The sequence below is a fragment of the Salvelinus namaycush genome, unplaced genomic scaffold, assembly GCF_016432855.1.
Source record: "Salvelinus namaycush isolate Seneca unplaced genomic scaffold, SaNama_1.0 Scaffold119, whole genome shotgun sequence".
Taxonomy (NCBI): domain Eukaryota; kingdom Metazoa; phylum Chordata; class Actinopteri; order Salmoniformes; family Salmonidae; genus Salvelinus; species Salvelinus namaycush.
Window position 1 is genome coordinate 323,058 of NW_024057886.1, and position 71,389 is coordinate 394,446.

At 44.5% G+C, this 71,389-nt stretch overlaps 3 protein-coding genes and 1 non-coding gene across 6 annotated transcripts in view; 3 read left to right on the plus strand and 1 right to left on the minus strand.

The window, feature by feature from the left end:
* The window catches only part of fip1l1b (FIP1 like 1b (S. cerevisiae)), a 40,460-nt gene extending 29,252 nt beyond the window's left edge, over positions 1–11,208 (plus strand). For all 3 annotated transcript variants that reach the window (XM_038982496.1, XM_038982499.1, XM_038982497.1), the window contains 9 exons: positions 1,284–1,440; positions 1,715–1,741; positions 2,122–2,173; positions 2,788–2,846; positions 5,789–5,812; positions 6,311–6,397; positions 7,698–7,830; positions 10,477–10,758; positions 10,959–11,208. In XM_038982496.1, the coding sequence (XP_038838424.1) occupies positions 1,284–1,440; positions 1,715–1,741; positions 2,122–2,173; positions 2,788–2,846; positions 5,789–5,812; positions 6,311–6,397; positions 7,698–7,830; positions 10,477–10,758; positions 10,959–11,100 (963 nt within the window). In that variant the 3' untranslated portion in view covers positions 11,101–11,208. The remainder of the gene's footprint in view (positions 1–1,283; positions 1,441–1,714; positions 1,742–2,121; positions 2,174–2,787; positions 2,847–5,788; positions 5,813–6,310; positions 6,398–7,697; positions 7,831–10,476; positions 10,759–10,958) is intronic.
* A 13,808-nt stretch (positions 11,209–25,016) lies between these two features.
* Positions 25,017–36,905, plus strand: LOC120036036 (NACHT, LRR and PYD domains-containing protein 3-like; the record flags this gene model as incomplete). Its single annotated transcript, XM_038982504.1, is given in 11 exon segments — positions 25,017–25,042; positions 25,308–25,474; positions 25,576–27,364; positions 27,448–27,621; positions 29,609–29,782; positions 31,999–32,172; positions 32,252–32,425; positions 32,784–32,957; positions 34,010–34,056; positions 34,193–34,742; positions 36,866–36,905. Coding segments are annotated over 11 exon segments (3,489 nt in total), but the record flags the coding sequence as incomplete, so codon positions are not given.
* Positions 36,906–36,926: 21 nt separating this feature from the next.
* LOC120036037 (NACHT, LRR and PYD domains-containing protein 1 homolog) lies at positions 36,927–46,023 on the plus strand. The gene is made up of 9 exons (XM_038982505.1): positions 36,927–37,053; positions 37,678–37,715; positions 38,360–38,424; positions 38,557–38,771; positions 38,969–39,228; positions 40,052–40,186; positions 40,314–40,446; positions 40,548–40,577; positions 45,620–46,023. Coding segments are annotated over exons 1-9 (1,206 nt in total). The 5' UTR covers positions 36,927–37,052; the 3' UTR covers positions 45,949–46,023.
* Positions 46,024–57,595: 11,572 nt separating this feature from the next.
* Positions 57,596–57,759, minus strand: LOC120036038. Its single transcript, XR_005474398.1, has one exon. It is a non-coding gene; the product is annotated as a U1 spliceosomal RNA (small nuclear RNA).
* Between the last annotated feature and the right edge of the window lie 13,630 nt (positions 57,760–71,389).

Sequence of the window (71,389 nt, forward strand, 5' to 3'; positions counted from 1 at the left end):
TGGAGGGAAATAACATCCAGGTACACACACACACACACCTGGAGAGAAATAACATCCAGGTACACACACACCTGGAGAGAAACAACATCCAGGTACACACACACACACACCTGGAGAGAAACAACATCCAGGTACACACACACACACACACGCACACGCACACGCACACGCACACACACACACCTGGAGAGAAACAACATCCTGGTACACACACACACACACACACACACACACACACACACACACACACACCTGGAGAGAAACAACATCCTGGTACACACACACACACACACACACACACACACACACAGACACACACACCTGGAGAGAAACAACATCCTGGTACACACACACACACACACACACACACACACACACACACACACACACACACACACACACACACACACACACCTGGAGAGAAACAACATCCAGGTACACACACACACACACTTGGAGAGAAACAACATCCAGGTACACACACACACACACTTGGAGAGAGACAACATCCAGGTACACACACACACACACCTGGAGAGAAACAACATCCTGGTACACACACACACACACACACACACACACACACACACACACACACACACACACACACACACCTGGAGAGAAACAACATCCAGGTACACACACACACACCTGGAGGGAAATAACATCCAGGTACACACACACACACACACACACACACACACACACACACACACACACACACACACACACACACACACACACACCTGGAGAGAAATAACATCCAGGTACACACACACACACTTGGAGAGAAACAACATCCAGGTACACACACACACACACACACACAACTCAATATTAGGAAGTTGGTCTTAATGTTTGTAAACTCAGTGTATATTATGAGAGCTAAACAGAAAAAAATATATATTATTAAATAAAATAATGAGCCATACATTGACACATCGAGTCCAAAACGTCAATTAAAAAATAAATAAATATCTAGGTAGTTTTAAATCTTCCAGGAACGCATCTTTAATTTCTTGAGGAAAACAGTCCTGCTGTTATGAAAACCTTATGTTGACACCCGGAGTCACATTCGTTTATTTTGAAAGCTATAGCACACCGTCTTTCTATAAAGTAGGTTTTTAAAGGACCTTTTAGTCTGGTATCGTAGTAATACTGGTGTCGGGACAACACTACACTAACACATGAAAGGACATAGCCTTCATAGAAGTCAATGTAACCATTCCATTGGCTGTTGAATCACATACCCGGTGGTGATTGGCTGTTTCTTTGTTGTCTAGGTGATTTCGGAACACTCGTCGTCGGACGCTGAGCCAAACCCCAACAAGATGCCCCCCTTCTTCCCCCCCGGCCCCCTCCCCCCAAACATCCCTCCTCCTCCATTCCTCCCCCCTCCTCCCAACGTCAGCCAGGCTCCACCTCTCATCCCCCCACCAAGTAAGTCTACACCTCTCTCACTTTGTCATTCTTTCTCTCCCCCCATCTCTCTCTGTTTCTCTCTCTGTCTCTCCGTCTCTCTCTCTGTCTCTCCGTCTCTCTCCATCTCTCTCCCTGTCTCTCTCTCTCCTGCTTTCTATCTCTTTCCCTCTAACTTTCTCTCCCACATTCTCTCTCAGGCTCTAACTTTCTCTCCCTTTTATATATTTGTATATTCACCCTGTTTAACTTTCCCACAGAGAGGAATTTGCTAACAATTGTTTTTATTTGGTAGGAATACCTATGAATGTCCCTCCTCCTGGTAAGAACAATACTCCCAACTACACTCACTATTACTACACAAAATACACAATGACATTCATGATGTGGGAAAGACTGAAGAGTTCCACATATTAGAATACTATACGGGTTTTATCTGTCTTAATGTACCCAGTTAGAATGTGTCAGTGTGGTGATGTCATAGTCATAATGTGGTTTAGACTCAACAGAATGTGTCAGTGTGGTGATGTCATAATGCGGTATAGACTCAACAGTTAGAATGTGTCAGTGTGGTGATGTCATAATGTGGAATAGACTCAACAGTTAGAATGTGTCAGTGTGGTGATGTCATAGTCATAATGTGGTATAGACTCAACAGTTAGAATGTGTCAGTGTCTTAATAGTAACACTGTGTGTGTGCAGGTTTCCCTCCTCCCAGCGGCCCCCCTCCCTCTCTCATCCCCACCTTGGACAGGTAAGACACCTCCACCTTGTAGACATGGATAGATTGAGCCCTAGCCTCTCTCCTCCTATGTACGTGTAGACATGGATAGATTGAACCCTAGCCTCTCTCCTCCTATGTACTTGTAGACATGGATAGATTGAGCCCTAGCCTCTCTCCTCCTATGTACTTGTAGACATGGATAGATTGAACCCTAGCCTCTCTCCTCCTATGTACGTGTAGAGATCTAAGGCAGCGTTTACACAGGCAGCCCAATTCTGATCTGTTAAACCAATTATTTACAAAAGAGCTGATCTGTTTAAATAGCGTTAGCATATTGACTGGAAGTCTATGGGTATCTGTTAGCATGCTAGTAGATACCCATCGACTTCCAGTCAACACGCTAACACTATTTAAACATTGGCTCATGAATACTACTTTAAACTTCCTTCATACTGGACACATAAACATGGTGTCCACGAGTCCACCTGACTCTGGGGAAGTAGATAAAGAGCATCATCGCCAAAATCCTGAAATATCCATTTAATGTGATTGATTGGATCAATATGTAAATAGTATCTAAAGTATTGGATAAAATGATAATGACGACTTTGATATATTGAACGTTTTTTGTTTATTTTTTATAGCAGTGGGCATCCAGGTGGATATGATGTCCGTCCCGTTCCACCATACCCCTTCCCCACAGGTAGGGGGCGACAACACACACTATCACTTTCAATCAATATTATATTATAGAAGTCTGTCCAAAATGGATCCCTATTCCCTATGTAGTACGCTACCGTTGACTAAGGTGCCATTTCCGATGTAGCCTCACTCTCAATCACTTTCAATTAATAATAAGTTATTATTATATTACATGGTATTAAATCAATCCACGGGCCTCATTTAGCAACATATATAGGATGAGTCCCGATGGGCCCCAATCTGGCCTATATAATGCACTTCTTTTAAGCAGGGCCAATAGGGCTGTGGTCAACAGTAGTGCCCTATATAGGGAATAGGGTTCCAGTTGGGAAGCACCCATTTATGAACTTGATCCAAAGTTTGATTGATATTAGGGCCGGTACGATACCAGTATCGCGATACTCTTTAGTATCGTGGCAAGGAAACAAAACACGAAGCAGATTGGCTCAATATGTAATACCTTCTTTAGGAAAACAGCCCTGATGTTGGAAACAAACATCATTATGATGGAAAACAGCCCTGATGTTGGAAACAAACATCATTATGATGGAAAACAGCCCTGATGTTGGAAACAAACATCATTATGATGGAAAACAGCTCTGATGTTGGAAACAAACATCATGTTGGAAAACAGCCCTGATGTTGGAAACAAACATCATTATGATGGAAAACAGCCCTGATGTTGGAAAACAGCCCTGATGTTGGAAACAAACATCATTATGATGGAAAACAGCCCTGATGTTGGAAACATCATTATGATGGAAAACAGCCCTGATGTTGGAAACAAACATCATTATGTTGGAAAACAGCCATGATGTTGGAAACAAACATCATTATGATGGAAAACAGCCCTGATGTTGGAAACAAACATCATTATGATGGAAAACAGCCCTGATGTTGGAAACAAACATCATTATGATGGAAAACAGCCCTGATGTTGGAAACAAACATCATTATGTTGGAAAACAGCCCTGATGTTGGAAACAAACATCATTATGATGGAAAACAGCCCTGATGTTGGAAACATCATTATGATGGAAAACAGCCCTGATGTTGGAAACAAACATCATTATGATGGAAAACAGCCCTGATGTTGGAAACAAACATCATTATGATGGAAAACAGCCCTGATGTTGGAAACAAACATCATTATGTTGGAAAACAGCCCTGATGTTGGAAACAAACATCATTATGTTGGAAAACAGCCCTGATGTTGGAAACAAACACCATTATGTTGGAAAACAGCCCTGATGTTGGAAACAAACATCATTATGATGGAAACAGCCCTGATGTTGGAAACAAACATCATTATGTTGGAAAACAGCCCTGATGTTGGAAACAAACATCATTATGATGGAAAACAGCCCTGATGTTGGAACAAACATCATTATGTTGGAAAACAGCCCTGATGTTGGAAACAAACATCATTATGTTGGAAAACAGCCCTGATGTTGGAAACAAACATCATTATGTTGGAAACAAACATCATTATGTTGGAAAACAGCCCTGATGTTGGAAACAAACATCATTATGATGGAAAACAGCCCTGATGTTGGAAACAAACATCATTATGATGGAAAACAGCCCTGATGTTGGAACAAACATCATTATGTTGGAAAACAGCCCTGATGTTGGAAACAAACATCATTATGATGGAAAACAGCCCTGATGTTGGAAACAAACATCATTATGTTGGAAAACAGCCCTGATGTTGGAAACAAACATCATTATGTTGGAAAACAGCCCTGATGTTGGAAACAAACATCATTATGTTGGAAAACAGCCCTGATGTTGGAAACAAACATCATTATGTTGGAAAACAGCCCTGATGTTGGAAACAAACACCATTATGTTGGAAAACAGCCCTGATGTTGGAAACAAACATCATTATGATGGAAACAGCCCTGATGTTGGAAACAAACATCATTATGTTGGAAAACAGCCCTGATGTTGGAAACAAACATCATTATGATGGAAAACAGCCCTGATGTTGGAACAAACATCATTATGTTGGAAAACAGCCCTGATGTTGGAAACAAACATCATTATGTTGGAAAACAGCCCTGATGTTGGAAACAAACATCATTATGTTGGAAACAAACATCATTATGTTGGAAAACAGCCCTGATGTTGGAAACAAACATCATTATGATGGAAAACAGCCCTGATGTTGGAAACAAACATCATTATGATGGAAAACAGCCTTGATGTTGGAACAAACATCATTATGTTGGAAAACAGCCCTGATGTTGGAAACAAACATCATTATGATGGAAAACAGCCCTGATGTTGGAAACAAACATCATTATGTTGGAAAACAGCCCTGATGTTGGAAACAAACATCATTATGTTGGAAAACAGCCCTGATGTTGGAAACAAACATCATTATGTTGGAAAACAGCCCTGATGTTGGAAACAAACATCATTATGATGGAAAACAGCCCTGATGTTGGAAACAAACATCATTATGATGGAAAACAGCCCTGATGTTGGAAACAAACATCATTATGATGGAAAACAGCCCTGATGTTGGAAACAAACATCATTATGCTGGAAAACAGCCCTGATGTTGGAAACAAACATCATTATGATGGAAACAAACATCATTATGATGGAAAACAGCCCTGATGTTGGAAACAAACATCATTATGATGGAAAACAGCCCTGATGTTGGAAACAAACATCATTATGATGGAAACAAACGTCATTATGATGTCATCCAGAGTCACATGTATTTATTTTCCAAGTTGTAGCACGCCATATTTTACACCCAACAGGTTTTTAAAGCACCAAACAGTTTAGTCTGTTACGATACTGCTATCGTCTCGGCCGTAATTGATATGGGATGTATTTTAACTCCACGTGTACGGTTCTTTAGGTGGGCACACACTGATATGTACAAACACAATATTGTAATAATCCATCATGTTTATTGTCCCTCAGGTGGTTTCCCTCCTCCTATGACAGGTATGTCCTCATCACTACAGTACATCACTACAGTATATCACTACAGTACATCACTACAGTACATCACTACAGTATATCACTACAGTATGTCCTCATCACTACAGTATATCCTCCTCACTACAGTATATCCTCCTCCTCACTGCAGTATATCCTCATCACTACAGTATATCCTCCTCCTCCTCACTACAGTATATCCTCCTCCTCCTCACTGCAGTATATCCTCCTCCTCCTCACTACAGTATATCCTCCTCCTCCTCACTGCAGTATATCCTCCTCATCACTACAGTATATCCTCCTCCTCCTCACTACAGTATATCCTCCTCATCACTACAGTATATCCTCCTCCTCCTCACTACAGTATATCCTCCTCCTCCTCACGACAGTATATCCTCCTCCTCACGACAGTATATCCTCCTCCTCACGACAGTATATCCTCCTCCTCACGACAGTATATCCTCCTCCTCCTTCTCCTCACTACTATAATGTATCTGTCTCCAGGTGGCTACCCTCCTCCTATGCCAGGTGTGGTGTCTCCATGGCCTCCTATGATGGACCAGTCTAAACAGTGGGACTACTACCCTCCAGGTAAACCAGTCTAAACAGTAGTACTACTACCCTCCAGGTAAACCAGTCTAAACAGTAGGACTACTACCCTCCAGGTAAACCAGTCTAAACAGTAGGACTACTACCCTCCAGGTAAACCAGTCTAAACAGTAGGACTACTACCCTCCAGGTAAACCAGTCTAAACAGTGGGACTACTACCCTCCAGGTAAACCAATCTAAACAGTAGGACTACTACCCTCCAGGTAAACCAGTCTAAACAGTAGTACTACTACCCTCCAGGTAAACCAGTCTAAACAGGAGGACTACTACCCTCCAGGTAAACCAGTCTAAACAGTAGGACTACTACCGTCCAGGTAAACCAGTCTAAACAGTGGGACTACTACCCTCCAGGTAAACCAGTCTAAACAGTGGGACTACTACCCTCCAGGTAAACCAGTCTAAACAGTGGGACTACTACCCTCCAGGTAAACCAGTCTAAACAGTAGGACTACTACCCTCCAGGTAAACCAGTCTAAACAGTAGTACTACTACCCTCCAGGTAAACCAGTCTAAACAGTAGGACTACTACCCTCCAGGTAAACCAGTCTAAACAGTAGGACTACTACCCTCCAGGTAAACCAGTCTAAACAGTGGGACTACTACCCTCCAGGTAAACCAGTCTAAACAGTGGGACTACTACCCTCCAGGTAAACCAGTCTAAACAGTAGGACTACTACCCTCCAGGTAAACCAGTCTAAACAGTAGTACTACTACCCTCCAGGTAAACCAGTCTAAACAGTGGGACTACTACCCTCCAGGTAAACCAGTCTAAACAGTGGGACTGCTACCCTCCAGATAAACCTAAACAGGAGGGTGGTATAGACCATGTATTTATTTAATGTGATCAGCAGTAGATCTGTGTAATAGCAGAATTTAAAGGTCATATCTGATTGAGCTGACCTATGCAGCGGTTACCGTGACTACGGTCTCCGTGAACACAGGAACATTGCCTTTAAAAGGGTCATAGCTGACAAAGCAGGATCAGATTGAATCCCAGCCTTACTCTCTGTTAGTCAGCAGGATCAGATTGAATCCCAGCCTTACTCTCTGTTAGTCAGCAGGATCAGATTGAATCCCAGCCTTACTCTCTGTTAGTCAGCAGGATCAGATTGAATCCCAGCCTTACTCTCTGTTAGTCAGCGCCTCTACAAACTGTTTTTGGGTGTCAGCTAATGTTTTTTACTAGTGATCAATAACCAACCAGTCAATCAATCAACCTGTCAATCAATAACCAATCAATCAGTGTGACCTGATGTTCTTTACTGTACTACTACCCACCAGGACCGGGACCGGGACCGGGACCAGGACCCAGACGGGAGGACAAGAGGGAGAAGGAGAGAGAGAGACCCAGGGAGAGACCACATGAGAGGGAGAGAGAGAGAGAGCACAGCCCCTCCACAATGGCTTACAACAGGTTAGTCGAGGACGACACGGCGACAGCGGGTTAGCCGAGGACGACGCGGCGACAGCGGGTTAGCCGAGGACGACGCGGCGACAGCGGGTTAGCCGAGGACGACGCGGCGACAGCGGGTTAGCCGAGGACGACGCGGCGACAGCGGGTTAGCCGAGGACGACGCGGCGACAGCGGGTTAGCCGAGGACGACGCGGCGACAGCGGGTTAGCCGAGGAGGACGCGGCGACAGTGTTCTCCTAACAGTATTTCTTCCCCCACTGTCCCCGTACCGGGCTCGGACCAGTGGTCCTCTGCTCGCTAACACAAGTGACCGCATTCCTTGGCAACGCACAAACCAGTTGAGCTATAGAAACATATTGAATACGATAGCTAGCTGTGGAGTGCGCTTACAGCACATTCTTAACGGCAGCTAGCCTAGTGGTTATAGCGTTGGTTAGTAACCCAAAGGTTGCTAGATCTAATCCCCGAGCTGACAAGGTATAAATCTGTCGTTCTGCCCCTGAACAAGGCAGTTAACCCACTGTTCCCAGGCCGTCATTGTAAATAAGAATTTGTTCTTAACTGACTTGCCTAGTTAAATAAAGGTTAAATAAAAATGAACTCTGTTACTAGGGCCCTATAAAATCTGGAGACCGCGGACGGGATCGCAGAATCCAGACAAAAACGAAATGTATTGAACATTTAATTAATTTGCTCCAAGTTTATCATAAGACGTTAGCAGAGTGCCATCAGTGTTTCCTATTCCCACCAACTTTCTGAAGAGGCAACGAGAAATGTGTGGTTTGCACTCAGCTACCCCTTCATGTAGCCGTTAGCCACGATGCTAATTAAAAATCTTCTGGTAGGTGCAACGTTTTCCGTTTAAAAAAAAAATAAACTTCTCAATTAAATGTTAACTACAAAGTAGCCTATGCTTTAACCTGGCTGAATGACATCATGATTATTTTCATTGTCGTGATTTGTTTAGCAAAGTCGACCGTCACATGTGCGCTACAAAAAACGCCGCTAACAGCCTCTTGCTAGGTGGGTAATGGAATTAAAGGGACACTACAACCCTGCATAAAATATCAACAAACATGACCAGACCTCAAAGCTGCTTTTAAGCTTTGTGTTGTGGACTTAGAACAATCCAATTTAGTTGTTTTTCTATTGTGTGAAACTGAGGAAAACCAAAACAGAATTTTATAGGGCCTTATGTTACACGTTAACACAAAAACACACATTCAGACGAATGCATGGTCACACATACACACCTCTTCCAGTTTCACATGTTCTCTACCATGAGAGAGCAAGATCTGTTTAAACAACGACCAACAGATTGGCTCATCTCACTGTCCAATCAGAAAATATCTGTTTAACTTCTTATGGGCAATGCTGGACGGTAGCGTCCCACCTGGCCAACATCCGGTGAAATTGCAGTGTAAAATTCAAATGACAGAAATATAAATATTTAACATTCATGTAAATACAAGTATTATACATCAAAATAAAGCTTAACTTCTTGTTAATCCAGCCGCTGTGTCTGATTTCAAAAAGGCTTTACGTCGAAAGCACACCATGCGATTATCTGAGGACAGCGCCCCGCATACAAAAGCATGAAAACAGTTTTCAACCAGGCAGGTGCCTGCGATATAATAAATGCCTTACCTTTGATGATCTTATTCTGTTGGCACTCCAAAAGGTCCCAGTTACATCACAAATGGTCCTTTTGTTCGATAACGTCCTTCTTTATATCCATAAAAACTCAGTTTAGCTGGCGCGCTTCAGTCAATAATCCACTCGGTTTCCCTCCTTCAAAATGAAGCCCAAACGTTACCAATAAACTTATACAAACAAGTCAAACAACGTTTATAATCAAACCTCAGGTACCGTAATACGCAAATAAACAATACAATTTAAGACGGAGATGTTCATTACCGGAGATAAATAACAAAACGCACTTTCATCCACGCGCATGGAAACACTACAGCCAAAATGGGAGCCTCTTAGAAAAACTACAACTTCTTGCAAATTTTTCCAAAAACCAGCCTGAAACTCTTTCTAAAGACTGTTGGCATCTAGTGGAAGCCCTAGGAACTGCAATCTGGGAGGACTTCGCCTCATAATAAACATGAAAGCCATTGGAGACAGTTGTAGGCTGAGAATTATTTTTTGGGGATGGTTTGTCCTCGGGGTTTCGCCTGCCATATCAGTTCTGTTATACTCACAGACATTATTTTAACAGTTTTAGAAACGTTAGAGTGTTTTCTATCCAAATCTACCAATTATATGCACATCCTAGCTTCTGGGTCTGAGTAACAGGCAGTTTACTTTGGGTACGCTTTTCATCCGGACGTCAAAATATTGCCCCCTACCCAAGAGAGGTTAAACAATGACCGACAGATTGACACACCTCATCTCACTGTCCAATCAGAAAAGATCTGTTTAAACAACGACCAACAGATTGACACAACTCATCTCACTGTCCAATCAGAAAAGATCTGTTTAAACAACGACCAACAGATGGACACAACTCATCTCACTGTCCAATCAGAAAAGATCTGTTTAACAACGACCAGATTGAACAGTGAGTTGTTTCAATCAGAAAAGATGATTAGTCATGTCACTGTCCAGCGTCCAATGAGATATTCTGTCTGGTCTCCATAGTGACGAGGAGCGGTACCGCGGTTACCGGGAGTACCAGGCGGAGCGTGGCTACAGCGGCGGTGACCGTGGAGGAGGTGACCGTGGAGGGGGGGAGCGTGGAGGCGTAGACCGCGGAGGTGACCGTGGAGGTGGGGAGCGTGGCGGTGACCGTGGCAGTGGTGGTGAGCGTGGTGGTGGAGGCGGGGAGCGTCACAGAGAGAGGTCGAGCCGTGAGAAGGAGGAGAGACACAGAGAGAGAAGACACAGAGAGAAGGAGGAGGGGAGACACAAGTCATCACGCAGGTACGCCACACACACACACACACACACACACACACACACACACACACACACACACACACACACACACACACACACACACACACACACTATTTCACCTCTTTGCTGTATCAGAATCAGAACTGTCTTCCTTTTCTCCCCCTCTCTCTCTCTCCCTCCCTCTCCCTCCCCCTCTCTCTCCCCCTCTCTCTCACTCTGAGCAGTAGCAGCAGGAGGAGACATGATAGTGAAGAAGGAGACGGTCACAGGAGACACAAACACAAGAAGAGCAAGAGAAGCAAGGAGGGCAAGGAACCTAGTGATGACATGGGAGGAGACCAGGAGAACCAGGACACCATGGAGTGATGAAGACAACACCCTCCTCTCCCTCTACTCATCTGTCTCTCCCTCTGTTTCCCTCTATACGCCCCTCCATCTGTCTCTCTCTCCCTCTGTTTCCCTCTCTACGTTCCTCCATCTTTCTCTCTCTCCTCTCCCTCTCTCCCTCTGTTTCCCTCTATACGCCCCTCCATCTGTCTCTCTCTCCCTCTGTTTCCCTCTATACGCCCCTCCATCTGTCTCTCTCTCCCTCTGTTTCCCTCTCTACATCCCTCCATCTTTCTCTCTCTCCTCTCCCTCTCTCCCTCTGTTTCCCTCTATACGCCCCTCCATCTGTCTCTCTCTCCCTCTGTTTCCCTCTATACGCCCCTCCATCTGTCTCTCTCTCCCTCTGTTTCCCTCTATACGCCCCTCCATCTGTCTCTCTCTCCCTCTGTTTCCCTCTATACGCCCCTCCATCTGTCTCTCTCTCCCTCTGTTTCCCTCTCTACATCCCTCCATCTTTCTCTCTCTCCTCTCCCTCAGAGCACTGTTGTAGTTGATCATGCTCAGAGATCGTTGTTTACCCGTTCCCTTCGTAGTCATGACGATCATAAACAACCCTCATCTTCTGTCATTTATTTTTCGTCCCTCTATTTTCTTAACCAAACACCTCGCTGAAAGATGTCAATTTGTTGAATTAAAAAACAAGCTTTTGATAACTTCTGTGTGTTTGGGGGTTTCTGTGTGTTTGGTGGTTTCTGTGTGTTGGGGGGTTTCGGCACACCTATATTTGGGGAGTTTCTCCCATTCTTCTCTGCAGATCCTCTCAAGCTCTGTCAGGTTGTTAGACAGAGGGTCAAGATTGGGGTCAAGTCTGGGCTCTTGCTGGGCCACTCAAGGACATTCAGAGACTTGTCCCGAAGCCACTCATGCGTTGTCTTGGCTGTGTGCTTAGGGTCGTTGTCCTGTTGGAAGGTGAACCTTCGCCCCAGTCTGAGGTCGTGAGCGCTCTGGAGCAGGTTTTCATCAAGGATCTCTCTCTACTTTGCTCCGTTCATCTTTGCCTTGATCCTACACCGACGCATGTCTTGTATTCAAGATCCTAAATGGCCTGGCTCCCCCTCCACTCAATATTTTTGTTAAACAGAAAACCCAAACATATGGCAGCAGAGCCACAAGGTCTGCCATGAGAGGTGACTGTATAGTTCCCTTAAGGAAAAGCACCTTTAGTAAATCCGCTTCCCATGTCTGGAATACACTGCCATCAGACACCCATAACTGCATCACCGATCACACTTTCACAAAAAACACGAAGACACGGCTAAAGGTCAATCAGACTTGTGAACATAATCTCTAGCTGTGTATTGCCGCTTTCCATGTTGTCTGTTGTCTGTAGCTTGTGAGGTGTGGAAACACTTTGTTGCATTTATGGATTTTGTCTTGTTGCTTTTTGTTCTATGTTGCTCTGTCTGTATGCTATGTCTTGCTTGTCCTATGTTGCTCTGTCTGTATGCTACGTCTTGCTTGTCCTATGTTGCTCTGTCTGTATGCTACGTCTTGCTTGTCCTATGTTGCTCTGTCTGTATGCTACGTCTTGCTTGTCCTATGTTGCTCTGTCTGTATGCTACGTCTTGCTTGTTCTATGTTGCTCTGTCTGTATGCTACGTCTTGCTTGTTCTATGTTGCTCTGTCTGTATGCTATGTCTTGCTCGTCCTATGTTGCTCTGTCTGTATGCTACGTCTTGCTTGTCCTATGTTGCTCTGTCTGTATGCTACGTCTTGCTTGTTCTATGTTGCTCTGTCTGTATGCTATGTCTTGCTCGTCCTATGTTGCTCTGTCTGTATGCTACGTCTTGCTTGTCCTATGTTGCTCTGTCTGTATGCTATGTCTTGCTTGTTCTATGTTGCTCTGTCTGTATGCTACGTCTTGCTTGTTCTATGTTGCTCTGTCTGTATGCTACGTCTTGCTCGTCCTATGTTGCTCTGTCTATGCTACGTCTTGCTTGTTCTATGTTGCTCTGTCTGTATGCTACGTCTTGCTTGTTCTATGTTGCTCTGTCTGTATGCTACGTCTTGCTTGTCCTATGTTGCTCTGTCTGTATGCTATGTCTTGCTTGTTCTATGTTGCTCTGTCTGTATGCTACGTCTTGCTTGTCCTATGTTGCTCTGTCTGTATGCTATGTCTTGCTTGTTCTATGTTGCTCTGTCTGTATGCTACGTCTTGCTCGTCCTATGTTGCTCTGTCTGTATGCTATGTCTTGCTTGTTCTATGTTGCTCTGTCTGTATGCTACGTCTTGCTTGTCCTATGTTGCTCTGCGTGTGCTCACTGCTCAATGATTGTCTGTATTGTAATTGTTTTTAATAACCTGCCCAGTGACTGCGGTAAAAAATTAGCCGGCTGGCTAAAACCGGCACTTTTACTGAAACGTTGATTAATGTGTACTGTCCCTGATAAAATAAACTGACTAGTCTCCCTACCGCTGAAAAACATCCCCACAGTATGATGCTGCCACCACCATGCTTCACCGTAGGGATGCTGCCACCACCATGCTTCACCGTAGGGATGCTGCCACCACCATGCTTCACCGTAGGGATGGTGCCAGGTTTCCTCCAGATGTGACGCTTGGCATTCAGGCCAAAGAGTTCAATCTTGGTTTCATCAGACCAGAGAATATTGTTTCTCATGGTCAGAGTCCTTTAGGTGCCTTTTTGCAAACTCCAAGCGGGCTGTCATGTGCTTTTTACTGAGGAGTGGCTTCCGTCTGGCCACTACAATAAAGGCCTGATTGGTGGAGTCCTTCTGGAAGGTTCTCCCATCTCCACAGAGGAACTCTGGGGCTCTGTCAGAGAATTCTTCCATTTCAGAATGATGGAGGCCACTGTGTTCTTGTTCTTGGGGTATTGACCATGCTGGAGGTATGTTACTCTACTCTACAGTCTACTATCAGGGTAGTGACCATGCTGGAGGTGTTACTGTACTCTACAGTCTACTATCAGGGTAGTGACCATGCTGGAGGTGTGTTACTCTACAGTCTACTATCAGGGTAGTGACCATGTTGGAGGTATGTTACTGTACTCTACAGTCTACTATCAGGGTAGTGACCATGCTGGAGGTGTTACTGTACTCTACAGTCTACTATCAGGGTAGTGACCATGCTGGAGGTGTTACTGTACTCTACAGTCTACTATCAGGGTAGTGACCATGCTGGAGGTGTGTTACTGTACTCTACAGTCTACTATCAGGGTAGTGACCATGCTGGAGGTGTTACTGTACTCTACAGTCTACTATCAGGGTAGTGACCATGCTGGAGGTGTGTTACTCTACTCTACAGTCTACTATCAGGGTAGTGACCATGCTGGAGGTATGTTACTGTACTCTACAGTCTACTATCAGGGTAGTGACCATGCTGGAGGTATGTTACTGTACTCTACAGTCTACTATCAGGGTAGTGACCATGCTGGAGGTATGTTACTGTACTCTACAGTCTACTATCAGGGTAGTGACCATGCTGGAGGTGTTACTGTACTCTACAGTCTACTATCAGGGTAGTGACCATGCTGGAGGTGTTACTGTACTCTACAGTATACTATCAGGGTAGTGACCATGCTGGAGGTGTTACTGTACTCTACAGTCTACTATCAGGGTAGTGACCATGCTGGAGGTGTGTTACTCTACAGTCTACTATCAGGGTAGTGACCATGCTGGAGGTGTTACTGTACTCTACAGTCTACTATCAGGGTAGTGACCATGCTGGAGGTGTGTTACTGTACTCTACAGTCTACTATCAGGGTAGTGACCATGCTGGAGGTGTGTTACTGTACTCTACAGCCTACTATCAGGGTAGTGACCATGCTGGAGGTGTGTTACTGTACTCTACAGTCTACTATCAGGGTAGTGACCATGCTGGAGGTGTTACTGTACTCTACAGTCTACTATCAGGGTAGTGACCATGCTGGAGGTGTTACTGTACTCTACAGTCTACTATCAGGGTAGTGACCATGCTGGAGGTGTGTTACTGTACTCTACAGTCTACTATCAGGGTAGTGACCATGCTGGAGGTGTGTTACTGTACTCTACAGTCTACTATCAGGGTAGTGACCATGCTGGAGGTGTTACTGTACTCTACAGTCTACTATCAGGGTAGTGACCATGCTGGAGGTATGTTACTGTACTCTACAGTCTACTATCAGGGTAGTGACCATGCTGGAGGTGTGTTACTGTACTCTACAGTCTACTATCAGGGTAGTGACCATGCTGGAGGTGTTACTGTACTCTACAGTCTACTATCAGGGTAGTGACCATGCTGGAGGTGTGTTACTCTACAGTCTACTATCAGGGTAGTGACCATGCTGGAGGTGTTACTGTACTCTACAGTCTACTATCAGGGTAGTGACCATGCTGGAGGTATGTTACTGTACTCTACAGTCTACTATCAGGGTAGTGACCATGCTGGAGGTGTTACTGTACTCTACAGTCTACTATCAGGGTAGTGACCATGCTGGAGGTGTGTTACTGTACTCTACAGTCTACTATCAGGGTAGTGACCATGCTGGAGGTGTTACTGTACTCTACAGTCTACTATCAGGGTAGTGACCATGCTGGAGGTGTGTTACTGTACTCTACAGTCTACTATCAGGGTAGTGACCATGCTGGAGGTGTGTTACTGTACTCTACAGTCTACTATCAGGGTAGTGACCATGCTGGAGGTGTTACTGTACTCTACAGTCTACTATCAGGGTAGTGACCATGCTGGAGGTATGTTACTGTACTCTACAGTCTACTATCAGGGTAGTGACCATGCTGGAGGTGTGTTACTGTACTCTACAGTCTACTATCAGGGTAGTGACCATGCTGGAGGTGTTACTGTACTCTACAGTCTACTATCAGGGTAGTGACCATGCTGGAGGTGTGTTACTCTACAGTCTACTATCAGGGTAGTGACCATGCTGGAGGTGTTACTGTACTCTACAGTCTACTATCAGGGTAGTGACCATGCTGGAGGTGTGTTACTCTACAGTCTACTATCAGGGTAGTGACCATGCTGGAGGTGTGTTACTGTACTCTACAGTCTACTATCAGGGTAGTGACCATGCTGCAGGTGTGTTACTGTACTCTACTATCAGGGTAGTGACCATGCTGGAGGTGTTACTGTACTCTACAGTCTACTATCAGGGTAGTGACCATGCTGCAGGTGTGTTACTGTACTCTACTATCAGGGTAGTGACCATGCTGGAGGTGTTACTGTACTCTACAGTCTACTATCAGGGTAGTGACCATGCTGGAGGTGTTACTGTACTCTACAGTCTACTATCAGGGTAGTGACCATGCTGGAGGTGTTACTGTACTCTACAGTCTACTATCAGGGTAGTGACCATGCTGGAGGTGTGTTACTGTACTCTACAGTCTACTATCAGGGTAGTGACCATGCTGGAGGTGTGTTACTGTACTCTACAGTCTACTATCAGGGTAGTGACCATGCTGGAGGTGTTACTGTACTCTACAGTCTACTATCAGGGTAGTGACCATGCTGGAGGTGTTACTGTACTCTACAGTCTACTATCAGGGTAGTGACCATGCTGGAGGTGTTACTGTACTCTACAGTCTACTATCAGGGTAGTGATCATGCTGGAGGTGTTACTGTACTCTACAGTCTACTATCAGGGTAGTGACCATGCTGGAGGTGTGTTACTGTACTCTACAGCCTACTATCAGGGTAGTGACCATGCTGGAGGTATGTTACTGTACTCTACAGCCTACTATCAGGGTAGTGACCATGCTGGAGGTGTGTTACTGTACTCTACAGCCTACTATCAGGGTAGTGACCATGCTGGAGGTGTTACTGTACTCTACAGTCTACTATCAGGGTAGTGACCATGCTGGAGGTGTGTTACTGTACTCTACAGTCTACTATCAGGGTAGTGACCATGCTGGAGGTGTTACTGTACTCTACAGTCTACTATCAGGGTAGTGACCATGCTGGAGGTGTTACTGTACTCTACAGTCTACTATCAGGGTAGTGACCATGTTGGAGGTATGTTACTGTACTCTACAGTCTACTATCAGGGTAGTGACCATGCTGGAGGTGTGTTACTGTACTCTACAGTCTACTATCAGGGTAGTGACCATGCTGGAGGTGTGTTACTGTACTCTACAGTCTACTATCAGGGTAGTGACCATGCTGGAGGTGTGTTACTGTACTCTACAGTCTACTATCAGGGTAGTGACCATGCTGGAGGTGTTACTGTACTCTACAGTCTACTATCAGGGTAGTGACCATGCTGGAGGTGTGTTACTGTACTCTACAGTCTACTATCAGGGTAGTGACCATGCTGGAGTTGTTACTGTACTCTACAGTCTACTATCAGGGTAGTGACCATGCTGGAGGTGTTACTGTACTCTACAGTCTACTATCAGGGTAGTGACCATGCTGCAGGTGTTACTGTACTCTACAGTCTACTATCAGGGTAGTGACCATGCTGGAGGTGTTACTGTACTCTACAGCTTACTATCAGGGTAGTGACCATGCTGGAGGTGTTACTGTACTCTACGGTCTACTATCAGGGTAGTGACCATGCTGGAGGTGTGTTACTGTACTCTACAGTCTACTATCAGGGTAGTGACCATGCTGGAGGTGTGTTACTGTACTCTACAGTCTACTATCAGGGTAGTGACCATGCTGGAGGTGTGTTACTGTACTCTACAGTCTACTATCAGGGTAGTGACCATGCTGGAGGTGTGTTACTGTACTCTACAGTCTACTATCAGGGTAGTGACCATGCTGGAGGTGTGTTACTGTACTCTACGGTCTACTATCAGGGTAGTGACCATGCTGGAGGTGTGTTACTGTACTCTACGGTCTACTATCAGGGTAGTGACCATGCTGGAGGTATGTTACTGTACTCTACAGTCTACTATCAGGGTAGTGACTATGCTGGAGGTGTTACTGTACTCTACAGTCTACTATCAGGGTAGTGACCATGCTGGAGGTGTTACTGTACTCTACAGTCTACTATCAGGGTAGTGACCATGCTGGAGGTGTGTTACTGTACTCTACAGTCTACTATCAGGGTAGTGACCATGCTGGAGGTGTTACTGTACTCTACAGTCTACTATCAGGGTAGTGACCATGCTGGAGGTGTGTTACTGTACTCTACAGTCTACTCTCAGGGTAGTGACCATGCTGGAGGTGTGTTACTGTACTCTACAGTCTACTATCAGGGTAGTGACCATGCTGGAGGTGTGTTACTGTACTCTACAGTCTACTATCAGGGTAGTGACCATGCTGGAGGTGTTACTGTACTCTACAGTCTACTATCAGGGTAGTGACCATGCTGGAGGTGTGTTACTCTACAGTCTACTATCAGGGTAGTGACCATGCTGGAGGTGTGTTACTGTACTCTACAGTCTACTATCAGGGTAGTGACCATGCTGGAGGTGTGTTACTGTACTCTACAGTCTACTATCAGGGTAGTGACCATGCTGGAGGTGTTACTGTACTCTACAGTCTACTATCAGGGTAGTGACCATGCTGGAGGTGTTACTGTACTCTACAGTCTACTATCAGGGTAGTGACCATGCTGGAGGTGTGTTACTGTACTCTACAGTGTACTATCAGGGTAGTGACCATGCTGGAGGTGTGTTACTGTACTCTACAATCTACTATCAGGGTAGTGACCATGCTGGAGGTGTTACTGTACTCTACAGTCTACTATCAGGGTAGTGACCATGCTGGAGGTGTGTTACTGTACTCTACAGTCTACTATCAGGGTAGTGACCATGCTGGAGGTATGTTACTGTACTCTACAGTCTACTATCAGGGTAGTGACCATGCTGGAGGTATGTTACTGTACTCTACAGTCTACTATCAGGGTAGTGACCATGCTGGAGGTGTGTTACTGTACTCTACAGTCTACTATCAGGGTAGTGACCATGCTGGAGGTGTGTTACTATACTCTACAGTCTACTATCAGGGTAGTGACCATGCTGGAGGTATGTTACTGTACTCTACAGTCTACTATCAGGGTAGTGACCATGCAGGAGGTGTTACTGTACTCTACAGTCTACTATCAGGGTAGTGACCATGCTGGAGGTACGTTACTGTACTCTACAGTCTACTATCAGGGTAGTGACCATGCTGGAGGTGTTACTGTACTCTACAGTCTACTATCAGGGTAGTGACCACGCTGGAGGTGTGTTACTGTACTCTACAGTCTACTATCAGGGTAGTGACCATGCTGGAGGTGTTACTGTACTCTACAGTCTACTATCAGGGTAGTGACCACGCTGGAGGTGTTACTGTACTCTACAGTCTACTATCAGGGTAGTGACCATGCTGGAGGTGTGTTACTGTACTCTACAGTCTACTATCAGGGTAGTGACCATGCTGGAGGTGTTACTGTATTCTACAGTCTACTATCAGGGTAGTGACCATGCTGGAGGTGTTACTATACTCTACAGTCTACTATCAGGGTAGTGACTATGCTGGAGGTATTACTGTACTCTACGGTCTACTATCAGGGTAGTGACCATGCTGGAGGTGTTTTACTCTACAGTCTACTATCAGGGTAGTGACCATGCTGGAGGTGTTACTATACTCTACAGTCTACTATCAGGGTAGTGACCATGCTGGAGGTGTTACTGTACTCTACAGTCTACTATCAGGGTAGTGACCATGCTGGAGGTGTGTTACTGTACTCTACAGTCTACTATCAGGGTAGTGACCATGCTGGAGGTGTGTTACTGTACTCTACAGTCTACTATCAGGGTAGTGACCATGCTGGAGGTGTTACTATACTCTACAGTCTACTATCAGGGAGCCAGACTGCTCATGCTCCTCTATCCTGTGAGAACATCCTGAAACCTCTAGAGATGATCCGGTGAGCATCTACACTGTCTAGTTCACTATATTATCTATAGCGATCTGTTGGTCGGTTGTTCGGTCAGTCCGTCACTGTGTGTGTGTCTGTCTATATTAATTCCTAGTCTGCCTGTCTATATTAATTCCTAGTCTGTCTGTCTATATTAATTCCTAGTCTGTCTGTCTATATTAATTCCTAGTCTGCCTGTCTATATTAATTCCTAGTCTGCCTGTCTATATTAATTCCTAGTCTGCCTGTCTATATTCATTCCTAGTCTGCCTGTCTATATTCATTCCTAGTCTGCCTGTCTATTAATTCCTAGTCTGTCTATATTAATTCCTAGTCTGCCTGTCTATATTAATTCCTAGTCTGTCTGTCTATATTAATTCCTAGTCTGCCTGTCTATATTAATTCCTAGTCTGCCTGTCTATATTAATTCCTAGTCTGCCTGTCTATTAATTCCTAGTCTGCCTGTCTATATTAATTCCTAGGCTGTGTGTCTGTCTATATTAATTCCTAGTCTGCCTGTCTATATTAATTCCTAGTCTGTCTGTCTATATTAATTCCTAGGCTGTGTGTCTGTCTATATTAATTCCTAGTCTGCCTGTCTATATTAATTCCTAGTCTGCCTGTCTATATTAATTCCTAGTCTGTCTGTCTATATTAATTCCTAGTCTGTCTGTCTATATTAATTCCTAGTCTGCCTGTCTATATTAATTCCTAGTCTACCTGTCTATATTAATTCCTAGTCTGCCTGTCTATATTAATTCCTAGGCGGTCTGTCTATTAATTCCTAGGCTGTCTGTCTATATTAATTCCTAGGCTGTCTGTCTATTAATTCCTAGTCTGCCTGTCTATATTAATTCATAGTCTGTCTGTCTATTAATTCCTAGTCTGCCTGTCTATATTAATTCCCAGTCTGTCTATCTATATTAATTCCCAGTCTGTCTGTATAGAGCTCTGTCCAGAATTCTCTGCACAACTGGCCTGCCATGCAGACTATTACAGGGACCTGTTGGTCTTTATGCTGATACAGTCCCAGTGATGATGAAGATCACAGATGATCTCATTGAGAAGGTGGATGTTGGTAATGTTCAGTTGGGAATCTGGTAGACTGGATTACTGTAAAAGTACTATGAGACATTTTTAAAGGGGCCTATAGAATAACGATCTTTTAAAGTAATGACTCGGGACGTCGGTTATAAGATTATAGCGTATTTTAATAATACTTCACGTTACACTTGACCACTTTAGATTCTATAAAACAATAAAAAAAAGTTGCTAGCGAAAGCCAGGTTTATCACTCGTCACTTGCTCATAAGTGGAGCATTTTTGTTCTCACGTCCACTTCCTGTCGCAAAGCATTCTGGTAATTGCAGTCAAAGACGCAATATGCAGAAATAGCTCCATCATTACATGGCTGCTAAATTTCAGATGGTTCACTCATTGGTCTTTTGACCAATCAGATAAGATCTGATGTGAAAAGATCTGATGTGATTCGTCAAAAAGACCAATTAGTGGAAAAAATATCAGCCTGTGTAAACACAGTCTAGAAAACATTTTGAATCGCATTATTCTAGGTGAAATAGGCACCCAGACACCACAAGAGGCGTTGTGAAGGGAGGAAGGATGAAAGAAATGTCTGGAATGGTGTGAAAGGAACGGAAACCATATGTCTCATGTGTCTGATACCATTCCATTCATTCTGTCCTCCCCAATTGAAGTGCCACCAGCCACCTGTGCCGCACACACTCAAGTTGTACAGCTGATGTAGGCCTACAAAAGTCAACTAATTTGAATCACGTTATTTTAGATCAGCCTTTTTCAAACCTCTCCTCCGGGACTACCAAGAGGTCCGTGTTTTAGTTTTTGCCCCAGAACGAACACCTTAGATGAAACTAATTAACTCTATCATCAAACCACAGATTATTTCAATCGGGTGTGTTAGTACTAGGGCAATTGTATTTTTTAACGCTTTTATGAAAATGTTTGTATCTACATGCCCAGGAACTACAGTTGAAAACTAGCTAGCTGGCTAAATCTGGCACATTTACAGAAATGTTGATTGATGTGCAGAATCTCTGTCAAATAATATGTTCAATAAATGAAATGGAATGTGTTTATTTGAGTTGGGCTTTAATACGTGTAATTAGTTCAATGTAACGTCATATACTACACATTGTAATCAGTTTGTTTTGGGGTTTGCAGAGTCATTGTATATCGTTGGTTACCCATCCTATCATGTTACCATAACAACACAGATATGACCGTCTAGCGTCCTTCTGCCACACCTGGTTGTTGTGTCACACTGCTCTCTGCTGGTAACACTGCAAAACACCACTCAATCAAATAAAATTAATACAAACCCACTTTTTTTGCAGATAGGATATTAATTTATGGGCTGAATACTTGTTTTAAGTGTATGAAGACTTTATATGACATAAATATGAACATATAATATATAAACCTATACGTGTTGAACGCGTCGACTGTGTTGAAATGGGAAGTAGTCTACATTATATAAGGAAGTAACTTAGAGGAATTCCGGTCGAAGAAACATGTTTGAGGTTTGTAGCCTTTTACAATTTAATATAGAAAAGTGTTATTGAGAAGTTAGACTATTGTAGAGAGAGGTGATCTAGCAGTAAAACATCCGCAGAATTGTAAAGTTATTACAATACTGATTTCAACTTTCAAGAATAATAATTGCAGGCTTATATGTTGATTAATATTGATTAGCCTAATCAATATGATGTGATGTTAAAGGCTATGAGGTATAGAGCTGTTGTTATAGGCGATTGATAGCACATTATCGTGATTTGATATCCGCGTGATCCCCAACACAGTCGAAACTTTGCGTTGTTTCAATTCCTGAAAGAAGACGTGCATCGGAAATGTGTAAATCTGTCGCTAAAGAAACTAGTCCGTCTCGTCAAGTTGGCAAAGTAAAAGTGACATGCAAGAATTGGCACATAAACGATGTAAATGTTGACTAAATCATGGTTTCCAAAAGTCGGTCCGCCCCCCTACCGTTTTGCAACGGGTTGGTGAGGTTTGCACTAATGAGTACACCCCAGCTCTGGATCAATCAAACGTACTTGTTTTAATGTTAAATGACGAGACAGAGACATTGACGCGAGTAACCAGTCTTGTTCAGTATGTTGCAATACATCCGGGTATCTCAAGCACACCGGTAAAAACACTGGAGTTGCAGTAATGAACATTTACCAACAGGTGGCATCACTGTGCCATCTTACGCCTATAAAAGTACTTGCCAGACGAACCAATTTTTCCATCTTTGGACATTTTCCTGCAGAACAAAGCAATGCGTGTTACCTTTATAGGCAACTACTAAACCAGAATAAGAAACAATGGTGTGTAGGCTACTACTAAACCAGAACAAGAAACAATGGTGTGTAGGCTACTACTAAACCAGAACAAGAAACAATGGTGTGTAGGCTACTACTAAACCAGAACAAGAAACAATGGTGTGTAGGCTACTACTAAACCAGAACAAGAAACAATGGTGTGTAGGCAACTACTAAACCAGAACAAGAAACGATGGTGTGTAGGAAACTACTAAACCAGAACAAGAAACAATGGTGTGTAGGCTACTACTAAACCAGAACAAGAAACGATGGTGTGTAGGCTACTACTAAACAAGAAACGATGGTGTGTAGGCTACTACTAAACAAGAAACGATGGTGTGTAGGCTACTACTAAACAAGAAACGATGGTGTGTAGGCTACTACTAAACAAGAAACGATGGTGTGTGTAAGCTACTACTAAACAAGAAACGATGGTGTGCAGGCTACTACTAAACAAGAAACGATGGTGTGCAGGCTACTACTAAACCAGAACAAGAAACGATGGTGTGTAGGCTACTACTAAACCAGAACAAGAAACAATGGTGTGTAGGCTGTATTCTCCTAAAGGGTTAGGAAGAACTATCTGTCAGCAATGTTAACTTAAGCTCCCGAGTGGCGCAGCAGTCTAAGGCACAGCATCACTACAGACCTGGGTTTGATCCTGTTTGATCCTGGGCTGTATCACAACCGTCTGTTATCTGGAGTCCCATAGGGCGGCGCCCATTTGGCCCAGCGTCGTCCGGGTTAGGGGAGGGTTTGGCCGGGGGGGGGGGGCTTTACAAGTAGGCCGTCATTGTAAATAAGAATGTGTTATTAACTGACTTGCCTCGTTAAATAAACATGTTTAATGTCTGTAACGTCTACTTGAAAAATTATTATAATGTTTACTACCGTCTTTCAATATAAAGTCGAAGTCTGTAATGTCTTTTAGTTGTCTGTGTTGACCCCATGTAGACTAGCTGTTGTTATGGAGTCAGTGGGATCCAACCAGGTAGACTAGCTGTTGTTATGGAGTCAGGGGATCCAACCAGGTAGACTAGCTGTTGTTATGGAGTCAGGGGATCCAACCAGGTAGACTAGCTGTTGTTATGGAGTCAGGGGATTCAACCAGGTAGACTAGCTGTTGTTATGGAGTCAGGGGATCCAACCAGGTAGACTAGCTGTTGTTATGGAGTCAGGGGATCCAACCAGGTAGACTAGCTGTTGTTATGGAGTCAGGGGATCCAACCAGGTAGACTAGCTGTTGTTATGGAGTCAGGGGATCCAACCAGGTAGACTAGCTGTTGTTATGGAGTCAGGGGATCCAACCAGGTAGACTAGCTGTTGTTATGGAGTCAGGGGATCCAACCAGGTAGACTAGCTGTTGTTATGGAGTCAGGGGATCCAACCAGGTAGACTAGCTGTTGTTATGGAGTCAGGGGATCCAACCAGGTAGACTAGCTGTTGTTATGGAGACAGCCAATGGGGATCCAGGTCAAAGTAATAACCGATTGGACTGTTTAAATGCAACATGAAGTCTCTGTTCGAACTCTGACCACGGACAGTAAAAGTGTGGTAATTGTTAATGGTTCTTCAATGTTCAGAAATATTGACTGTTCTGTTATTTCTTATTGTAGCTGAGTGAGCTGTGACTTACATCTAAAATGAGTCTCTCTGGGGAGAGAGAGGAGGGGACCACTGCCTCTAAAATGAGTCTCTCTGGGGAGAGAGAGGAGGAGACCACTGCCTCTAAAATGACTCAAGACACCAGTTCTAAGAAGTAAGAGATGAATTGTAAAATATACATGGTTAACCTGTTATAACAGGTTAAAAATATCAAACTAATGAAAAGTGTTACAAATTACATAAAATGTAGGTCTACATCATTCATTTAAAAGGCAAAAAATGGATTTACCAATTGCAGACTGTAGCTTTATAAAGAAACCTCAGGACTTCTAGAAGTTCCACTATACTGTTGCTAAAAGGATGTAGATGAGGTATTGATGTGATAATGATGAGGTGATCTGTCTCCCTGTTTTGTTCAGTGTCCAGAAGCCCAGAGCAGAGTCCCCTACAACCAGCCTGCTATCAATGAAGAGTGATCAGCCACCTGTTTTCAGCCAGGAACCATTACCAGATGACAATAAGGAAGTGGAGAGTTTGGACAGTGAGGATGCATTAAATATCACAGACAGCCCTCTGGACAGAAGAAGTAAGACTGTATTTCATACAATATTACAAATAATGGTAAAAAGGCCCTTATAAAACACACACACAAACTTATGAGTCTCAACTCTCATTGTTTTCCTACAGGTGAAACTCTGCTGACAGTCCAACAAGACATTAAGGCTAAACTGAAACACAAGTATCAACACATATCTGAAGGAATTGGACACCATGGAAACCAAAGTCTGTTCAAGGACATCTACACAGAGCTCTACATCACAGAGGGTGGAAGTGGAGGGCTCAATAATGAACATGAGGTTAGACAGATGGAGATGGCATCCAAGAAACAAACCACACAAGAGACACCAATCAAATGCAACGACATCTTCAAGCCTTTACCTGGACAAGACAAACCTATCAGAACTGTGCTGACAAAAGGAATCGCTGGCATTGGAAAAACAATCTCTGTGCAGAAGGTGATCCTTGACTGGGCAGAGGGAAAAGCAAATCAGGACGTTCATTTCATGTTTCCTCTTCCTTTCCGTGATCTGAACCTGAAAAGGGACCAATACAGTCTGATGCAACTTCTTTCCCACTACTTCTCAGAGCTGAAAGAGATTGACAGCATTGAAGATGGTGAAACCAAAACTGTTTTCATTTTTGATGGTCTGGATGAGTGTTGACTTCCTCTAGACTTCAAAAACAATGAGAAGTGCTGTGATGTCACGAAGCCAACCTCAGTGGACGTGCTGCTGACAAACCTCATCAAGGGGAATCTGCTTCCCTCTGCTCTCCTCTGGATAACATCAAGGCCTGCAGCAGCCAATCAGATCCCTCCTGAGTGTGTTGACCAGGTGACAGAGGTACGAGGGTTCAATGATCCACAGAAGGAGGAGTATTTCAGGAAGAAAATCACTGATCAGAATCTGGCCAATGAAATCATCACCCACATGAAGACATCAAGGAGCCTCCACATCATGTGCCACATGCCAGTCTTCTGTTGGATATCAGCCACTGTCCTTGAGATGATACTGAAAGAGGCAGAGAAGGATGAAGTCCCCAAAACTCTGACCCAGATGTACTCACACTTCATACTCATCCAAATCATTGTGAAGAACAGGAAGTACAACAAAGCCACAGAGACCAACCCAAAGGAACTGTCTCAGTCAGACAAAGAGATGATCCTGAAACTGGCAAAGCTGGCTTTCCAACAGCTGCAGAAGGGCAACCTGATCTACTATGAGGAGGACCTGAGAGAGTGTGGCCTTGATGTCACAGAGGCATCAGAGTACTCAGCATTGTGTACAGAGATCTTTAAAGAAGAATCTGGGCTGTACCAAGACAAGGTCTACAGCTTTGTGCATCTGAGCATTCAGGAGTTTCTAGCAGCAGTGCATGCTTTAGAATCATGTCTGGACAAGAAGGAAAATGTTTTCTCCCCCACTAGTGATGATGAAGAGAAGGAGTCAATCCAGTTGTCTGACTTACACAGGAGCGCAGTGGACCAGGCCTTGAAAAGTAAGAATGGACACCTTGACCTGTTCCTCCGCTTCCTTCTAGGTCTCTCACTGGAGTCCAATCAGAATCTGTTACGAGGCCTTCTGACACAGACAGGAAGTACAACACAGACCAATGAGAGCACAGTTGAGTACCTTTCAGACAAGATCGAGGAGGAATCCTCACCAGAAAGGATCATCAACTTGTTTCACTGTCTGAATGAGCTTGGTTCCAACTCTCTAGTTGAAGACATGCAGACCTCCCTGCGATCAGGAACCCTTTCAGCAACAAGACTAGAACCTGACCAATGTTCAGCCCTGGCCTACCTGTTACTGATGTCAGAGGAGGTGCTGGAGGAGTTTGACCTGAAGACATACAACACATCAGAGGAAGGTTATCAGAGGTTGCTGCCGGTCGTGAAAACCTGCAAGAGAGCACTGTAAGTTCTGTTATTGAGTTGATGTTTACAGTATCATTATAATGACGGATTTGTATATCTAACAGATTATCTCCTCTCTCCAGACTGGATGGCTGTGAACTCACATATAAATCCTGTGAGACTCTGGCCTCAGCTCTGCAGACACCAAACTCCCCCCTGAGAGAACTGGACCTCAGCTATAATAACCTGGGAGACAGAGGAGTGGAGCTGCTCTGTGTTGGACTAACCAGTCCACTCTGCAACATACAGACACTTGTGTGAGTTAACTTTCTTCAGTATCCACTGTGAGTTCATATATTTTGTATGTAGTTAGTATGTGTGTGTTTTTAACATTATTTGAACATCTTGGTAAATATGCAGAAACGTACATCAAATGTGATAAATATATAAAACTAAGGTTAAATATCTTAAGTGAGTTAGTATGTTTTCAACATTGGTTAATCATGTGTACTTCCGTTTTTGTCTCTTGCTCCCTCTTAGTGAATAGGGGGCGCTGTTTTCACTTTGGGAAAAATCGTGCCCAAATTAAACGGCCTCGTACTCTGTTCTAGATCATACGATATGCATATTTTTATTACTATTGGATAGAAAACACTCTGAAGTTTCTAAAACTGTTTGAATTATATCTGTGAGTAAAACAGAACTCATTTGGCAGCAAACTTCCAAACAGGAAGTGAAAATTCTGTAAATGGGGCTCTGTGTCAGGCCTTGCCTATTCAATTGCCTTATATTTATGGATCTGTATGCAATTCATACGCATTCCACTAGATGTCAACAGGCAGTAGAATGTTGAATGGGGTGTCTAGCTTGACGTGAAACCGAATGAGAGCTTTTGGAGTGACAGGTCCGCCCTATTGGCAGTATTCAGCTGCGCACCAGAGAACACCACATTGTCTTCTGAAATGCGTTAGGTATACACGACGAAATGCGCCGTCTTGGACTTTATTGGATACATATGAGAAAAACATCATAAAGATGGATTTTCAACCGAGTTTGACCAGTTTATTCGACGTTTATTGTGACTTTTGGAATTTTTCGTTCCATGCGCGGAATTTTTCGTTCCAAGAGTTGATGGACATGTGCCCTCCACAATGCTAGCCAAAGTTGCTAATTCGACAGAAGAAATGGACATTCTAAAACAAAACAACGATTTATTGTGGAACTAGGACTCCTTGCACTACATTCTGATGGAAGATCATCAAAGGTAAGAGAATATTTATGATGTTATTTCGTATTTTTGTGGAATATGTTGGCTCCAACATGGCGGAGAATTGCTGGGCGCTGTCTCAGAATATTGCATGCTGTACTTTGTACTAAAGTTATTTTTTTAAATCTAACACAGCGGTTGCATTAAGAACCAGTGTATCTTTCATTTGCTGTACAACATGTATTTTTTAGTAAAGTTTATGATGAGTTCTTTGGTTAGATAACGTGACTGTCCAAAATATCTCCGGGCAATTTTGTGCATTATGGCTACGTATTCACAATGTAAAACCAGGATTTGTAGCTCTAAATATGCACATTTTCGAACCAACATAAATGTATTGTATAACATGGTGGTGAGCTAACATAAATATATATTGTGTTTTCACTGTAAAACACTTAAAAAATCGGAAATATTGGCTGGATTCACAAGATGTTTATCTTTCATTTGCTGTACAACATGTATTTTTCATAAATGTTTTATGATGAGTATTTACTTATTTCACGTTACTCTCTGTAATTATTCTGGCTGTTTTGGTGCTATTTGTGACGGTGGCTGCAATGTAAAACTACGATTTATACCTATAAATATGCACATTTTCGAACAAAACATAAATGTATTGTATAACATGATGTTATAAGACTGTCATCTGATGAAGTTGTTCAAAGGTTAGTGATTAATTTTATCTCTATTTGTGGGTTTTGTGAAAGCTATGTTTGCGGTGAAAACATGGCGTTGTGTGTTTGGCTATTGTGGTGAGCTAACAAAGATATATTGTGTTTTCGCTGTAAAACATTTTAAAAATCGGACATGTTGGCTGGATTCACAAGATGTTTATCTTTCATTTGCTGTATTGGACTTGTTAATGTGTGGAAGTTAAATATTTCAAAAAAATATTTTTGAATTTCGCGCGCTGGGAAGCGGAATGTTGTGGGTGTTCCGCTAGCGGAACCCCGGGGCGAGAAAGGTTAATTAATGTATCTCATTATTCTTAAAGCTTTGCATATTTAACAGTGTATCACCATATCTCCTCTCTCCAGACTGGATGGCTGTAAGCTCACATATAAATCCTGTGAGACTCTGACCTCAGCTCTGCAGACACCAAACTCCCCCCTGAGAGAACTGGACCTCAGCTACAATGACCTGGGAGACAGAGGAGTGGAGCTGCTCTGTGTTGGACTAACCAGTCCACTCTGCAACATACAGACACTTGTGTGAGTTAACTTTCTTCAGTATCCACTGTGAGTTCATATATTTTGTATGTAGTTAGTATGTGTGTGTTTTTAACATTATTTGAACATCTTGGTAAATATGCAGAAACATACATCAAATGTGATAAATATATCAAACTATATCAAGGTTAAATATCTTGAGTGAGTTTGTGTTTTTAGAAAAAATATAAACTACTGGAACCAAGACTTCAAAATAACTGATATTGGAACAAGATGGAGGGAATGTTGGAACATAAATAACACAATTACAGTTAACAAGAATGTATGTTTAATCCAGTACAAACTAATGTATAGAATTTATTACACAAGACAACATTCACAAATTCTACAGCACAACGACAGAGTCGTGTCTTAAGTATAAAACTAACATTGAGTCAATAATTCATGCTTTCTGGGAATGCTATAATTCCAAAAGTTATGGGCGGAGTTAGAAGTTGTCTGTCAGAAGTATTACAACGGAAACATACTTTTAATCCGTCTTTCTGCATATTTCATGACATGGCATATGGGGGGTGTAGTGAGATACCCGATGTCGTGTCTTTACAATGGATTATATGATATATAACATGCTATTTTATCAAATCAATTCTCTGTAATTAATATTACCTGATTAAACTAATCATGTAAATGTAATTAACTAGGAAGTTGGGGCACCACGGAAGAATGTTTATAGAGCTGTTGTCTTCCGAATAAACTGATATGATGACTGGTTACACAAAGAAAGGGGTTGGGTTTGAATGAAAGAGCGGGAAGACTGAGGAACAAATGGATTGGGTCTCTATCGGTCCTCATGAAGCTATGCTATCGTAAATACAGAATCTTATGCATTCTAAATAACCGCCCATTCGGAAAAGGATAATGCAAGAAATATATTTACTCTGAGCTGCGCTTCGATAGATTGGTCGAAGATGGAAGGCTGGGTGGTGCAGCAGAGATCTCCTTTGTCCTTTGAATAATATTTCTGGGCTGATACGTTGTAGTCTGTCGTCTTGTGGTAGAACGGATACGTTGTAGTACCCTGTCTTTCTGAAGATATTGTTCGTCCTTTCCTAGGCCACGCAAGTTTACAGCTGCTGCTGCTAACTCGACGTCTAGGATGTATCACGTCTTTAGTGAATAAGAGTTCAAAGTTCATACCAAGTTGCCATCCTAAGCTCATGCTATATTCTGGCTGGTATAGTCGAAATTCATCCTTCCAGCGTGGCGATCGTCACCTCCACTTTGAAATTCGCCCTTCTAAACGTATGGACATCAGTCCTCACGTCATTGGGAACACAATGTTAATTTCGTTAGGTTGTAGTCGTTCAACCATTCGCAACCAGAGCTCACGCTGAGGTTGGCTTAGTTCGCCGTGAATTGGGGTTTATAGAAATGTAGAAAAGGGGTTTGTTCATCATTTCCAACCAATGCCTGTTGACGTGGGTGTGGCCACTGATTGAGCATATTTTACTTATGAAAACAGTTCTCTCGCTTTAAAAACTAAAATTACATTTAATCATTTCACAAATAGTTTCATATTTAAATATTTAAATTGCACAACAATTCCATGTGGATCTGATAACTAGAACGTGTAGACTTTCCAAGATACAGTTTGTCATCCTGTCATCAGTAATAATGTCTCAGACGACAACTGATCTGACATCATATTCTTTAAGTACCAACGGACACTTTCAACTGGTTGGATTACAGAAATATTGTTCCGTTCCCAACCTTTTGATGTTACCATACTCTCTCTATGTTAACAAAGGGCTTTCCAAGAGTCCATTCTGTAGAGTAGAGAGAGAAAAGGGGTTAAGGTATTTATGGGGGTCATAAACCTCACCAATAGGGCAACGTCATGACACCGATGAGCTGGACGATTCTCTTCTCATCATTCATCTTGTAAAAACTAATACAAAAAATATATGAAGGGTCGAAAAAAGTATGTTTTTAACATTGGTTAATCATGTGGGGAGGCAGGTATCCTAGTGGTTAGAGCGTTGGACTTGTAACCGAAAGGTTGCTAGATTGAATCCCCGAGCTGGTAAAAATCTGTCCTTCTGCCCCTGAACAAAACACTGTTCCTAGGCCGTCATTGAAAATAAGAATTTGTTCTTTACTGACTTGCCTAGTTAAATAAAGGTTAAATAACAATTGTCTTAATGCATCTCATTATTCTTAAAGCTTTGAATATTTAAGTGTATATCTCCTCTCTCCAGACTAGCTGGCTGTGAACTCACATATAAATCCTGTGAGACTCTGGCCTCAGCTCTGCAGACACCAAACTCCCCCCTGAGAGAACTGAACATCAGCAACAATGACCTGGGAGACAGAGGAGTGGAGCTGCTCTGTGTTGGACTAACCAGTCCACTCTGCAACATACAGACACTTGTGTGAGTTAAATATCTTCAGTATGAGTTATTATGTGGATGTTTTAAACATGTGTTAATCATGTGCTCTTCTGCCCACTAGTCTGGGTCAGTGTGGTCTGACAGAGGGTTGCTGTTCAGATCTGGCCTCTGTCCTGAGTTCACCCAACTCACAACTGAAACAACTGGAGCTGAGAGACAATGACCTGCAGGACTCAGGAGTTACACTGCTGTCTGCTGGACTGGAGGATCCAGACTGTAAACTACACACACTGGGGTAAGTACATCTGTTTCAGTCAGGTCTGTACTGAGCTGAGTTACACTGCTGTCTGCTGGACTGGAGGATCCAGACTGTAAACTACACACACTGGGGTAAGTACATCTGTTTCAGTCAGGTCGGTACTGAGCTGAGTTACACTGCTGTCTGCTGGACTGGAGGATCCAGACTGTAAACTACACACACTGGGGTAAGTACAGCTGTTTCAGTCAGGTCAGTGCTGAGTTTAGTAAAACAAATACTCTGAAAATCTGATGTTTCATGACAATGTTTGTGTCATGGACAAATGTATGGGTGTCCTACAAGATGATTGATACCAGTACACCAACCTAGACAGCTGTTGTGTGTCTCTCTGTAGGCTGTCTGGCTGTCTGGTCACAGAGGAGGGCTGTGCTGCTCTGTCTTCAGCTCTGAGGTCAAACCCCTCCCACCTGAAAGAGCTGGACCTGAGCTACAATCACCCAGGAGACTCTGCAGGGGGACTGCTTTCAGCTGCTCTGGTGGATCCCACATATAAACTGATGAAGCTGAAGTAAGTCAGAATAGATGTCCTAATAGTGTGAGCAGCGGTTGTGTCATATGTAGTGTAGTAGGGTCAGTAACATGAGGACATGATGGTAGAATTAAGGGGAAGTTTACTCAGCAGGCTGAGCACTCCAACACAGCATACATCATCACCACATGAATACTCTTCTTCTGCATCTCTGATATCCTGTTGGAATTGTACTCTGTTCTGTATGCAGGATAGAATACCTGTATGTCTCTAGTAATGAATTGTACTCCGTTCTGTATGAAGTAGGTAGGATAGAATACCTGTATGTCTCTAGTAATGAATTGTACTCCGTTCTGTATGCAGTAGGTAGGATAGAATACCTGTATGTCTCTAGTAATGAATTGTACTCTGTTCTGTATGCAGTAGGTAGGATAGAATACCTGTATGTCTCTAGTAATGAATTGTACTCTGTTCTGTATGCAGTAGGTAGGATAGAATACCTGTATGTTTCTAGTAATGAATTGTACTCCATCCTGTATGCAGTAGGTAGGATAGAATACCTGTATGTCTCTAGTAATGAATTGTACTCCGTTCTGTATGCAGTAGGTAGGATAGAATACCTGTATGTCTCTAGTAATGAATTGTACTCCGTTCTGTATGCAGTAGGTAGGATAGAATACCTGTATGTCTCTAGTAATGAATTGTACTCCATTCTGTATGCAGTAGGTAGGATAGAATACCTGTATGTCTCTAGTAATGAATTGTACTCTGTTCTGTATGCAGTAGGTAGGATAGAATACCTGTATGTTTCTAGTAATGAATTGTACTCTGTTCCGTATACAGTAGGTAGGATAGAATACCTGTATGTCTCTAGTAATGAATTGTACTCCGTTCTGTATGCAGTAGGTAGGATAGAATACCAGTAGGTCTCTAGTAATGAATTGTACTCCGTTCTGTATGCAGTAGGTAGGATAGAATACCTGTATGTCTCTAGTAATGAACTTGGATTGTGCACCAGAACACAACAATATGGTTTAAATGTTGACTGCTTTATTAGGTCTTTGTCAGTCAATAACCTGTTTCTCCTACAGTGTGGATCATGGTGGAGAGTGCAGGCTGAAATCAGGGCTGAGGAAATGTAAGTCTCTTTAATCCTAATTAACTGCATATTCAGAACGATAGTAACGTAGTAACTAATCAATACTTGTTCTGTACCTACAAAACAACATTTTATATGAAGATGTGGTTTGATTAAACTCTCCTTTTGTCTACAGATGCCTGTCATCTCACCCTGGACCCAGATACAGCAAACCCAAACCTGATACTGTCTGAGGGGAACAGGAAGGTGAAACGGGTGGTGGAGGAGCAGCATTATGAAGACCATCCAGACAGATTTGACTGTCTTTACCAAGTTCTCTGCAAAGAAGGCTTATCTGGGTGTCGTTATTACTGGGAGGTGGAGAGGGATGGTGCCATGGCTGACATTGGTGTGGTGTACGAAGGACTGAAGAGGAAGGGAGTGGAGGAAGACAATTGGATTGGCGATAATAGGAAGTCCTGGAGTTTACTCTGCTCTCACAGTGGTTATCTCTTTTACCATGCTGGAGTCCGTAGCAGAATCATCCCTGGTACTGATTCTAACAGAGTTGGAGTGTATCTGGACTGGCCAGCTGGTACTTTGTCCTTCTATAGTGTGTCCTCCTCTGGTACACTGACACACCTTTACACAGAACACACCACATTCACTGAACCCCTCTATCCTGGGTTTGGGGTTTACTCCTCCTCAGTGACCCTGTGTCAGATAGATGACCAACACATTCAGAGGTGAGTGTTTTAATGTGTTCTGTTGGACCTACAGACAGTTAGATTAGTAGTAGTGGTGTGTTTTAATGTGTTCTGTTGGACCTACAGACAGTTAGATTAGTAGTAGTGGTGTGTTTTAATGTGTTCTGTTGGACCTACAGACAGTTAGATTAGTAGTAGTGGTGTGTTTTAATGTGTTCTGTTGGACCTACAGACAGTTAGATTAGTAGTAATGGTGTGTTTTAATGTGTTCTGTTGGACCTACAGACAGTTAGATTAGTAGTAATGGTGTGTTTTAATGTGTTCTGTTGGACCTACAGACAGTTAGATTAGTAATGGTGTGTTTTAATGTGTTCTGTTGGACCTACAGACAGTTAGATTAGTAGTAGTGGTCTGTTTTAATGTGTTCTGTTGGACCTACAGACAGTTAGATTAGTAGTAGTGGTGTGTTTTAATGTGTTCTGTTGGACCTACAGACAGTTAGATTAGTAGTAGTGGTGTGTTTTAATGTGTTCTGTTGGACCTACAGACAGTTAGATTAGTAGTAGTGGTGTGTTTTAATGTGTTCTGTTGGACCTACAGACAGTTAGATTAGTAGTGTGTTTTAATGTGTTCTGTTGGACCTACAGACAGTTAGATTAGTAGTGTGTTTTAATGTGTTCTGTTGGACCTACAGACAGTTAGATTAGTAGTAGTGGTGTGTTTTAATGTGTTCTGTTGGACCTACAGACAGTTAGATTAGTAGTAGTGGTGTGTTTTAATGTGTTCTGTTGGACCTACAGACAGTTAGATTAGTAGTAGTGGTGTGTTTTAATGTGTTCTGTTGGACCTACAGACAGTTGGATTAGTAGTAGTGGTGTGTTTTAATGTGTTCTGTTGGACCTACAGACAGTTAGATTAGTAGTAGTGGTGTGTTTTAATGTGTTCTGTTGGACCTACAGACAGTTAGATTAGTAGTAGTGGTGTGTTTTAATGTGTTCTGTTGGACCTACAGACAGTTAGATTAGTAGTAGTGGTGTGTTTTAATGTGTTCTGTTGGACCTACAGACAGTTAGATTAGTAGTAGTGGTGTGTTTTAATGTGTTCTGTTGGACCTACAGACAGTTAGATTAGTAGTAGTGGTGTGTTTTAATGGGTTCTGTTGGACCTACAGACAGTTAGATTAGTAGTAGTGGTGTGTTTTAATGTGTTCTGGTGGACCTACAGACAGTTAGATTAGTAGTAGTGGTGTGTTTTAATGTGTTCTGTTGGACCTACAGACAGTTAGATTAGTAGTAGTGGTGTGTTTTAATGGGTTCTGTTGGACCTACAGACAGTTAGATTAGTAGTAGTGGTGTGTTTTAATGTGTTCTGTTGGACCTACAGACAGTTAGATTAGTAGTAGTGGTGTGTTTTAATGTGTTCTGTTGGACCTACAGACAGTTAGATTAGTAGTAGTGGTGTGTTTTAATGTGTTCTGTTGGACCTACAGACAGTTAGATTATTAGTAGTGGTGTGTTTTAATGTGTTATTTTAGAGTCAGTCTCACTCTAACCACTAGAGGGCATCAGAACCTGTTGAATAGGACAGCCTCACTGTAATGTCAGTCTCACTCACGTGTAGGTCTCAATTTTGTGTCACAAGCACAGTGCAGTGTATTGAGGGGGGAAGAGTGTGTGTAACTCATGATACCTGGTGACTTCACATCTCTAGGGGGGAATGTAACTCATGATACCTGGTGACTTCACATCTCTAGGGGGGAATGTAACTCATGATACCTGGTGACTTCACATCTCTAGGGGGGTGTGTAACTCATGATACCTGGTGACTTCACATCTCTAGGGGGGAATGTAACTCATGATACCTGGTGACTTCACATCTCTAGGGGGGAATGTAACTCATGATACCTGGTGACGTCACATCTCTAGGGGCTTTCATCAAGATAAACAATGTCACCTGTAATGTCACCATCAGTATTGGCTTTATGGAAGGTGACATAGTGGGTTATGTCACATTTAGGCAATGCACCCTATACAGGAAGCTGTTCTGTCACCCTTTATACACACTTTGTATTGCTTATGAAGACCGTAATGTATGCTATACCAAGCCTTTATAAGTTGTATTTAGTTTAATCACAGTCTATCCTTCTGCTTTACCAACACCAGAGACCATGGTGGAGAGAGTTGTATCAAGCCTGGACCTGAGAACACCAGAGACCATGGTGGAGAGTGTTGGATCAAGCCTGGACCTGAGGACACCAGAGACCATGGTGGAGAGTGTTGGATCAAGCCTGGACCTGAGGACACCAGAGACCATGGTGGAGAGTGTTGGATCAAGTCTGGACCTGAGAAAAGTGAGTGTTAACTGATAATTGTTTTCAAACCGAAATACGATGAAAGAGTTCATTATACTTGAGTCCCAGGAAAGGAACACAATCATGATCTATTTGGTCAAAACAAACTTAAAGGTAGAGTCAGCGATTCTGACGTAGATGCACAAAGTAAACAACATAGTGGGTCAATTTCCACAACAACTAAGAACGTTGGAACGCAAGGCTAAACTTCTCTGTTTTAGTCCCGTGGCTACCACTCTGTAAGAGAGTGAAGAGAACTCTTGCACATGGGCAGATACTGTGTGTGACTGTGTGAGAGAGAAGTCGGGCATCTTGCTCATCACAATATCTGTGGTGCTGCTCGTACAACATCATTTAGCTGACTCTACCTTAAAGCTCTCATCCTAGGATCTACCAGAAATCAGACCCCAACATCTACAAAACATGGACCAGAACGATGTTGTTTCCTGCTTCCACAAACATTCATTAATATAACACTAATGTCAGATTATGGTATGCTAATGAGTGTACATTCAGAGACTGTTGCTTAGTTATATTCATTTATATTACAAGTCTATTTAATAATTATTCATTCATTATTACATGAGATTGTCCTTTTTAAATAACAACTACTTTTGACTTCAGTGATTCCTCAGAGCTGTAAGACTTGTGACCATGTTGAGGTAAGTCATAATGTCAATTCTTACTTTTACATACCTGCAGGAGTCAGGCACAGTCTCAACGCCAGGTGTGTACTGACCAACCGTTCATACTGGGATATAGACAGTCCTGTGTTCTGCTTTAGTAATATAAACACAGTCTCAAAGCCAGGTGTGTACTGACCAACCATTCATACTGGGATAGAGACAGTCCTGTGTTCTGCTTTAGTAATATAAACACAGTCTCAAAGCCAGGTGTGTAGTGACCAACCATTCATACTGGGATAGAGACAGTCCTGTGTTCTGCTTTAGTAATATAAACACAGTCTCAAAGCCAGGTGTGTAGTGACCAACCATTCATACTGGGATAGAGACAGTCCTGTGTTCTGCTTGTAGGCATGCAGGATTTTAGCTGTTGTCACCTTTGTTCATTAAACAGTGTAATCAATATATCACCAGCATTCCATGTAACATTGAATAAATACATTAGATAAATGACTGTTTATTTTATGGGCCAGTTTCCCGGACACAGATTAAGCCTAGTCCTGGACCTTAAAGAACTTTCTATTGAAACTTCCATTGAGCATGCTTTTAGTCCAGCACTAGACTCAATCTGTGTCCAGGAAACAGGCCCCATATGTATTATTGACATGTTTGTCCTTGTTCAGGACTCCACACACTGGCTTCAGATTGAACCCTTGACTTCCACTGTCCAGGGAGTGACAATGTTCAGGTAAAATAACTACTTTTAACATTTCATTCCACCTGCTAGTGTATTTCCCCATTACCTTTGGGAATAGTCTTCTAATCCAACCTCTCCATTTGACCATTGACCCTCTCTACCATATCTTGTTGTTGCCCTCAGACACAGGACACCCAAAGGGAGTTATGAGTGCACAGTGTCTGGGCTCCGCTGGCTGTGTGAGAGAGATGTCATCCTGAAGTATCACTTCAGGAACTGGGAACCCTACAGTCAACTTCTGAAAGACATGCAGTACACACAAGGTGGTCCATTGCTGGACATCACTATGGAGTTAGGTGAACTGGAGGAAGTTCATCTGCCACACTTTGTCTGTTTAGGTAAAACCATATAGAAATAGTATTCAGAAAGACATTTCCATGTAACTTTGTTTCACTTCCTGAATTAATGAATTAACTATTCTGGGAGTTTGAGTTTACTGTGATCTGGTACTGCATATTCTTTGTGTTTTAGTTTTGTAATATATTGTAATAATACAATATTTGTCTTTCTGTCTCCTTTGTATTGTGTTGTTCAGGGACCAACCCTTCCCTGAGGAATGAGATGAAGATTCTTCATGTAGAGGAACATGGAGTGTCTTTAGAGGAAGTGCATGAGGTCACCAGATTCCATGCTAAGGTTCTCCATCCCAAGTTCTCAGCTATCTCTGTTATACTGAGCTATATCTTTTCATGGAACGTAGATGTCCACTGTGACGTGGTCCTCTATATGGCAGTAAAAAGGTCAACAGTAATTTCAAGGCTGTACCTGCTCCTCAGAAACTCCAGTCAGAAAGAGGTGAGGCACTATCATTGAAGTGACAACAGTATGTTTAAACTTACTGAAGGAAAGCTGATAGTTTGTTGAAAATCTCTAGATTAGAAAGACAACATGCAGCTCTGTGAGAAATATATTTCTGTCTCATTCATTTGAAGAGCCAGTAGACGGCACACTTCTCTCTGGGCGAAGGAGATCCCATTGCCCCGGGGCAGTGAAGGGGACATAGCCCCGGGGCAGTGAAGGGGACATAGCCCCGGGGCAGTGAAGGGGACATAGCCCCGGGGCAGTGAAGGGGACATAGCCCCGGGGCAGTGAAGGGGACATTGCCCCGGGGCAGTGAAGGGGACATTGCCCCGGGGCAGTGAAGGGGACATTGCCCCGGGGCAGTGAAGGGGACATTGCCCCGGGGCAGTGAAGGGGACATTGCCCTGTATTAGCGTGCTGTCTTTCACATGGGACGCTAAACAGGTGTCCTGACTCTCTGTGGTCACTAAAGATCCCATGGCACTTATTGTAAGAGTAGGGGTGTTCACCCGGTGTCCTGGCTAAACTCCCAATCTGACCCTCATACCATCATGGCAACCTAATCATCCTCAGCTTCCAATTGGCTCATTTTCCCCCTCTCCTATGCCCTGTAACTCTTCCCCAGGTCGTTGCTGTAAAAGAGAATCTCTTCTCAGTCAACTTACCTGGTACACCTTTAAAATAATATCCTGGTAAAATAGGGATAGTAAATCAATAACGATTGTGTTGACAAAAATTGATTGCTCAGTGAGCTGCATGTTGTGTGAATTATGAGACTACATTGTTCTGACTGACTACTACATTGCTCATTTTGTAGGCTGTTCAGGAACGGGAGAAAAATCAGGTATCCCAAGGATATTCAGAATTTCTCCTGCCAAGTCCAAACGGGTCCTTAAAGCTGAACAGTTGGTTTGCGCTCAAGAATCCCCACTCCACTTCCATCTATCCAGAGGTGCAGTTTTATCAGGCTGAGGACATGAATCTGTCATATTGTATATGAATAACAGGAATATCATTCTATTTCACTCTTTCTCTCTCTGTCTGTTGTCTCAATCGTTGCACCATATGGCCTCCTACAGAAGATTCAGCTGTTACCTGCAGACACCACACCAAGCTGTTGTCAGATGATTATGGGAAACACAGGGGTTGACATTGAGATGGAGTTAATCGGGGATGATGAGAGGACAGTATGGAAATCAGTGGTATCAAAAGGTAAGAAATACTAGACATGAACAGTATGTCAATCATCAATGTCCTTTTCTAACAGATGCTATTAACATGTTTTATAATATATTCTCTTGTTTGTTTTTCAGATGTATACAGCAAAGACTATCATCCAACAGGTAAGTTTGTTTTTGTGGACGAGGTTACAAAGATAACGTCTCTTCAAGTTGTGATGAAGAACACTGATGAAGGTCTTCATGAGTCATGTTCAGTGGGGTGTTGAAGGGCGTCATGAGTCGTGTTCAGTGGGGTGATGAAGGGCGTCATGAGTCATGTTCAGTGGGGTGTTGAAGGGCGTCATGAGTCATGTTCAGTGGGGTGATGAAGGTCTTCATGAGTCGTGTTCAGTGGGGTGATGCAGGTCTTCATGAGTCGTGTTCAGTGGGGTGATGAAGGTCTTCATGAGTCGTGTTCAGTGGGGTGATGAATGTCTTCATGAGTCGTGTTCAGTGGGGTGATGAAGGTCTTCATGAGTCATGTTCAGTGGGGTGATGAAGGTCTTCATGAGTCGTGTTCAGTGGGGTGATGAAGGTCTTCATGAGTCGTGTTCAGTGGGGTGATGAAGGTCTTCATGAGTCGTGTTCAGTGGGGTGATGCAGGTCTTCATGAGTCGTGTTCAGTGGGGTGATGAAGGTCTTCATGAGTCGTGTTCAGTGGGGTGATGAATGTCTTCATGAGTCGTGTTCAGTGGGGTGATGAAGGTCTTCATGAGTCATGTTCAGTGGGGTGATGAAGGTCTTCATGAGTCGTGTTCAGTGGGGTGATGAAGGTCTTCATGAGTCGTGTTCAGTGGGGTGATGGTCTTCATGAGTCGTGTTCAGTGGGGTGATGAAGGTCTTCATGAGTTGTGTTCAGTGGGGTGATGAAGGTCGTCATGAGTCGTGTTCAGTGGGGTGATGAAGGTCTTCATGAGTAATGTTCAGTGGGGTGATGAAGGTCTTCATGAGTCATGTTCAGTGGGGTGATGAAGGTCTTCATGAGTCGTGTTCAGTGGGGTGATGAAGGTCTTCATGAGTCATGTTCAGCGGGGTGATAAAGGTCTTCATGAGTCGTGTTCAGTGGGGTGATGAAGGTCTTCATGAGTCATGTTCAGTGGGGTGATGAAGGTCTTCATGAGTCATGTTCAGTGGGGTGATGAAGGGCGTCATGAGTCGTGTTCAGTGGGGTGATGAAGGTCTTCATGAGTCATGTTCAGTGGGGTGATGAAGGGCGTCATGAGTCGTGTTCAGTGGGGTGATGAAGGTCTTCATGAGTCATTTTCAGTGGGGTGATGAAGGGAGTCATGTTCAGTGGGGTGTAATGATATAGAACATTCAGACAGAAATACAGAGCCTTGCAAAAGTATCTGCATCACATTTCATTGTGTTACAAAGTGGGATTAAAAAGGATTTCATTGGAATTTCTTGTCAAGTCTACACAAAATACTCAGTAATGTCAAAATGGAATAATATATATATTTATTTTAGATTGATATAAATTAAATTCCTAAAATATAGTTGTTCCATAAGTATTCATCTCCCTGAATCAATACATGTTAGCGTCATGAGTCATGTTCAGTGGGGTGATGAAGGTCTTCATGAGTCATGTTCAGTGGGGTGATGAAGGTCTTCATGAGTCATGTTCAGTGGGGTGATGAAGGTCTTCATGAGTCATGTTCAGCGGGGTGATTGGTAAATCACCTTGGCAGCCATTACAACTGTGCATCTTGGGTAAGTCTCTAAGAGCTTTGCACACCTGGATTGTACAATATTAGCCCATTATTATTTTCATAATTCTTCAAGCTCTTTCAAAATGTTGGGGATCATGGCTAGACAGCCATTTTCAAGTCTTGCCATAGATTTTCAAGCAGATTTAATTTTAACTCGGCCACTTAGGAACATTCACTGTCTTCTTGGTAAGCAACTCCAGTGTAGATTTGGCTTTGTGTTGTAGGTTATTGTCCTGCTGAAAGGTGAATTCCTCCCCCAGTCCCTGGTGTAAAGCAGACTGAAGCAGGTTTTCCTCTAGGAGTTTGTTTGTTCTTAGCTCTGTTCCGTTTCTTTTTATCCTGAAAAACTCCCCAGTGTTTGCCGATGTCAAGCATACCCATACCATGATGCAGCCACCACCATGCTTGAAAATAAGGAGGCAGTTACTCAGTGATGTGTTGTGTTGGATTTGCCCCAAACATAAGACTTTGCATTTAGACCAAAAAGCGTCTTCCTTTGTAGACGTTTTGTTATGCAGTATTACTTTAGTACATTGTTGCATATATTTGTATTCTTCTTTTCACTCAGTCGTTTTAGTCGTTATTGTGGAGTCACTACAATGTTGTTGATCCATCCTCAGTTTTCTCCCATCACAGACATTTGAAGTCTGTAACTGTTTTAAATTCACCAATGTCCTGGTGACATCACTAAGCAGTTTCCTTCCTCTTCTGCAGCTCAGTTCAGAAGGACGACTGTATCGTTGTGTCTATGTGGTTTAATATGTAATCCACAGCATCATTATTAACTTGACCACACTTAAAGAGATATTAAATGTCTGATTTGTTATTGTTACCCATCTACCAATCACTGCCCTTCTTTAAGAGGGTTTCAAAAAGATCCCTGGTCTTTGTATATAGTTGAATCTGTGCTTGAAATGCGTTACTTGACTGAGGGACCTTCCAGATGATGTATGTATGGTGGACAGGTCCACTTTGACATTACAGAGTATTTTCAGTAGATTGTTGACAAAACATTAAATTAAATCCATTTTAATCCCACTAGGTAACACAATAGAGAAAAGGGGTGTGAATATTTTTGCACGGCTCTGTATGTTATGTAGAATAGACAATCGTGTCAGCCAGGGTAGGCGTCAATTCCAAATAAATCCGTCAATTCAGGAAGTAAAGTGAAATTCCAATTCAATAACTGGAAAAGGGGCATCTATTTCCAATGACTTCTTGTTAATAAACCTAATAAGAAAAAGTATTCATTTCAAAAGTGTTTAATTTTTTTTATTGACTGACTTTATTTTGAATTGACTACAATAAATTAATTAATTAATATCAGAGGAAAGTTAACTGGAGAGACTGCAAGATGTAGAAACAGCTGCTGTTAACCCTAAAGACATATTCATTTAATTGACCCCCTTTCAGCATTAACATTCCCTGGCATGCCTGCTGAGGAGATTCTGAAGACACACTGGGACAAAATCGTTCAGGGAGCCACAAACCCAATGCCAATAGCAGATTATCTGTTGTCAAAGAGCATGATTGGTAAAGAAGAGTACTCCAGAATAAAAGCTATAGAACCTAAACAGGAACAAATGAGAGAACTACTGATTGCAGTCCACCCTAAAGGACCGTTCATCTTTGCCTCGATCCTGACTAGTCTCCCAGTCCCTGAAAAACATCCCCACAGCATGATGCTGCCACCACCATGCTTCACCGTAGGGATGGTGCCAGGTTTCCTCCAGATGTGACGCTTGGCATTCAGGCCAAAGAGTTCAATCTTGGTTTCATCATACCAGAGAATTTTGTTTCACATGGTCTGAGAGTCCTTTAGGTGCCTTTTGGCAAACTCCATTCAGGCTGTCATGTGCTTTTTACTGAGGAGTGGCTTCCGTCAGGCCACTACCATAAAGGCCTGTTTGGTGGAGTGCTGCAGAGATGGTTGTCTTTCTGGAAGGTTCTCCCATCTCCACAGAGGAACTCTGGAGCTCTGTCAGAGTGACCATTGGGTTCTTGGTCACCTCCCTGACCAAGGCCCTTCTCCCTTGATTGCTCAGTTTGGCTGGGCAGCCAGCTCTAGGAAGAGTCTTGGTGGTTCCAAACTCCTTCCATTTAAGAATGATGGAGGCCACTGTGTTCTTGGGGACCTTCAATGCTGCAGAAATTTTTCGGTACCCTTCCCCAGATCTGGGCCTCGACATAATCCTGTCTCGGAGCGCTACAGACAATTCCTTCAACCTCATGGTTTGGTTATTGCGCTGACATGCACTGTCAACTGTGGGACCTTATATAGACAGGAGTATGTCTTTCCAAATCATGTCCAATCAATTGAAATTACCACAGGTGGACTCCAATCAAGTTGTAGAAACATCTGAAGGATGATCAATGGAAACGGGATGCACCTGAGCTCAATTTCGAGTCTCATAGCAAAGAGTCTGAATACTTATGTAAATAAGGTTCTGTTTATTTTTAATACATTTGTAAACATTTGCAAAAATCTGTTTTCACTTTGTCAGTATGGGGTGTTGTGTGTAGATTGATGAGGGAAAACATTTATTTAATCAATTTTAGAATAAGGCTGTAACGTAAGAAAATGTGGAAAAAGTCAAGGAGTCTGAATAGTTTCTGAATGTACTGTACAAACCAATGGCATGAGGGCCAGTCAACATGGTTTACTGTAGGACCTGGACTAGTGCAGATTAGTAAAAGGCTGACTTCAAGAACAATGACATCTCCTCCAGGACTTGATGTAAATTATCCTGGTTCTGAATGCCCCAATGACATCTCCTCCAGGACTTGATATAGATTAGCCTGGTTCTGAATGACCCAATGACATCTCCTCCAGGACTTGATGTAGATTAGCCTGGTTCTGAATGACCCAATGACATCTCCTCCAGGACTTGATGTAAATTATCCTGGTTCTGAATGCCCCAATGACATCTCCTCCAGGACTTGATATAGATTAGCCTGGTTCTGAATGACCCAATGACATCTCCTCCAGGACTTGATGTAGATTAGCCTGGTTCTGAATGACCCAATGACATCTCCTCCAGGACTTGATGTAGATTAGCCTGGTTCTGAATGACCCAATGACATCTCCTCCAGGACTTGATGTAGATTAGCCTGGTTCTGAATGACCCAATGACATCTCCTCCAGGACGTGATGTAGATTAGTCTGGTTCTGAATGACCCAATGACATCTCCTCCAGGACTTGATGTAGATTAGCCTGGTTCTGAATGACCCAATGACATCTCCTCCAGGACTTGATATAGATTAGCCTGGTTCTGAATGACCCAGCCTGTTTTTCTATGTCTGTGAAACCGTCCTAAATGTCAATGTGATATGTTCAGGTCATTATTGTAAAATATAATGTTTTCTCAGTACTTTTATTTTAGGAGTCTGCTTCTAAATGACTGAAATATAAAATGTACAAATGTCGTTATGTTGTAACCTGACTCTCTCAGGTGCTGTGTCGGGGGCAGGGCGTCCGGCTGAGAGCAGTCTGACTGGTCCTCCAGAGCTGCGTTCTGTACGGAGAGAGTTTGCGAAACGAGTATCAGGACCTGTCCTGAATGGACTGCTGGACGGACTCCTGCAACACACAGTCATCAACCAGGAGGAAATGGAGTCAGTGAAGGTGATCGCTGAGAGGGCAGAGAAGGCACGTGACATCATCGACATGGTGTTGAGAAAAGGAACTGAGTCATGTTCCAGGATGATCAACCTTCTTGGGGAGCTGGACCCTTATCTTTGTTCACAGCTTCAGATCAACAGTGTTGGGGTACCAACCTAATGGTAGAATGGATAGTAACAGTGTTGGGGTACCAACCTAATGGTAGAATGGATAGTAACAGTGTTGGGGTACCATCCTAATGGTAGAATGGATAGTAACAGTGTTGGGGTACCAACCTAATGGTAGAATGGATAGTAACAGTGTTGGGGTACCAACCTAATGGTAGAATGGATAGTAACAGTGTTGGGGTCCCAAGCTAATGGTAGAATGGATAGTAACAGTGCTGGGGTACCAACCTAATGGTAGAATGGATAGTAACAGTGTTGGGGTACCAACCTAATGGTAGAATGGATAGTAACAGTGTTGGGGGTACCAACCTAATGGTAGAATGGATAGTAACAGTGTTGGGGTACCAACCTAATGGTAGAATGGATAGTAACAGTGTTGGGGTACCAACCTAATGGTAGAATGGATAGTAACAGTGTTGGGGTACCAACCTAATGGTAGAATGGATAGTAACAGTGTTGGGGTACCAACCTAATGGTAGAATGGATAGTAACAGTGTTGGGGTGCCAACCTAATGGTAGAATGGATAGTAACAGTGTTGGGGTCCCAACCTAATGGTAGAATGGATAGTAACAGTGTTGGGGTCCCAACCTAATGGTAGAATGGATAGTAACAGTGTTGGGGGTACCAACCTAATGGTAGAATGGATAGTAACAGTGTTGGGGTCCCAACCTAATGGTAGAATGGATAGTAACAGTGTTGGGGTACCAACCTAATGGTAGAATGGATAGTAACAGTGTTGGGGTACCAACCTAATGGTAGAATGGATAGTAACAGTGTTGGGGTACCATCCTAATGGTAGAATGGATAGTAACAGAGCTGGGGTACCAACCTAATGGTGGCTTGACATGGCACACAACTATTGGTTGATGCAATGTGGCGTGTCAATTGTAGGCGGCCTCGTACGAATTCAGTGGGCAGCGCTGCAGAGGAGCTCAGCATTTCTTCCATTTTATCCAGCCGAGACCGTTTTATCCAGCCGAGACCGTTTTATCCAGCCGAGAGCGTTTTATCCAGCCGAGTTTGTTTTATCCAGCCGAGGTTGTTTTATCCAGCCGAGAGCGTTTTATCCAGCCAAGAGCGTTTTATCCAGCCGAGAGCGTTTTATCCAGCCGAGAGCGTTTTATCCAGCCGAGAGCGTTTTATCCAGCCGAGGTTGTTTTATCCAGCCGAGGGCGTTTTATCCAGCCGAGGGCGTTTTATCCAGCCGAGGGCGTTTTATCCAGCCGAGGGCGTTTTATCCAGCCGAGGGCGTTTTATCCAGCCGAGGGCGTTTTATCCAGCCGAGGGCGTTTTATCCAGCCGAGGGCGTTTTATCCAGCCGAGGGCGTTTCATCCAGCCGAGGCCGTTTATTTCTGCCTCTGACTGCCATCATCCTATACAGAGCCCAGCGTATCTTCTCTGCCGGCAACACTACAGCAGCTCCTCGGAGTGAAGCCGCTTTTTGAGCGTCAAACCAGCAGACTAATCCAACTAACATAACCATGTCCCTGTGTCCTCTATCCTCTTTTCTTAAATATCATAATCTCATCGTACCTACACAATATTATTATATAGTGTAACGAGCCTGGGTTTATAAGCGCGGATAGCGACTCTTCCGCTTGAGCATGCTTTTGGGGCACAGTCCATAGCGCTGGACTTCGGGCTAGAAGGTTGAGGGTTCGAGGCCTGCTCCCTGCCTGTTTCATTACGTTACATTTTACTATCGTTATATTTCTGTGCTACAGAAATTATTTGACAGTTCCAACTCAAACTCAATCAGAAACTTTTCTAAGTTTTATTCAAGTAGTATATTTGCCATTTGCAAGTACCTCTTAAAAGTAATACATTTGAATTATTCTTTGTAGCTCTCTCACATATAGTAGGTCTACATAGCACACAGAGGTATACAGTATAACAGTCACATGGAACAAATAAAACATTTCTAAAATCCTCTATGACGTCCTTTAATTTCAGCTCCAGGTTGATTCCACTGCACATCGCTGTTAGACACTGCGCTTCTTGTCTGTCTATAGGCTGTCTCGTCGTTGTTATTGACGAGACTTATGACGTTTTTAGTCTCACAATGGATTCTGAGGAACCCCTTTTATTATAGTGCTGTAATAATACAAACATACAGCCTCCTCAATATCTAAACATATTATTTGAAAGACTGAAGACGGAGAGTTCTGCATGAAAGATGTATTTTATTATTGTCAGTGACATGGCACACAACCATTGGTTGATGCAGTGTGGCGTGTCAATTGTAGGCGGCTGGCTCTGGTGACATGGCACACAACCATTGGTTGAGGCAATGTGGCGTGTCAATTGTAGGCGGCCTCGTAGGATTTCAGTGGGCGGGGCTGCAGCGGAGCTCAGCATTTCTTCCGAATCTCTCTCCCCCCTCAGCTATGCCGGTGTGTAAATGGGAGCCGAGACTATCACACAGTGCCAAGTAGAGAGACGCCGATGAAGTGTGTATCAGTCATGCTGGTGGCTGGCAGCGACGACAGAGCAGAGCGTGGCTATGCCGGTGTGTAAGGGGTGAAGTTGGCAATGGGAGCCGAGACTATCGCACAGTGCCAAGTAGAGAGACGCCGATGAAGTGTGTATCAGTCATGCTGGTGGCTGGCAGCGACGACAGAGCAGAGCGTGGCTATGCCGGTGTGTAAGGGGTGAAGTTGGCAATGGGAGCCGAGACTATCGCACAGTGCCAAGTAGAGAGACGCGGATGAAGTGTTTATCAGTCATGCTGGTGGCTGGCAGCGACGACAGAGCAGAGCGTGGCTATGCCGGTGTGTAAGGGGTGAAGTTGTCAATGGGAGCCGAGACTATCGCACAGTGCCAGTAGAGAGATGCCGATGAAGTGTGTATCAGTCATGCTGGTGGCTGGCAGCGACGGCAGAGCAGAGCGTGACATGCCAGTGGTTTTTCCTGAGGGGATGTGTTTTCTTGGTCTTGGATCCACGGAGTGATAGCAGAATGTTCCATATATTCTATGGTTCTTTCCTTCCCGTCTTATTTCTGCCACCATGGCATGATCCAGAGCAGGGCGGTGTAACTGGGTGATTCAACATCACTGTTATAGTGATAGGAAGAGACACGGAGGATTTTGCAACAAGTGCAAGTAGGAGAACAGTCATGACACCTTTCCCCTTCATAATCAAGGCAGTTCTCTCTGGCAGTGTTCAAGCCTTAGCGGCAGTCAATCGGAGTGTTTCTGATTTCTGGCTGATTTGTTCTTCTGATGATGGCGGTTGGCAGCTCCCTTCTGGTTTCGTTTTACAGCTCAGAGTGTCAGTGAGTAGAGAGGCAGTGCTTGTTTTATAGTGACTTGTATTTCCATTCACTTACAAAAGTGAGACATACATTTCTCCAGTAGATTAGTAGTATGCTTCGCCCGGGTAGGATAACTTACTGTCTATTATTTTCTATCCAGTACAGCTTGGTTTTATAGTGACTGACTTGACATTTGTCGGACAATTCAGCCGTGGTTGGATAAAACGGCTCGGTTGGATGTTCTTAACATTTTTCGGTCGGACGATTCAGGCGTGGTTGGATAAAACAGCCGTGGTTGGATGTTCTCATGTGAAAGACTCTCGTCCGCCGAGCTACAACCGAGATAGTAGAGCTGCTCATCGATTTGACTGGTGTCGTAACGCAGCCCTGTTCCTGCCTCTGACTGCCATCGTCCTCACAGAGCCCAGCCTATCTTCTCTGCACCCGCAACACTACAGCAGCTCCTCGGAGTGAAGCCGCTTTTTGAGCGTCAAACCAGCAGACTAATCCAACTAGCATAACCATGTCCCTGTGTCCTCTGTCCTCTTTTCTTAAATATAATATCATCGTACGTACACAATATCATTATATAGTGTAACGACCCTGGGTTTATAAGCGCGGATAGCGACTGTTGTACAGAAATGATCTAACAGTTCCAAACTCAATCAGAAGTAGTTTAATCCATTTTATTCAAGTAGTATATTTGCAAGTACCTGTTAAAAGCAATATATAGGAATTATTCTTTGTAGCTCTCTCACATATAGTAGGTCTACATAGCACACAGAGGTATACAGTATAACAGTCACATGGAACAAATAAAACATTCCTAAAATCCTCTATGACGTCCTTTAATTTCAGCTCCAGGTTGATTCCACTGCACATCGCTGTTAGACACTGCGCTTCTTGTCTGTCTATAGGCTGTCTCGTCGTTGTTATTGACGAGACTTATGACGTTTTTAGTCTCACAATGGATTCTGAGGACCCCCTTTTATTATAGTGCTGTGATAATACAAACATACAGCCTCCTTAATATCTAAACATATTATTTGAAAGACTCAAGACGGAGAGTTCTGCATGAAAGATGTATTTTATTATTGTCAGTGACATGGCACACAACCATTGGTTGAGGCAATGTGGCGTGTCAATTGTAGGCGGCTGGCTCTGGTGACATGGCACACAACCATTGGTTGAGGCAATGTTGCGTGTCAATTGAAGGCGGCTGGCTCTGGTGACATGGCACACAACCATTGGTTGAGGCAATGTTGCGTGTCAATTGTAGGCGGCCTCGTAGGATTTCAGTGGGCGGGGCTGCAGCGGAGCTCAGCATTTCTTCCGAATCTCTCTCCCCCCTCAGCTATGCCGGTGTGTAAGGGGTGAAGTTGTCAATGGGAGCCGAGACTATCGCACAGTGCCAAGTAGAGAGACGCGGATGAAGTGTGTATCAGTCATGCTGGTGGCTGGCAGCGACGGCAGAGCAGAGCGTGACATGCCAGTGGTTTTTCCTGAGGGGATGTGTTTTCTTGGTCTTGGATCCACGGAGTGATAGCAGAATGTTCCATATATTCTATGGTTCTTTCCTTCCCGTCTTATTTCTGCCACCATGGCATGATCCAGAGCAGGGCGGTGTAACTGGGTGATTCAACATCACTGTTATAGTGATAGGAAGAGACACGGAGGATTTTGCAACAAGTGCAAGTAGGAAAACAGTCATTACACCTTTCCCCTTCATAATCAAGGCAGTTCTCTCTGGCAGTGTTCAAGCCTTAGCAGCAGTCAATCGGAGTGTTTCTGATTTCTGGCTGATTTGTTCTGATGATGATGGCGGCTGGCAGCTCCCTTCTGGTTTCGTTTTACAGCTCAGAGTGTCAGTGAGTAGAGAGGCAGTGCTTGTTTTATAGTGACTTGTATTTCCATTCACTTACAAAAGTGAGACATACATTTCTCCAGTAGATTAGTAGTATGCTTCGCCCGGGTAGGATAACTTACTGTCTATTATTTTCTATCCAGTACAGCTTGGTTTTATAGTGACTGACTTGACATTTGTCGGACAATTCAGCCGTGGTTGGATAAAACGGCTCGGTTGGATGTTCTTAACATTTTTCGGTCGGACGATTCAGGCGTGGTTGGATAAAACAGCCGTGGTTGGATGTTCTCATGTGAAAGACTCTCGTCCGCCGAGCTACAACCGAGATAGTAGAGCTGCTCATCGATTTGACTGGTGTCGTAACGCAGCCCTGTTCCTGCCTCTGACTGCCATCGTCCTCAGAGCCCAGCCTATTTTCTCCGCATCGGCAACACTACAGCAGCTCCTCGGAGTGAAGCCGCTTTTTGAGCGTCAAACCAGCAGACTAATCCAACGAGCATAACCATGTCCCTGTGTCCTCTTTTCTTAAATATCATAATCTCATCGTACGTACACAATATTATTATATAGTGTAACGACCCTGGGTTTATAAGCGCGGATAGCGACTCTTCCGCTTGAGCATGCTTTTGGGGCACAGTCAATAGCGCGCTGGACTTCGGGCTACAAGGTTGAGGGTTCAAGGCCTGCTCCCTGCCTGTTTCATTACGTTACATTTTACTATCGTTATATTTCTGTGCTACAGAAATTATCTGACAGTTCCAAACTCAATCAGAAGCTTTTCTAAGTTTTATTCAAGTAGTTTAATCCATTTTATTCAAGTAGTATATTTGCCATTTGCAAGTACCTATTAAAAGTAATATATTGGAATTATTCTTTGTAGCTCTCTCACATATAGTAGGTCTACATAGCACACAGAGGTATACAGTATAACAGTCACATGGAACAAATAAAACATTCCTAAAATCCTCTATGACGTCCTTTAATTTCAGCTCCAGGTTGATTCCACTGCACATCGCTGTTAGACACTGCGCTTCTTGTCTGTCTGTAGGCTGTCTCGTCGTTGTTATTGACGAGACTTATGCGTTTTAGGTCTAAAGTAGTGCCCTACATAGGGAATAGGGCCCTGGTCTAAAGTAGTGCACTATATAGGGAATAGGGTCCTGGTCTAAAGTAGTGCACTAGATAGGGAATAGGGCCCTGGTCTAAAGTAGTGCACTATATAGGGAATAGGGCCCTGGTCTAAAGTAGTGCACTATATAGGGAATAGAGCCCTGGTCTAAAGTAGTGCACTATATAGGGAATAGGGCCCTGGTCTAAAGTAGTGCACTAGATAGGGAATAGGGCCCTGGTCTAAAGTAGTGCACTATATAGGGAATAGGGCCCTGGTCTAAAGTAGTGCACTATATAGGGAATAGAGCCCTGGTCTAAAGTAGTGCACTATATAGGGAATAGGGCCCTGGTCTAAAGTAGTGCACTACATAGGGAATAGGGCCCTAATCAAAAGTAGTGCACTACACAGGGAATAGGGCCCTGGTCAAAAGTAGTGCCCTACATAGGGAATAGGGCCCTGGTCAAAAGTAGTGCCCTACATAGGGAATAGGGCCCTGGTCAAAAGTAGTGCACTACATAGGGAATAGGGCCCTGGTCTAAAGTAGTGCCCTACATAGGGAATAGGGCCCTGGTCAAAAGTAGTGCACTACATAGGGAATAGGGCCCTGGTCTAAAGTAGGGCACTACATAGGGAATAGGGTCCTGGTCTAAAGTAGTGCACTATATAGGGAATAGAGCCCTGGTCTAAAGTAGTGCACTATATAGGGAATAGGGCCCTGGTCTAAAGTAGTGCACTACATAGGGAATAGGGCCCTAATCAAAAGTAGTGCACTACACAGGGAATAGGGCCCTGGTCAAAAGTAGTGCCCTACATAGGGAATAGGGCCCTGGTCAAAAGTAGTGCCCTACATAGGGAATAGGGCCCTGGTCAAAAGTAGTGCACTACATAGGGAATAGGGCCCTGGTCTAAAGTAGGGCACTACATAGGGAATAGGGTCCTGGTCTAAAGTAGTGCCCTACATAGGGAATAGAGTACCATTTGGGACAGACTCAAGGCTGAGTGTTTAACAGTAAAAAGAGATTGAGAAATGACAGAAGTAGGTTAAAAGGGAGAGCACTGATGGAGAGAGAGTACTTTTGATTGGTACTGTATGTCTTGTAAATATGAATTATATACAGTCCCAGTCAAACGTTAGTCATTTAGTTAGTCAGTTTTTCTTTATTTTTTGCTATTTTCTACATTGTAGAATAGTAGTGAAGACAAAACTATGAAATAACACATATGGAATCATGTAGTAACCGAAAAAGTGTTAAACAAATCAAAATATGTTTTAGATTTTAGATTCTTCAAAGTAGCCAACCTTCTCCTTGATGACAGCTTTTCTTCTGATTATCTTGATCTCTGGCTCCCTCTTGAGTCATTAGTGTCTTAATTGTTTTATTGAACAGTGCGCTTAAAGCATCAGACAAGCTCAGTGCACAGACCTATAGTTGATTTGATTACAACACATAGGGTGTGTCTATGTGGAAAAATCTGGTACATTTACAGAAGGATTTATTGATGTCCAGTATCCCTGTCAAATACATGGAGTACATGTCAATTAAAAGGAATGCGTTTTGTGTGTGTGTGTGTGTGGTTATACTGTGTGTGTGTCTGTCTGTATGTGTCTATCTGTGTATGTGAGTTGGTCTCTGATTACTGTGATTAGTTCAATGTAACGTCAAATACTATACATAATAATCAGTCTGTTTTGGGTTTGCAGAATCATTGTATATCATTGGTTCCCATCCTATCATGTTACCACACAGATGTGACTGTCTATCTCAGCGGTTCCCATCCTGTCATGTTACCACACAGATGTGACTGTCTATCTCAGTGGTTCCCATCCTGTCATGTTACCACACAGATGTGACTGTCTATCTCAGTGGTTCCCATCCTATCATGTTACCTCACAGATGTGACTGACTAGCTCAGCAGTTCCCATCCTATCATGTTACCACACAGATGTGACTGACTAGCTCAGCGGTTCCCATCCTATCATGTTACCACACAGATGTGACTGTCTATCTCAGCGGTTCCCATCCTATCATGTTACCTCACAGATGTGACTGTCTATCTCAGCGGTTCCCATCCTATCATGTTACCACACAGATGTGACTGTCTATCTCAGCGGTTCCCATCCTATCATGTTACCACACAGATGTGACTGTCTATCTCAGCGGTTCCCAACCTATCATGTTACCACACAGATGTGACTGTCTAGCTCAGCGGTTCCCAACCTTTCCCATTCTGGAGACCATCAAATCATCGTCAAAAGCTCTTGACGACCACCATTCACGGAGTCGCTGATTTCTTTCACATCAAATATATTGATGGTCAAATCCTATCAATACATGTGAATGTAACAAGGCCTGTAAAGGTCTATTATTATTAGAAACTATTTGCATTGTGAAAAGGAATGTAAAATTAACATTAATACTCCCAACTGTTATTATTTTTTAATAATAAAATACTACAATCTCTAAATAATTGCAGACCAGCTGCACCACCCCCAAGGGACCACAGGTTGGGAACCACTGGTCTAGAGTCCTTCAGCCACACATGGTTGTTGTGTCACACTGCCCTCTGCTGGTAGCACTGCAAAACATCACCTAAATAAATCAAATCATTAAATTAAATAAAAAATGTAATTGCACATTTAATAGATATAACCTTAATTTATAGGCTGAATACTGGTATTAAGTGTATGAAGACTTAACATGACATAAATATCAACAAATAAACCTATACGTGTTGAATCCGCCCACTGTGTTGAAACAGGAAGTCCATTTATAAGGAAGCAGAGGAAAGGGTCTCTTATTATTATAGCTCAATGGTGTCGTTACTTCACTTCACCTCCGTTCTGCCAGTAAGAAGACCTAGCAAGAATAAGGCCCGTGACCTCGGCGATATTCCTTCAAAATAAAAGTCCAGAAATCATGATTGTGATTTTAAAAAAAACTGAAATTTGTAACATTTTATGAGGAAATATTAGCAGACTTAGAATGTTGTTTAACAGTATGAAAAAAAGCAATAAAGTCAATCGTATTTATATCACAAATAATATTATAGCGTTGACATTTGTTAACAGCATTAAAAGTCATGGCCCATGGCAGCTCCTTCCAATCAGCCTCCGGGCGCTGCGGCGTGTGATGGAGGGTGGCTGCTGCAGACCAGAAGCTCCACCCCGAGAAGTGCCACTTCATGAGGAGAGAGGTGTCCTTCTTGGGCCACCAAGTGGGGGAGGAGGGTATCAGCACAATGGAGGACAAGGTGGGGGCTGTCCGAGACTGGCCCACCCCCACCGATCAGCATCAGCTGAAAAGCTTCCTGGGCCTGGCCTCGTACTACAGGAGGTTTGTAGGGGCTTCTCAAGCGTCGCTGCTCCCCTGAACCACCTGCTGCCGAAGGACAAGGCCTTCACTTGGACAGTGGAGTGTGAGGAGGACTTCACTTGGACAGTGGAGTGTGAGGAGGCCTTCACTTGGACAGTGGAGTGTGAGGAGGCCTTCACTTGGACAGTGGAGTGTGAGGAGGCCTTCACTTGGACAGTGGAGTGCGAGGAGGCCTTCACTTGGACAGTGGAGTGCGAGGAGGCCTTCACTTGGACAGTGGAGTGCGAGGAGGCCTTCACTTGGACAGTGGAGTGCGAGGAGGCCTTCACTTGGACAGTGGAGTGCGAGGAGGCCTTCACTTGGACAGTGGAGTGCGAGGAGGCCTTCACTTGGACAGTGGAGTGCGAGGAGGCCTTCACTTGGACAGTGGAGTGTGAGGAGGCCTTCACTTGGACAGTGGAGTGTGAGGAGGTCTTCACTTGGACAGTGGAGTGTGAGGAGGCCTTCACTTGGACAGTGGAGTGTGAGGAGGCCTTCACTTGGACAGTGGAGTGTGAGGAGGCCTTCACTTGGACAGTGGAGTGCGAGGTGGCCTTCAACACCCTCAAACGTGCACTGATTGAGGCCCCCATGCTCGACCCCCTCCCCCCTGACCTCACCTTGCCCTTAATCCTGGACACAGATGCGAGCAACGTGGGCATGGGTGGGGTGCTGGTCCAGATTTGGCCAGAGGGGGAGAGAGTGGTGGCCCAGATGGGGCCAGAGGGGGAGAGAGTGGTGGCCCAGATGGGGCCAGAGGGGGAGAGAGTGGTGGCCCAGATGGGGCCAGAGGGGGAGAGAGTGGTGGCCCAGATGGGGCCAGAGGGGGAGAGAGTGGTGGCCCAGATGGGGGGAGAGAGTGGTGGTCCAGATGGGGCCAGAGGGGGCGAGAGTGGTGGCCCAGATGGGGCCAGAGGGGGAGAGAGTGGTGGCCCAGATGGGGTCAGAGGGGGAGAGAGTGGTGGCCCAGATGGGGCCAGAGGGGGAGAGAGTGGTGGCCCAAATGGGGCCAGAGGGGGAGAGAGTGGTGGCCCAGATGGGGCCAGAGGGGGAGAGAGTGGTGGCCCAGATGGGGAGAGAGTGGTGGCCCAGATGGGGTCAGAGGGGGAGAGAGTGGTGGCCCAGATGGGGCCAGAGGGGGTGAGAGTGGTGGCGTACTTCAGAAAAACATTCAACAAACATGAGCGCAGCTACTGTGTCACCCGGCTCCTCCTCGTTGTTGTTGTGGCTTCCATCAAACACTTGAAGTACTACCTGGGTGGCCTGCCCTTTACTGTAAGGACTGACCACTCTGCTCTCCAGTGGTCATGTCTTTCAGAGAGCCAGAGGGGCAGGTGGCTCGCTGGTTGGAGGAGCTTCAGCCGTACGACTTCACAGTGGTGCACAGGGCAGGGGCACGCCACTCCAACGCCATGTCCTGTCGGACCTGTACTGTAGACGCCTGCCGCCACTGTGAGCGGAGAGAGAGAGTTGTGTGCGGAGGAGGTGGTCTGGGCCACAGTGTGTCGGGCGAGCGGGCTGTTGTCGGTGTGTGCAGAGGGTCCCTGGTTCGATCCCAGGTAGGGGCGAGGAGAGGGACGGAAGCTATACTGTTACATAATGATGGAGCAATAGAATGGTTTATTTTCCATGTCAGTATGTAAGGCTCTACACTATGACGATGTCCTCCTGTCCTTTGATTTGTGTTGTGTGGAGCCGAGGCCTACTATGTTTAGAAAAACATTTAAGAGGACTACAATAGAAATAGGTTTTCAAACATATTTTTATGTCATGCTCCATGATTGTAAATGCTTTATCAACGTGTGGTTGCATTGACAGGCATAATCACCAGTGCTACAATAACAGATCTGAAACATTGGGGTTTTCAGAAGACAAAATGTAGCTTTCAGACCTTAAAAATAAATCCTACATTCTAAAACCGCTCATCTGATGACGAAGAGAAGGGAAATGCTGACAACTGTCCTTTTAAACACGAAAGTAAATACAACTCAGAGAACACACTCAGACCAGCACACGGTGAAAGCTAAATCACACATTACTTTTAACATCAAAGTCAGGGGAGAGCGCGAACGCAGTCCCCCACTACCATAAATTTTGCAATCGAGATTTCCACATTTGAGAAATTCGCAGGGGTCAGCACAGCCGGAGTGCAATGGCTGAGCCTCGCCCTGGGTGAACCGCCTTCTTGATCACGGTATCTCCCTTGCCAGGTAAGTATGAGTTGTACACGTTGGTAGAGGGGCACTGATTCCAGGACAAAGGTGTTTGACTCGCGGTTACCACTTCTACTACTGATAATACCACATCATATCGACCAGGGTTTAATGACATTTATGAATACAGTTGAGGACAAAGCGGTGGAAAAGCGATGCACTTTGTTTTACTATATTATATCACGGTCCGACTGTTTTCCCATCATGCAACATGGTAGAAATTCTATATACGTTGAAATTTTGGTCTAACTGTCCGTCTGATTACACACAAGTAAGTGATGTACCAAAATGCTGAAATCACGTTCGTGCACACACAGCCAACCGAATGACACCAACTATTTCTGGTGTTTTGTAGCGTTCCAGACGTTGTAGGAATAGTTTCATCACGCTTGTTTTCTGATCTCCGTAAAATGTGATTCCACCATCGACCACAGGGTGGCGGACGAACCCCAGACATGGAGGAGAAAGTCGCCTACTACTTCATCATCAACAAGACACACTAGTAGCTACTAGGGGTGTGCTGACATGGACATACTCGTATTCGTAATTTATCATAGTAGCAGGCAGCAGAAATCTAAATGATAATCATATGATCAGACCAGAAACATGCCAGGAAAAGAGAGAGGATGAAATGATGAAGCCAGCGGAGGAAGAACTATAGCTTCACTCTAACCAATCAGAGCAGCAGGATCAATCTACAGCCCGCCCTTCTCTTTACAGACACGGAAACTAGCCAGGTGATTTACTTAGATCACGCACATGACTGAGAGATTCTTGCTGGCACCCGGGAAAAAAAGAATGTTTATTCCGATCACAGATTATTACAAAAAAGACTTGGATCATAATCGTATCCAGCAAATTGCCCATATCAGTTACGATCCTCGTTTTGTCTGACTACTCCACACACCTCTAGTAGCTGCAGTAACAGAGACGTTAATAATGAACACATTGTTCTATCTGTGGTAATATGACGGGGGAGAAACGTTTTTCTTAACCTGTTGGGGATGAGGGCGCTGTTTAGGCTATTTATGCTAATTGGGTACTTTTTTTAAACGGCTTCCCACAAAATCCTTGATCGTACAATATGCATATTATTATTATTATTGGATAGAAAACAGTCTATAGTTTCTATAGGAGTTGAAATTTTGTCTCTAAGTGGAACAGAGCCCATTCTACAGCAATTTCCCTGACATGGATTCAGATTTCAGAAATGTTGGCCACTGTTCTGAAGTCAGTTAAAAAGGCACTGATTTTGCTATGACTATACGGACACTTCTTACGTCTTCCCCTGGATGCCTTTACGTGATGACGATTCCAATGGGGTCGATTGCGCGTTCACAGGCCCTACAAATGAAAAAACCCTGAAGCTAGTCATTCTTTTGGAGCTGCGTCATGCGCCTAGAGGACACCGGCCCGCACCTTTTCCAAGCATTAGTGAAGGGGGTAATATTACTCGGGTCATGTTTCTACTCGTTATGGGAGTTAAAAACATCATAAGGTAGTTAATTTAAAGCGTTTTATAGCAATTTATATCCGTTTAGTGCGATTTTGGGACATTTATTTTTGCAACGATGTGAATAGTTGGGCACGCTTTTCAGTTCATCCCGAACGCCGTTGGCATTTCCACATGGCAAGAGGACAGCTTTCCACCAAAAGACGATTTCTCCCAAGAAAGGATCCTTTGCCCAAGATACTGATGGAAGAACAGCTCAAAGTAGGACATTTTTATTATGATAAATCGTGTTTCTGTCGAAACATTTTAGTGGCTTAGGACGCCATGTTTTTTGACGTAGCTTCGCTTGGCGCAAACTGTATTGAAAAGTAAGGATAAATTAAAAAATGTAATAACGCAATTGTATTAAGAATTAAATTGTCTATCAATCCCTGTCCACCCTATATTTTTTAGTCACGTTTATGAGTATTTATGTATAAGAGTAGATCACTGTCTAAGTGGCGCAAGGAAATTTTCTGACCAGCTGAGCTAAATTTCACATTGTATAACCATGATTTTGGTGGCTAAATATAAACATTTGCGATCAAACTGTATATGCATGTTGTAATGTGATGTTACAGGAGTGTCATCGGAAGAATTCTGAGAAGGTTAGTGAAAAAATTAATATCTTTTGGCGATGTTGACTTTTATCGCTCACTTTGGCTAGAATCAATGCTGGGCTGCTATGTGGTATGTGCTATGCTAATATAACGATTTATTGTGTTTTCGCTGTAAGACACTTAGAAAATCTGAAATATTGTCTGTTTTCACAGGATCTGTGTCTTTCGATTCGTGTATGCTGTGTATTTTTACGAAATGTTTGATGATTAGTAAGTAGGTAAACACGTTGCTCTAAGTAGTTTTTCTATTCCATTTGTGACGGTGGGTGCAATTGTAACCTATGCCATCTACCTGAAATATGCACTTTTTTCTAACAAAACCTATCCCATACCATAAATATGTTATCAGACTGTCATCTAATGAGTTTTTTTGTTGGTTAGGGGCTATAAATATCTTAGTTTAGCCGAATTGGTGATGGCTACTGGTGTTGGTGGACAAATAAAAGATGGTGGATTATGCTAATGTGTTTTTAGGTAATAGATGTACATCTTTACATATTGTGTCTTCCCTGTAAAACATTTTAAAAATCGGACATGTTGACTGGATTCACAAGATCTGTGTCTTTCATTAGCTGTATTGGACTTTAATGTGTGAAAGTTAAATATTTTAAAAAAATATTTTTTTTGAATTTCGCGGCACTGGTTTTTCAGTGGGGGGGGGGGGGGAGTGCCGCTAGCGGCACACTCATCCTAGAATTAACAGTAAGTGTTACGTATTGATGCATACGACATGCACCTACTGAAATCACAGTCACAAATAGCTTGACTGAGTGGTTGTTTTGGCCTCCACAGCTGAGCTTTTATTTAATTATCTTTATTATGAGTTGTTTGACTAACTCTGCTAGGGCTTGAAATTGGGTTCGGTTTTCATTTTCACCCCCTATGGCTTTCTGGGACTCTTCACTGTTATCGTTGCCTGGTTGGCTACTGCTAACATGCTCTGGTTGGCTACTGCTAACATGCTCTGGGTGGCTACTGCTAACATGCTCTGGTTGGCTACTGCTAACATGCTCTGGTTGGCTACTGCTAACATGCTCTGGTTGGCTACTGCTAACATGCTCTGGTTGGCTACTGCTAACATGCTCTGGTTGGCTACTGCTAACATGCTCTGGTTGGCTACTGCTAACATGCTCTGGTTGGCTACTGCTAACATGCTCTGGTTGGCTACTGCTAACATGCTCTGGTTGGCTACTGCTAACATGCTCTGGTTGGCTACTGCTAACACTTGGCACTCTAGTATCGGCTGCTGGCTATCTAAGAGGCCTGGCTCTAGCACTATGTTCCGCCCTACTGGCCAACTGAGCCCCACCCCAGTGGCAATACCTTGTGGACCTCTCACAGTAACACCAACCGGAGTAACATGTACATTGTTATTACCAACACCTGATATGTCTTCTCTCTCCTGTTCTGTAATCTCATACAACTGAGGTGTACGCAACATATTGTCCAAAGTTCACCTTGCCCTCAAATGTTCTAAACGTGTGATGTCGATCCAGTTCTGTGTCCCCCGGCGATCTGCTGCAGCTGATCTGTTTCATCGGGGTCACGGCACCAATCTGTAGCAGGGTTTCTTATGTACCACAGGAGAACCAAGAAATGAAGAGCGACACCACGGCTGTCTTTTAGGCTTTTATGTTGATCTGCTGCAATAGTATTGTGAAAAGACAGGACAGGAACACATCAGTCTCCAACGCACCATCTGACAAGTTGTTCTACACAGGAGTCTGAAGAAAGGTAAAACACATGTCTCACATCCCCAATACATTGCTAGGTGCTTTCAGTGTTGACAGTACCAAAATACAGTACCAAAATACAACAACTCATGTACAAAAACACTGCGACACAAACAAGTTACAACGTGAAATCGCCTCTATTCCATTCATACCGTAGAGGACTAAACTACATCTCCCATAATGCAATGCCAGCACCAGTCGGCAGCTCAGCCAACCGTATGCATCACAGAAAGGCATGCTAGCTAGCAACAGCAGCACTTTTATCACTCTGTAAACTATATTAATAACAACAATAAAACTCTGAAAGTTACATGTTTCAATAGCCTCACACTCCCTTATAACAATATCTACAGCATTAACCTTGGGATGTTTTATTTATTTCACGTTCTGGACTTCTACAAAGGAGTAATCTGCAACACATACCTTTCTCTCTCAGTGTTTTCTCTGCCTGACGAGAACGGGAGCTACGGGTAGTACCAGGACGTTAGTAGGTGACACAAGCACCCAGATGAAATAAAATAAATTTAATGAAACAAAACCCGAAGATGTTACCATCATTCAGCTACTGTAGCTGCCTACCTAACATCAACAGGCAGCACCAGTAGCGCAACAATTAAAAATAGACACCAAAAGTTTCTGGCGATCATAACGATCTGACTCCCCCCCCCTTCTGTCTGAACTTGGAATATTCCTGTGTGCGGGCTTTGGCCACTGACCCTCAACCTGGCTGTTCTGTTCTGCGTTGTGAACTATTCTAATAATTTGAAGTTTGATGGAATAACCATTTTAACTCTACTACACTACTACAACTCATAGTTTGTCGTACTTTTCAGACAGGTGATCTATTAGAAATTATACCACTATTCAAACATACCTGATCCTAGATCGACACTCCTACTCAATGTTTAGGTTTACACTGAATGCTCTCTCTCAAGACACCAGTCGGGAAGTTAAAGCTTGGTCACAAATGGGTCTTCCAAATGGACAATGACCTCAAGCATACTTCCAAAGTTGTGGCAAAATGGCTTAAGGACAACAAAGTCAAGGTATTGGAGTGGCCATCACAAAGCCCTGACCTAGAAAATTTGTGGGCAGAACTCGCGTGTGTGAGCAAGGAGGCCTAAAAACCTGACTCAGTTACACCAGCTCTGTCAGGAGGAATTGGCCAAAATTCACCCAACTTATTGTGGGAAGCTTGTGGAAGGCTCCCTGCAACGTTTGACCCAAGTTAAACAAAATTTAAAAGCATGGCTACCAAATACTAATTGAGTGTATGTAAACTTCTGACCCAATGGGAATGTGATGAAAGAAATAAAAGCTGAAATAAATAATTCTCTCTACTATTATTCTGACATTTCACATTCTTAAAATAAAGTGGTGATCCTAAATGACCTAAGACAGGGAATTTTTACTAGGAATAAATGTCAGGAATTGTGAAAAACTGAGTTTAAATGTATTTGGCCAAGGTGTATGTAAACTTCCGACTTCAACTGTATGTGAAGTAACCAATCAGAAAGCTAATTAATGGCCGGTAAACCAATCAGAAAGCTAGTTTATGCCGTATGAACCTAAGTGGTCTTGGTGATACCAACCCTCCTCCCAGAGAGCTACGGGGTCTGCAGGCTTTTGCTTCAGCCCTGCTCTAATACACCTCATTATGCCAGTCAAGGTTCTGATTAGACTGATTAGTAGAATCAGGTGTTAGAGCAGGGTCGGAACAAAAGCCTGCACGGTCAGTAGTATCTCTCCAGGAGTAGGTTGGCCGTCCCGTTTTAATTCAACATATTCCATGGTTACCCCCTGATCATGACCCTTGACCTTTACTGATCAGCCAAAGCTCTACCAAATGGCATCCTATTCCCTATACAGAGCCCTATGGGCCCTGGTCTAAAGTAGTGCACTACATAGGGAATAGGGCCCTGGTCTAAAGTAGTGCACTACATAGGGAATAGGGCCCTGGTCAAAAGTAGTGCACTACACAGGGAATAGGGCCCTAATCAAAAGTAGTGCACTACACAGGGAATAGGGCCCTGGTCTAAAGTAGTGCACTACATAGGGAATAGGGCCCTGGTCAAAAGTAGTGCACTACATAGGGAATAGGGCCCTGGTCAAAAGAGCTGTGTCCAGAGCATGGAGGCGCTACCAGGAGACAAGCCAGTACATCAGGAGACGTGGAGGAGGCCGTAGGAGGGCAACAACCCAGCAGCAGGACCGCTACCTCCACCTTTGTGCAAGGAGGAGCACTGCCAGAGCCCTGCAAAATGACCTCCAGCAGGCCACAAATGTGCATGTGTCAGCATATGGTCTCACAAGGGGTCTGAGGATCTCATCTCGGTACCTAATGGCAGTCAGGCTACCTCTGACGAGCACATGGAGGGCTGTGCGGCCCCACAAAGAAATGCCACCCCACACCATGACTGACCCACCGCCAAACCGGTCATGCTGGAGGATGTTGCAGGCAGCAGAACGTTCTCCACGGCGTCTCCAGACTCTGTCACGTCTGTCACGTGCTCAGTGTGAACCTGCTTTCATCTGTGAAGAGCACAGGGCGCCAGTGGCGAATTTGCCAATCTTGGTGTTCTCTGGCAAATGCCAAACGTCCTGCACGGTGTTGGGCTGTAAGCACAACCCCCACCTGTGGACGTCGGGCCCTCATACCACCCTCATGGAGTCTGTTTCTGACCGTTTGAGCAGACACATGCACATTTGTGGCCTGCTGGAGGTCATTTTGCAGGGCTCTGGCAGTGCTCCTCCTTGCACAAAGGCGGAGGTAGCGGTCCTGCTGCTGGGTTGTTGCCCTCCTACGGCCTCCTCCACGTCTCCTGATGTACTGGCCTGTCTCCTGGTAGCGCCTCCATGCTCTGGACACTACGCTGACAGACACAGCAAACCTTCTTGCCACAGCTCGCATTGATGTGCCATCCTGGATGAGCTGCACTACCTGAGCCACTTGTGTGGGTTGTAGACTCCGTCTCATGCTACCACTAGAGTGAAAGCACCGCCAGCATTCAAAAGTGACCAAAACATCAGCCAGGAAGCATAGGAACTGAGAAGTGGTCTGTGGTCACCACCTGCAGAACCACTCCTTTATTGGGGGATGTCTTGCTAAATGCCTATAATTTCCACCTTTTGTCTATTCCATTTGCACAACAGCATGTGAAATTTATTGTCAATCAGTGTTGCTTCCTAAGTGGACAGTTTGATTTCACAGAAGTGTGATTGACTTGGAGTTACATTGTGTTGTTTAAGTGTTCCCCTTATTTTTTTGAGCAGTGTATAATATAAACTTATACGTGTTGAACCCGCCCACTGTGTTGAAACAGGAAGTACATTTATAAGGAAGTAGATGAATAAATGGACACCATTTATTTTTTTTGTTTTCTGAACTCCCATAGACTTAACATTGGTCGGACGATTCAGCCGTGGTTGGATAAAACAGACGTGGTTGGATGTTCACATGTGAAAGACTCTTGTCAGCCGAGCTACAACCGAGATAGTAGAGCTGCTCATCGATTTGACTGGTGTCGTAACGCAGCAGTGTTCCTATACAGAGCCCAGCCTATCTTCTCCAGAGCGGCAACCGTTATATCCAGCCGAGGCCGTTATATCCAGCCGAGGCCGTTTTATCCAGCCGAGGCCGTTTTATCCAGCCGAGGTCGTTTTATCCAGCCGAGGTCGTTTTATCCAGCCGAGGTCGTATTATCCAGCCGAGGCCGTTTTATCCAGCCGAGGCCGTTTTATCCAGCCGAGGTCGTATTATCCAACCGAGGTCGTTTTATCCAGCCGAGGTCGTATTATCCAACCGAGGCCGTTTTATCCAGCCGAGGCCCTTATATCCAGCCGAGGCCGTTTTATCCAACCGACGCCCTTATATCCAGCCGAGGCCGTTTTATCCAACCGACGCCCTTATATCCAGCCGAGGCCGTTTTATCCAGCCGAGGCCGTTTTATCCAGCCGAGGCCGTTTTATCCAGCCGAGGCCGTTTTATCCAGCCGAGGCCGTTTTATCCAACCGACGCCCTTTTATCCAGCCGAGGCCGTTTTATCCAGCCGAGGCCCTTATATCCAGCCGAGGCTGATATATCCAACCGAGGTCGTTTTATCCAACCAATGTTTTTTTTACCAGCCAAGGTTGTTTTATCCAACCGAGGCCGTTTTATCCAGCCGAGGCCGTTTTATCCAGCCCAGCACGTTTTTTCCAGCCGAGGTCGTTTTATCCAACCGAGCTGATTTTATCCACCCGAGGCCGTTTTATCCAGCCGAGGCCGTTTTATCCAGCCCAGCGCATTTTATCCAACCGAGGCCGTTTAATCCAGCCGAGGCCGTTTTATCCAGCCGAGGTCGTTTTATCCAACCGAGGTTTTATTATCCAGCCGAGGCCGATATATCCAACCGAGGTTGTTTTATCCAGCCGAGCGCATTTTATCCAGCCGAGGTCGTTTTATCCAGCCGAGGTCGTTTTATCCAGCCGAGGTCGTTTTATCCAGCCGAGGTCGTTTTATCCAGCCGAGGTCGTTTTATCCAGCCGAGGTCGTTTTATCCAGCCGAGGTCGTTTTATCCAGCCGAGGTCGTTTTATCCAGCCGAGGTCGTTTTATACAGCCGAGGTCGTTTTATACAGCCGAGGTCGTTTTATACAGCCGAGGTCGTTTTATACAGCCGAGGTCGTTTTATCCAGCCGAGGTCGTTTTATCCAGCCGAGGTCGTTTTATCCAGCCGAGGTCGTTTTATCCAGCCGAGGTCGTTTTATCCAGCCGAGGTCGTTTTATCCAACCGAGGTCGTTTTATCCAACCGAGGTCGTTTTATCCAACCGAGGTCGTTTTATCCAATCGAGGTCGTTTTATCCAATCGAGGTCGTTATATCCAATCGAGGTCGTTATATCCAGCCGTAGCCATTTTATCCTGCCGAGGCCGTTTTATCCTGCCGAGGCCGTTTTATCCAACCGAGGTCGTAACAACAACCATACCCAAAAGGCACAATATCCACAACCAAGGGAAGGTAGTGTAGGAGGGGGGTGTTTTTAGGATCAATACCCAAACTCACACGGGGCCCAAGGGCAGTACGGGGAGACAGCCTGTCGGTTCGCACACAGGGCCCTTGCCCGGAATGTGGGGCGTGTGAATTCTGGGGCAGGACGTTTGACTAGTATCCACCTGGTGGTAGTGTGGTATAAGTAATTAATGTAATACCGTTTTATCCAGCCGAGGTCGTTTTATCCAACCGAGGTCGTATTATCCAACCGAGGTCGTTTTATCCAGCCGAGGCCGTTTTATCCAGCCGAGGCCGTTTTATCCAACCGAGGCCGTTTTATCCAGCCGAGGCCGTTTTATCCAGCCGAGGCCGTTTTATCCAGCCGAGGCCGTTTTATCCAGCCGAGGCCGTTTTATCCAGCCGAGGCCGTTTTATCCAACCGAGGCCGTTTTATCCAGCCGAGGCCGATATATCCAACTGAGGTCGTTTTATCCAGCCGAGGTCGTTTTATCCAGCCGAGGTCGTTTTATCCAGCCGAGGTCGTTTTATCCAGCCGAGGTTGTTTTATCCAGCCGAGGTCGTATTATCCAACCGAGGTCGTTTTATCCAGCCGAGGTCGTATTATCCAACCGAGGTCGTTTTATCCAACCGAGGTCGTTTTATCCAGCCGAGGTCGTATTATCCAACCGAGGCCGTTTTATCCAGCCGAGGCCCTTATATCCAGCCGAGGCCGTTTTATCCAACCGACGCCCTTATATCCAGCCGAGGCCGTTTTATCCAACCGACGCCCTTATATCCAGCCGAGGCCGTTTTATCCAACCGAGGTCGTTTTATCCAACCGACGCCCTTATATCCAGCCGAGGCCGTTTTATCCAGCCGAGGCCGTTTTATCCAGCCGAGGCCCTTATATCCAGCCGAGGCTGATATATCCAGCCGAGGCCGTTTTATCCAGCCGAGGCCGTTTTATCCAGCCCAGCACGTTTTTTCCAGCCGAGGTCGTTTTATCCAACCAAGGTCGTTTTATCCAACCGAGCTGATTTTATCCACCCGAGGCCGTTTTATCCAGCCGAGGCCGTTTTATCCAGCCCAGCGCATTTTATCCAACCGAGGCCGTTTTATCCAGCCGAGGCCGTTTTATCCAGCCGAGGCCGTTTTATCCAGCCGAGGCCGTTTTATCCAGCCGAGGCCGTTTTATCCAGCCGAGGCCGTTTTATCCAGCCGAGGTCGTTTTATCCAGCCGAGGTCGTTTTATCCAACCGAGGTTTTATTATCCAGCCGAGGCCGATATATCCAACCGAGGTTGTTTTATCCAGCCGAGCGCGTTTTATCCACCCGAGGTCGTTTTATCCAACCGAGATTGTATTATCCAGCCGAGGTCGTTTTATCCAGCCGAGGTCGTTTTATCCAACCGAGGTCGTTTTATCCAACCGAGGTCGTTTTAACCAACCGAGGCCGTTTTATCCAACCGAGGTCGTTTTATCCAACCGAGGCCGTTTTATCCAGCCGAGGCCGTTTTATCCAGCCGAGGCCGTTTTATCCAGCCGAGGCCGTTTTATCCAGCCGAGGCCGTTTTATCCAGCCGAGGTCGTTTTATCCAGCCGAGGCCGTTTTATCCAGCCGAGGTCGTTTTATCCAGCCGAGGCCGTTTTATCCAGCCGAGGCCGTTTTATCCAGCCGAGGTCGTTTTATCCAGCAGAGGCCGTTTTATCCAACAGAGGTTGTTTTATCCAACCCAGCGCGTTTTATCCAACCCAGCGCGTTTTATCCAACCGAGGTCGTTTTATCCAGCCGAGGTCGTTCTATCCAACCGAGGTTGTTCTATCCAACCGAGGTCGTTCTATCCAACCGAGGTCGTTTTAACCAGCCGAGGCCGTTTTATCCAACCGACGACCCTTATATCCAGCCGAGGCCGATATATCCAACCGAGGCTGTTTTATCCAGCAGAGGTCGTTTAATCCAACAGAGGCCGTTTTATCCAGCCGAGCGCGTTTTATCCAACAGAGGTTGTTTTATCCAACCCAGCGCGTTTTATCCACCCGACGCCGTTTTATCAAGCCAAACTCTTTTAATCCAACCGAGGCCGTTTTATCAAGCCAAACTCTTTTAATCCAACCCAGCGCGTTTTATCCAGCCGAGCGCGTTTTATCCAGCCGAGGTCGTTTTATCCAGCCGAGGTCGTTTTATCCAGCCGAGGTCGTTTTATCCAGCCGAGGTCGTATTATCCAACCGAGGCCGTATTATCCAGCCGAAGGCCGTATTATCCAGCCGAAGGCCGTTTTATCCAGCCGAAGGCCGTTTTATCCAGCCGAGGTCGTATTATCCAACCGAGGTCGTATTATCCAACCGAGGTCGTATTATCCAACCGAGGTCGTATTATCCAACCGAGGTCGTATTATCCAACCGAGGTCGTATTATCCAACCGAGGTCGTTTTATCCAGCCGAGGTCGTATTATCCAGCCGAGGCCCTTATATCCAGCCGAGGCCGTTTTATCCAACCGACGCCCTTATATCCAGCCGAGGCCGTTTTATCCAGCCGAGGCCGTTTTATCCAACCGAGGTCGTTTTATCCAACCGACGCCCTTATATCCAGCCGAGGCCGTTTTATCCAGCCGAGGCCGTTTTATCCAGCCGAGGCCGATATATCCAGCCGAGGCCGTTTTATCCAGCCGAGGCCGTTTTATCCAGCCGAGGCCGTTTTATCCAACCGAGGTTGTTTTATCCAACCGAGGCCGTTTTTTCCAGCCGAGGCCGTTTTTTCCAGCCGAGGTCGTTTTATCCAACCGAGCTGATTTTATCCAACCGAGGCCGTTTTATCCAGCCGAGGCCGTTTTATCCAGCCCAGCGCATTTTATCCAACCGAGGCCGTTTTATCCAGCCGAGGCCGTTTTATCCAGCCGAGGCCGTTTTATCCAGCCGAGGTCGTTTTATCCAACCGAGGTTTTATTATCCAGCCGAGGCCGATATATCCAACCGAGGTTGTTTTATCCAGCCGAGCGCGTTTTATCCAACCGAGGCCGTTTTATCCAGCCGAGGTTGTTTTATCCAGCCGAGGTTGTTTTATCCAGCCGAGGTCGTTTTATCCAGCCGAGGTCGTTTTATCCAGCCGAGGTCGTTTTATCCAGCCGAGGCCGTTTTATCCAGCCGAGGCCGATATATCCAGCCGAGGCCGTTTTATCCAGCCGAGGCCGTTTTATCCAACCGAGGTTGTTTTATCCAACCGAGGCCGTTTTTTCCAGCCGAGGTCGTTTTATCCAACATAGGTTGTTTTATCCACCCGAGGCCGTTTTATCCAGCCGAGGCCGTTTTATCCAGCCCAGCGCATTTTATCCAACCGAGGCCGTTTTATCCAGCCGAGGCCGTTTTATCCAGCCGAGGTCGTTTTATCCAACCGAGGTTTTATTATCCAGCCGAGGCCGATATATCCAACCGAGGTTGTTTTATCCAGCCGAGCGCGTTTTATCCACCCGAGGTCGTTTTATCCAGCCGAGGTCGTTTTATCCAGCCGAGGTCGTTTTATCCAGCCGAGGTCGTTTTATCCAGCCGAGGTCGTTTTATCCAGCCGAGGTCGTTTTATCCAGCCGAGGTCGTTTTATCCAGCCGAGGTCGTTTTATCCAGCCGAGGTCGTTTTATCCAGCCGAGGTCGTTTTATCCAACCGAGGCCGTTTTATCCAGCCGAGGTCGTTTTATCCAACCGACGCCCTTATATCCAGCCGAGGCCGTTTTATCCAGCCGAGGTCGTTTTATCCAACCGACGCCCTTATATCCAGCCGAGGCCGTTTTATCCAGCCGAGGCCGTTTTATCCAACCGAGGTCGTTTTATCCAACCGACGCCCTTATATCCAGCCGAGGCCGTTTTATCCAGCCGAGGCCGATATATCCAGCCGAGGCCGATATATCCAGCCGAGGCCGATATATCCAGCCGAGGCCGTTTTATCCAGCCGAGGCCGTTTTATCCAACCGAGGCCGTTTTATCCAACCGAGGTTGTTTTATCCAACCGAGGCCGTTTTTTCCAGCCGAGGTCGTTTTATCCAACATAGGTTGTTTTATCCAACCGAGCTGATTTTATCCACCCGAGGCCGTTTTATCCAGCCGAGGCCGTTTTATCCAGCCCAGCGCATTTTATCCAACCGAGGCCGTTTTATCCAACCGAGGCCGTTTTATCCAGCCGAGGCCGTTTTATCCAGCCGAGGCCGTTTTATCCAGCCGAGGTCGTTTTATCCAACCGAGGTTTTATTATCCAGCCGAGGCCGATATATCCAACCGAGGTTGTTTTATCCAGCCGAGCGCGTTTTATCCAACCGAGGCTGTTTTATCCAGCCGAGGTTGTTTTATCCAGCCGAGGTTGTTTTATCCAGCCGAGGTTGTTTTATCCAGCCGAGGTTGTTTTATCCAGCCGAGGTTGTTTTATCCAGCCGAGGTTGTTTTATCCAGCCGAGGTTGTTTTATCCAGCCGAGGCCGTTTTATCCAACCGAGGCCGTTTTATCCAACCGAGGTTGTTTTATCCAGCCGAGGTCGTTTTATCCAACATAGGTTGTTTTATCCAACCGAGCTGATTTTATCCACCCGAGGCCGTTTTATCCAGCCGAGGCCGTTTTATCCAGCCCAGCGCATTTTATCCAACCGAGGCCGTTTTATCCAGCCGAGGTCGTTTTATCCAACCGAGGTTTTATTATCCAGCCGAGGCCGATATATCCAACCGAGGTTGTTTTATCCAGCCGAGCGCGTTTTATCCACCCGAGGTCGTTTTATCCAGCCGAGGTCGTTTTATCCAGCCGAGGTCGTTTTATCCAGCCGAGGTCGTTTTATCCAGCCGAGG

Excerpts from the sequence above, each read along its gene's own strand:
- LOC120036037 (XM_038982505.1), top strand. Across the intron at positions 39,229-40,051 it reads GAAACTCCAGTCAGAAAGAG|GCTGTTCAGGAACGGGAGAA; the intron begins GTGAGGCACTAT and ends CTCATTTTGTAG. Across the intron at positions 40,578-45,619 it reads CAAAGACTATCATCCAACAG|GTGCTGTGTCGGGGGCAGGG; the intron begins GTAAGTTTGTTT and ends TGACTCTCTCAG.